We start from the raw sequence: 72,089 nt of genomic DNA on the forward strand, positions 1-72,089 counted from the left end.
CTTGTGTAGCTGGATCCTGGACTTCCTGTCAGATTGCCGGCAAGTGGCAACATGGGCTCTCTTACCTCTGCCCCTCTGATCCTCAACACAGATGCCCCTCAGGGCTGTGTACTAATTCCCTCCTTTACACTCTGTGTACCCACGACTGTGGCGCCACCCACAGCTCCAATCTGCTAAATAAATTTGCCAACGACACTACAATGATTGGCCAAATCTGAAATAATGAGGCAGCCTACAGAGAAGAAGTCATCACCCTGATACAGTGCGGTCAAGAAAGCAATCTCTCCCTCAATGTCGTAAAAACAAAGGAGCTGGTTTTTGGATTACATGGGGAATGGAGACAGGCTAACCCCTATTGATACCAGTGGATCTGGGGCTGAGTGGGTGAATAGCTTTAAGTTCCTCAGCATAAACATCACTGAGGATCTCACGTACAGACTGACGACTGTGTGGTGAAAAAGGCACAACAGCATCTCTTTCACCTTAGACAGTTGAAGAAGATTGGTATGGACCCCCAAAATTCTAAGAACTTGAGAGCATCCTGACTGGCTGCATCACTGCCTGGCATGGGAACTGTACTTCCCTCAATCGCAGGGCTCTGCAGTGAGTGGTTCGGACAGTCCAGTGCATCTGTAGATGTGAACTTACAACTATTCAGGACATTTACAAACAGATGTGTAAAAAACACCTGAAGGATCATTGGGGACCCAAGGCACCCAGACACAACCTGTTCCAGCTGCTACCATCTGGGTAACTGTACTGCAGCATAAAAGCCAGTACCAACAGGTTCCAGGACAACTTCTTCCACCAGGCCAGCAAACTGCTTAATTAATGCTGACACATTTCTATGTTATATTGACTATCCTGTTGTACATAATATTTAATTTAGATTACTATAAATAGCATGTTGCACATTTAGATGTGGATATAACATAAAGATTTTTTTCTCCTTAGGTATATGAAGGATGTAAGTAATAAAGTCAATTCAATTCTGTTAATGTTCAGAATCAGAATGGGAATCAGATTTATTATCACTGGTATGTGATGTGAAATTTGTTAACTTAGTAGCAGGAGTTCAATGCAATACACAATATAGCAGAAAAATGAAATAATAATAATAATAATAATAATAAATCAATTACAGTATACATATATTGAATAGATTAAAAATAGAGCAAAAACAGAAATACTCTATACAAAAAGAAGTGAGGTAGTGTCCAAGGGTTCAACATCCATTTAGGAATCATATGGCAGATGGGAAGAAGCTGTTCCTGAATCGCTGAATGTGTGCCATCAGGCTTCTGTACCTCCCACCTGATGATAACAGTGATAAAAGGACATGCAGTGGGTGCTGGAGATTCTTAATAATGGACACTGCCTTTCTGAGACATCGCTCCCTGACGATGTCCTGGGTACTTTGTAGGCTAGTACCCACGATAGAGCTGACTATGTTTACAACCCTCTGCTGCTTGTTTGGTCCTGTGCAGTAGCCCCCATCCGCCCCCCCCCAAATCACATTATCTTGTGATAATGTGACCACAGAAAACTATTTCCAGGGAAGGTGGAGACAATAAATTGGGAATAGGCGTAGGATCAGTGCCAATGGTGTTTGATGGTCAGCATGTACTGAGTGGGGGAAAGAGCCTGTTTCTGTGTTGTATGACTCTGCAATACTATTTCCCTCCTCTCTCACCTCCACTCTCTTTCAGTTTCCCACTCTCCCCATCACCACCTCAACACCTAATGCCTCATGTCTCACCCTGTGATATGTCATCACATGTTACCTATGTCTGTGATGTGAAACCCACCTGTTCTCAGTCTGTTTGCATCTGCTGGCAAAACAGGAGAACAGAGCAGGGCAGAATTAACCAGAGGGATTTTCCCATTAGAGTAATACTGGCCAGAGAAGCAAGAATGAGATTTATAAAGTTTTGCAGGAAAATAGAATATGCAGCCCCAGAAACTGCATGGCATCTCACCCTCCCTCACTCTCTACCACATCACCACCATATTCCAGGAACTTCTGTCACTTCTCTCGGTGGGTGAATTTGCATCTGTGGCTTTCAACACATGATATCTGCGTGAGTGAAATGAACAGCCCTTTGTTCTCAAGTCTGTGTGTTTCCTGTTGTGAATGTGGTGTCAGAAAGAGACAGGATTAAAACATGCAGTATTATTATTTGAAATTCAGCAGCTGCAGCGTTAGATTAAATTATTCAGGGGGAATCGGTAAAAACAGGTCACTTGGAAAAAAAGCTTCTCTTTAAATATACCCAATGACTTTGCTTCCACCACCATCTGTGGGAATGAATTTCAATGACCGCTCTCTGCCTAAAGAAATTCCTCTTCATCTCTAATCTAAATGGATGTCCATGTATTCTGAGGCTATGACCATCAGTCCTCGACTTAACCACTATAGAAAATATTCTGTCAGCGTCCACTGTATCCAGGGCTTTCAGTATCCAATAGGTTTCAATTAAATCATCCTTATTATTGTAAGCTCCAGCAAAGAACCTACACAGAACCATCAAATATTCTACATACATTAACCCTTTCATTTCCAGGATCATTCCAGTGAACATCCTCTGGACATTCTCCAATACCAGCACAACCTTTCTTGGAAAAGGGACGCAGAACTACTCAACACTCCAAAGGCAGTCTGACACCTGCCTTACAAAGCCGCAGCATTCCATCCTTGCTGTTATATTTCCAGTCCTCCCAAAATGAATTCTAACATCACGTTTGCCTTCCTGACAACCGACTCAGCCTGCAGGTTAACCTCTGGGAATCCTGCAGGAGGACTCCTAAATCCCTTTGAACCTCTGATTTCTGAATTTTCTCCCCATTTAAAAAATATTCTACACCTTTATTCCTTCTACCAAATCACATGATCATACATTGGATTCTATCTGCTAGACTTTGCACTGTCTTCTGACCTATATATCCTTCTGCTGGCAAGCTGCTTCCTCAACAATACATCTCCTCTACATATCTTTGTATCATCCACAAAACCATCAATTCTGTCATCCATCATACAATATTATGTCAACATTGACATACGGTATTATGTGAAGCGATCCCAACACCAGCCAGGGTGAAACACAACTAGTCACTGGCAGTCATTCAGAAAAGGGCCCCTTTATTCCTACTCTCAGCTTCCTGTCAGTCTGACATTCTTCCATTCATGCTGGTATCTTTCCTGTAATACCCTGGGCTGTTAACTTGTTAAGCAGCCTCTTGTGCAGCACCTTGTCAAGTGCCTTCTGAAAATCCAAGTAAACAACAACTGCCTTCTACCCTGCCTGACATTTCCTCAGAGATTTTCAACACTTGTCAGGCAAGAAAACCTTGCTGACTATGGCCTAATTTATCATGTGCCTCATAGTACACCAAACTTTATTTTTAATACTGGATATCTTAGCCACTGCTGAAGTCAAACTAACTAGCTTATAATTTACTGCCTTTTGCCTCCCACCCTTCTTAAAGAATGCAGTGACATTTGCAATTTTCCTTTCCTATGAAACCATTCCAGATTCTAGTGATTGTTTAAAGATCACTACCAATGCCTCTGCAAACTTTTCAGCTGCCTCTTTCAGAACCCTAGGGTGAAGCCCACTAGTCCATGTCAAATTAACTTTCATATTTCATATTTTCTGCTTATTGATTTTTATTGGTGTGTAGAGGTGGAGGGGTCTCGGGAAATCGTTGTAGAGCAGAGGGTCTTGGTGGACAGCATGGGAGGCCTTCAATTCAGCATAGAGCGGGTGGAGGAGGTGGAATGAGACAACAAAAATATCTCTGCAAGATCAGAGGAAATTAATCCTTCTCCCATTCCCAAGACCACTGCCTCATTATTTGTCTCTGGTATTATTTAGTTATTTTGTAAATTATAGTAATGTTAATACCTTGCACTTTACTGCCAGGTCAAAGCAATTTTCACAACATAGGTCAGTGATAATAAACCAGATTCTGTTTCCCAGCTCCATCTCTCACCACAGTCTTGTTTCCAACTGTTCTCAGTGTCGTCCTTTGGTTTTTCACATATGTTGTCTTTGCGTGTAACACGGACAGTCCACTGTTCACTCTCTGCTAGTTTCCTTTCACAAACCCTACATTGTATGTGGCACCAGAGATGGCTGGAATCTGGAGCAGCATACAGGTGTTCAGCAGGTCAGGCAGCACCTGCAGAGGGAAATGAACAGGCAATGTTCTGGGTCGAACCTATGCTCAACCTATGCTCAAATACATCCTCAGAATAAATCCAGCCCTGCAGTGTATCTGAGTCCATGTTCTCACACTGTACATAGGATTGTAATGGACAGAGAATGAGAGACAGACTGCAGGATTGATCCTGCCACACCAGCGCACTGTCAGATATGCACTTTGTGCAGGAACGTGGGATTAGATCAGACTGGCAACGTTGTAATTACAGATATCGTGGGCGAAATGGACTGTTCCTGTGAGTGGCATTAGTGTTTTGTACATAGAATGCATTACACAGACACCACAAACAAGAGAAAACCTGCAAAGGCTGGAAATCTGAGCAACACACACAGAATGCTGGAGGAACTCAGCAGGCCAGGCAGCATCAAGGGAAAAAAGAACACAGTCAACATTTTGGCCCGTAACACTTTGGCAGGACTGGAGAAAAAAGCTGAGAAGTAGATTTGAAAGGTTGCGGAAGGGGGAGAGAAGCACAAAGCGATAGTTAAAACGGAGGGGGAGGGATGAAGCAAAGAGCTGGAAAGTTGATTAGTGAAAGAGACGAAAGGCCACGGAAGAAAAAAAAAAGATTGTGGAGAGGAACACAAGAGGAAGGTGATGGATGTGCAATGAGATAACATGAGAGAGCAAAAAGGGGATGGGAAATGGAGGGGTTGGGGGGTTTACTGGAAGTTTGAGAAATTGATGTTCATGCCATCAGTGTAGAGGCTACTGAAACAGAATACAAGCCATTGTTCCTCCAACTGAAGTGTGGCCTTATCACGACAGTGGAAAATGCCATGGAAGGACTTAACAGAATGGGAATGGGAAGTGAAATTAAATTGGGTGGCCACTCGGAGATCCTGCTTGTTCTGGTGAACTGAGTGGAGATGCTCGGTGAAGTGGTCTCCCAAACTACGTCCTGTCTCATCGATATACAGGAGGCCACACCAGGAGTGCTGAACACAGCATATGACCCCAACAGACTTACAGTTGAAGTGTCGCCTCACCTGCAAGGACTGTTTGGGGCGCTGAATTGTAGTGGGAAGAAGTGTAGGGGCAGGTGTAACATTTGTTCTGCTTGCAAGGATAAGTGCTAAGAGGGAAATCAGTGGGGTGGGATGAATGGATAAAGGAGTTGCGATCCCTGTGGAAAGCAGAAAGTGGGGGTAGGGAAAGGTGCGCTTGGTGGTGGGATCCATTTGGAGGTGGCAGAGGTTTCGGAGAATTTTGTGCTGGACATGGAAGCTAGTGGTATGGTAGGTGAGGACATGTGGAACCCTATCCCTGGTAGGGTAGCAGGAGAATGGGATAAGTTCAGACATACGTGAAATGGAAGAGACTGGTTGAAGGCAGAGTTGATGGTGGAGGAAAGGAATCCTCTTTCTTTGAGAAAGAGAATCTCCTTCATTCCAGAATGAAAAGCCTCATCCTGAGAGCAGAACTGGTGGAGACGGAGCAATTGAGAGTGAAGGAGACTCGAGATTCAAATGAATTAAGCAACGGGTTGAATTGCAAAGTTCTGGTACAGGTTAATTTGAAGATGGTTTCTTTCAGACCTCAGAGCAGATTAAGGTGATAGAGCACAACATTTACACGACAACTTAGGTCCTGTGCTAGTTAAAAATGTCGTGTCCAGGGCCTATGATCGGCTGAGGTGACTGAACCTGATGACTGGATGACAATTTAAGTGCCATGCTGAATTGGAAAGGTTAGGTACAGGCTGTATAGAGGTGGCAGAGGTTTGGATGATGATTTCACTGCCAGGCCAGATTGAAAAGGTCAAGGGCCTGAGGCAAGGAACAGACTTGTTCAGCTTGTTGCTCCATGACACTGACTCGGCTCTGTGCTGAACTGAGGGTCTGGTAATGGACTCTTCGTGGACGTCAGGTCAGAATGCTATTTGCTTGTGTTTATTGTTTATATGATTTGTGAGTTTCTTTGAACATTGGGTGTTCAATCATTTTCTCATAGGTTTTATTCGTGCTCTTTGTTTCAGGGCTGCCTCTTAGGAGACAAATCTCAAGGATGTACAACACATTTTGATATTAAATGTTCTTTGAACTTTATTTTCAGACCATTCTCTCTAAACTCAAATGACTGCTGTACATGAAAATCACAGCACCTGAGCGGTTTCCGATATATTCAAACCACCCCATCTGGCACCATCAATCATTGCATGTTCAAAGTCACTTCAATTACTTTCTTCCCCATTCTGATGTTTAGTCTGAACAAGTGAACCTATGAACCTTGTTTGCAAGTGTTTATGCAGCGAGCTGCTGCAAAATTATTTGCTGATTAGATATTTGCTTTAATGAACAGATGCAAACTCGTACCTAATAAAGTGGCCACTAAGTATGTGGAAAACAAGACACTGCAAGAATATTGTTTGAACATTATAAATGTGAAGAATGCAATATACTGTAGTATATTTCCTGGATATGTTTTGCGAATAAAGAATACATGTCAGATTTTAGAAAAATCTACCTGGGTTGAATTTGCGATGAATAGAGGCACTGAGGTGTTCTTTCAAATGAAACTCTATAAAGTGAGTGTGAAGCTGCAGCAAGCAATCAGAAAGGTAAATGGCATAGGCACGTGTATCCGACTGCATGGAAGGCCAACAAAAGTGTCTTTTCAGGTGAGCCAAGGTCCGATCACTCCCGGGGTGGCAGGCGAACCGAGACGTGTGCCCCCATTGAAGAACCTTGGATCTGATGGAAAAGGGCGCATACAGGCGACCGTCGTGTTCATTGCCGGGGTCAGGGTCGTCTCGTTGGGCTTCCTTTACTTTGGACTAGCTCTCCCAAATGAGGGTTGCCACCACGCAGTATGATGGGAGAATTGTCTCTGGGCAGGAAGTGTCCACTTTGGGGTCGTATTGGTGAGAGAGCGCGTCCGGCTACCCGTTCTGGACCCTGGATGGTATGTGAGGGAAAACTAGAACCGTACAAAAAATAATGCTCGACGGGCCTGGCGGGAGTTTAAATGTTTGGCGGTCTGAATATAACTCAGTTTCTTTTGATCAGTCCACACAACATACGGGTGTTCCGCCACCTGCAGCCAGTGCCTCTCTTTTTCCAGTGCTGTTTGACTGCTAGTAGTTCCAGATTCCCCACGTCGTAATTCTGTCCGACGGGGGACAGTCGGCGAGACAAGAAGGCACAGGGATGAAGCGTTTTGTCCAAACTTGACAGGACTGCGACTACGCCGGAGTCAGAGGCGTCCACCTCAATAATGAATTAGCGGGACGGTTCAGGGTGGGAGTGATTATGAAACGCCTCTTCACGCCAGTGAATGCCGAGTCAGCTGCGGATCCCAACAAAAGGGTATGGTAGGCGAGATAAATCAGTTAAGGAGGGGCGCAACTCGACTGTAATCCCTGATAAGTCGACAGTCGAAGTTCGCAATCCACAGGAACCGCTGAAATTGCTTGCGGGTCGTGGGCTTAGGCCATTCTTCCACTGCCCGGATCTTCTGGGGATCTGCTCTCACCTGCCCGCTCTCAATGATATAGCCCAGGAAGCTGACCAAAGGAGCATGGATCTGGCATTTTTCCGCCTTCACAAATAATGGGTTTTCCTACAGTCTCTGGAGGACTAGACGGACATGGTGAATGTGCTCCTGGGGACAGCTAGAAAATATTAATATATCATCGAGGTAAACGAATACGAAGCGATTGATAAATACACTCATCACATCATTGATTAGGGCTTGAAAAACGGCGGGAGCATTGGTGAGGCCAAACAGTATGACCAAGTATTCGAAGTGGCCCAGTGGGGTATCAAAGTCCGTCTTCCACTCATCTCCCTCCCTCACCCTGACTAGATGGTATGCATAACGAATGTCCAACTTCGAGAATACGGTGGCTCCGTGAAGTGGTTCAAATGCCGAATTTATAAGGGGTAGTGGGTACTTATTTTCAACTGTTATATTGCTTAGTCCTCGGTAATCAATACAAGGACAAAACGGCCCATTATTTCCTACCGGCGCCTACCAAGGAGGATGAAGGTCTAATAATGCCCGCTGCGAGAGAGTCGCTAATGTATTTTTTCATGGCCTCCCTCTCCCGTCGGAATGAGTTAAAGAGGCGAATGGTGGTTAGCGGGGCCCCGGGGAAAAGGTCGATGGCACAATCATACGGGTGGTGCGGAGGCAGTGGAAGAGCCAGTTGTTTACTGAATACCTGTCCCAGGTCATGGTATTCTGTGGGGTCTCTGGACAAGTCGAGGGGTTCTATGACAGGTGGGGTCGCGGTAGTCTCCCTGGGAGATGGGGCCGACCGTGGCAAAACGGGCTCCAGCTGGCTATCCTCCCGGTAGACCAGTCAATGTGGGGGTTGTGGTGCTTCAACTATGGGTATTCTAGACATACAGGGGATTGAAGCGAATGAATAAGCATGAGTCGTACCTCCTCCCGATGGTTTCCGGATAGAATAAAGGTCAGGGGCCCCATACAGTGGGTCAGCCGAGCAAGCAGTTTTCCGTCCAGAGCCCGGGCCTCCAGAAGGTAATTTAACGGCTCCCGAGGTATCTCGGCCTGCGGGGCTATATCTTTGTCCAGCAGATTGCCCTCGGCACCGGAATCCACCAAGGCGGATAGAGGCAGAGTCTGTTGTTGATGATTCACGATAGCCCGGATCGGCATCCATGTCTGGGGAACTGAATGGAGTGTCGTCTGACTCACCAGAACAATAGGAGCGGGAGCTCTGTGAGGAACGGAAGGGAGAGAAAGGTTAGGGCTGGTTGAAGAATGTAAGGTGGGCCGTGGAATGGCCGGAGGAACGGGGTGATCGTTCTTTTATGTCAGATACTCTCGAAGTCCATTATCTAGCCCGTTGGCTACAGAGACCAAGGAGACCGAGCAGTCCGCGTCATTCCTTGCCGCTAATTAATCTTTTATCTTGTCAGAGATACCCCGTCGAAACACTTCCCGTAGTGCCTCATCATTCCATCCCGAGTCGGCCGCTAGGGTTCGGACACAGGCGCAGAGACAGAGTATTTTGCTACGCTTTGCAAGTCTTGACAAAGAGTCAGTGGGCGCTTAGTGACGTCCTTACCGCGAATGGGCTGTTCAAAAAAATTCCCCATTTCGGAGGAGAAGGAGGGACAGACCTTTGGTCGGTTGTCTCAGATCGCAGTGGCCATTTCTAAAGCATCCCCTCATAACATCCCCATGATGTATGCAATTATTAATCTGTCCAAGTTGCATGTACGTGGCCGTTGCTCAAAAACCGGTGAACATTATAGCAAAAAGGCTCTGGAGTTCCCTAGGTCCCCAGCGTAGGGTTTCGAGTCGGGTACTACGGCACTGGAGGTGAAGGTATTGCCGACCCAAGGGGCGAAGCCGTCCCAGGCTGTGCGGTTTGGTCAGACTGGGTTCGTGGAAGGGACGGAACAAGGGGAGCGGTTACTCGCTCAACCTGCTCACTGACCTTCTTTACGTCGTCGGACAAGGCGCGAAGACTTTTCATGATTTCCCCGGCCTGTTGCACGAACCCAAGTGTAGGGCACAGGCGCGGAGAAAACCTTGGGAGTCGTTAACACTGTAGCATGCGTGGAATCGGTATCCAAGAGAGTCTTTACGCGCAGATCAGGTTCACGTTGAAAATCCAGGAAACGGTGCAGAACTTAGAACTGACAGTCCTAAATAGCCATAAAACGAGGTTACTCATACAAGAGTCGCCCAACGAACTGGCAGTTCCTTGTGATTCCAGTGTTTTTATCCTGCATTTACTGGGAAGCAGGTGTGTATAATTAGTGGAACTGGGAGTGATAGGAAATCAAACGAGGGGATTGAAGCCCAATTACTGAGGTAATAGCAAGTTGGGGCGTTGCCCGACGGGACCAGGACAAGCGAAGAAACATGGGGTCTCCACTGACATAATCGGGGGGATATAGAGACTGTCTTCTTAATATCAATGGTATTGTACTGTGTAACTTTAAAATGTGTGTTTCACATAGACTTGAGTATTAATTGCATCAATAGTGAAGTTTCAGTCACTTTGTGTGTGTGGGTGTGTTGTGTTCGTGTGTTATGGTTTTCGGGAAGGAGAGGAGAGGAGTTTCGAAGGAAGAGGAGTGGTGGGACGACGAACTTGGTGTAGTAACTTAATAGTGAGGAAGGGGGTTGTGGTTTCGAAAGTTCCTGAAACAAAACAGCGCCTGACATGGATAAGACAAGGAGTGAAGCAACAGTACGGAAAGCGGGATTATGGGGCGGGGATGGGAGGGACAGGATTGTGAGACTGAGAAGGTGATTTACTGAACAATGGGAAAGCGACAGGTCTTTCTCAAATTTTCCCCTGGCCATTATAACATGGGCGGCTACAAGTTGAGGAATTGGACGAGGAGATAGGGGCAGCGGTCAGGGATGATGAGATGCAGAATTAAGTGTCGCAACAAAGGGGAAAAGGAGCAACTGACTCAATGGCAGGGGGAAGTGGTGGGTGGAGAAGCGAATGTTCGCATCAGAAAATATTCATCACAAGGACGAGATGGATAACGGGAGGGAGGTCAAGGGGACAGGAAAGGGAGGGCTTCAGGATTGATGGGACGGCGAGAGGAGTAACTTACTGAATGACAGAGGGAGACGCAGTGGGAGGGGAGGCGGAAACTGGTAGGGCAATATGACAGCCAACCAGCACAAGATGTACAATACCGCGGTCCTTCAGTAGGAGCGGGGGGGGGGGGGGGGGCGGGGGTGATATACGGGTGATAGGACTAAGGGCGTGGGTATCAAAGTGGATTGAGGGACGGTTTAGAAAATGTAGTGTTGAGGATTTTGGAGGGGATTCAGGGGTGTTTAGACGTCCCGTTACGTGGAGTATTAGAGGGAATATTGGCGACTGAAGGACATTACTCTGAATATTAAAGGGTTTCCAAGGGGCTATGGAGGTGTATGTGCCAGTCCCCTCCCTCCCCATTTCTGTCTCCACTCCTACCCCTGCGTTCCTCCCCGTCTCCATACCACACGCTCTCCTACGCCTCTCTCTGTTGCCGATGTGCTTCCACTTCTCTACAACCCTTCTCGTCTGCTGAACAACTTCAATCCGCTCCTCCTCTCCACGTCTCGGTGACCTCCAATACAAAGGTTAATTTCGTGTATGTGTGCGTGATGGGCAGTGAGGGAATGTTTTCTTCTACCCATTTTTAAGCTGACCGCATTGAGAGTCCCTCCTGCAAACCTTTTCAACTCGAATTCCTAGCTGATATATCTCACTCAATACCATGTCTCCGTCTCTGGGCCCGGGAAGCTGATATTGAATGATGTGGAGAGACTTTCAATCTGTGTTTTAGACGTATGTGATGTAACGGTGCAGATGGAAATTCACTCCGTGTTTAACAACGGTGTTCCGTTCCCCATCGCTTTTCTACTCGGGGACTTAGTGGAGTCACATCAGTTTCGTCGCATTTAGTTCTGTCCGTGGAGTCAAGGAAAGCGCGCTCGCGACGGGGGCAAGGAGAGCGCGTGAGGAGGGAGGGCAAGGAAAGCGCGCGAGGGTGGGACGGCAAGGAAAGCGCGCGAGGGTGGGACGGCAAGGAAAGCGCGCAGGAGAGATGATGTACATCTCGCAAGGGGGACGGAGGTAAGGTGGGCGCGCGAAGGGCTCCGGACGTGCGGAGCGAGAAGTGCGCTGGGTTGACGTGGATTGGGGTATGAGATGCTTCCAACCAGACACTGTGAGACCCACGTCCCCAAGTCTGGAGGTGAGACGCTGTTGTGCCAGTGTGAAGAGCTCTGGACCAATTTTAGTACACTGGATGCTGGGGACAGCAGTAACCGCAGTTCACTGTTTCCCCTCAAAGAGTCATACCTGATACCAAGACAGTAAATAACAGCGTTTATTTCTTTCATCTTTACGACTGTCAATTTAACAACTGTAACTGCTAACTCCCCATTCACTCACAGTCACACACAATTAACTGACCTTCCACTACAAGAGACAAATTGAATAATCAGCCCCATTTCTCACCGTCACTCTGCATGAGGGAAACCGATGATTATAAAATCACGTATCAAGGCAGTGCCCGAGATCGCTACAGATCTAGGGTCACTACCAAGGAATTTGTCAATTTTAGACTATTATATTGATCAGACTGAAGTACGCACAGTCCTCAGCAAAGTGAGCCAAAGGATTCTCTTTCGGAATAATGCCACCTCAGGACACCAGTGTCCCAGGCTGATCCCACCCAAGGACTCTTTGTGTCTGTGTAATTCACCAGCACTTCACTTTGGAGGGAGTGGGTACTCGGACCCGGGCATTCTGCGTAAGCAGCAGTGCTGGCCCGAGGTGGAATTCCCTATATGTTGAACTATGACTGGCGTCAGAGGGCGCTCGGCTGCAACCGGGGTCCGTGAAAACTGTTCGAAATTACACCTGGAGTACGGCCATTAAACGGAAGGGCAAAAAAAAAAAAATCATCAAAACGACCTATCCTCTGAGCAGGGATTTTCATCCATTCACATATTCACAGGGACAGTGTCAGTCCGGGTCTGGTTTCCTGCAGAGATCGAAGTTCCTTTTCACCGGTCCGACTGAAATCATTGTTCTCCAGCCTGAAACAGATGGAATAACAAAGAGGACATAAGCAGATTATACAACAGTGATAGCAACTGGGGACTGGGGTTAATATTTCAACAACACTCACAGACAAATATCACCAGAAACCCGCGGATCCGCTGATAGTTTATCACATTGAAAACTAACAAACCCTCACCGGATCCGCTGAAGATTTGGGAACGACAGAATGAGGTGGCGGAGAGCGGGGACAGATCCATCTGTGAGCGAGTTTAATGTCACGTCCAGCTCCGTCAGTGATGAGTTTGTACTGAGAGCGGAGGCGAGATCCTCGGCACCAGAATCTGTGAGACCGACGTCGTTTAGCCTGGGGATGAGCGAGAATGAGGGTGAAAAACATAGAGAGACAGGAGATGGCACGAATTCCGAGTGTCTATCAGTAACACAATTATTGATCAGATTATTAATCAGTGTCAGACACACGATGAATGTAAACTCAATCTCCCACAGTCTGGTACTTACCACAGTGTTTGTATTTTACACTCCTGGTTCTTCAAAGCCGCAGACACCAGTTTCACACCCGAATCTCCCAAGCTATTCGACCCAAGTCTAAAGACAAACAGACAAATTAGTGAACAAAGTGATTCAAACCGTTGGTCTGATCAAGCCTCTCTCACTCGGATATTCCTGGAAAAATTAAACCCGTCAGTAAACAAATAATCGGATTTCCATCACTGTCAATGTTCCTCTCTGCCCAGCTTCGGGGTATTCAGCCAATGTCAGTAATTTAGTCTGTCGCTTTGACCCTGTACACGCCGATGGGATGATCGATTGGACAGAAAGAAGGGAGTGTGGAAGAGAGATCCCTCAAGCGGGAAGGGGGATGGGGATGTGCGACTCTACTGCATGAAGGGGCATGAACAAGTAAGATCGGACAGGAGGAAAGGGGATATGAATAAGAGATCCCACAGGAGGAGAGCAATGAGAAAAGAAGATCCCATAAGAGGAGGGACTGCCGAACTAGATCGCATGGGAGGGCTTGTCTGAACTGAAGCCCACAAGCGGAAGAAGAGATGCCTACATCTCCCCCTTCTGAGTATATGTAGTAAGCAAAGTCACACCCGTGGAGTGATGGCGATCGTCACACCGGAGGAAAGGAAGGGAGAGGACAATCTTACTGATGTATTTCTCTTCCTCTCACTGAGACAGTCCCCTGACACTCTATTGTCCCTCGTCGGGAAGTGAGTGTGATGTCCCGTCACATCTGCTGCAGTCAGTGTCCTTCTGGGTGTCAGTAACATTGAGAAGACCATTGTGAATATTCTAGTCACAGGCAGCGAAAAAAGTCCGTTCCTCTGTTTTAACCCCATTAAACCAATGGCTGCTGTTCACGAATCTGATGAAGAGTCCAAAATCCCTTTATAAAGATCAAGGAACCCTTCCATCCTTGGGAAATTACTGACCGAAGCCCCCGTCATTTTTCACAACTCTTCACAATCTGATTTACTACAGTTTTACCCATATCCCTTCACATTAATACATCACAATGAAACAGTTTTACATTTCAGAGTGAGAGATAAATCAGGTTACCCCAACTCCCGGCACTTGTGCAGCCGGGGTCCTAGCCGCTGGATTCCTTCACACTGAATGCGGCAGTTCCACAGGTCCAGGTGTTTTATTATATCACAGAGTCCGATCACATGAGATAGGACAGAGCAGTCAATCGGGGTCAGTGGCAATCCACGGAATGAAAGTGTTTCCATAGACCCCAGTGTTTCTGTGGCCAGTCCACGATTCTGCGACTCAAACAGGTAGTGCAATGCGTTCAGGTGGGTCTTTCTATCAACTTCACCCCCAGTGTTTTCAATCTGGCGTTTAACCTCTTCCTTCACCCAGTCAATCACCTGGCAGGTTGTTTCATGAGGAAATGGACCCAGAAACTCCTCCAGGCCCCGAACTGTCATTGGGTTCGATAGACCAGCGACAAAACGTAGAAATACCTCAAATCGGCCATCTGTCGCGTTCCGGGCTTCAGTGAGGAATTTCAGGATATCCCCAGGATGTGGAGTCAGGAATTGGGCGACTGCAGCTACATACTCTTGGATGGTGAGGTGTGGGAATGTGTACACCACACACCGGGCAGAATCCTCTCTCTCCAAAAGCTCCATCAGGAACCCGGACAGGAACTGGGAATGCTGCAGACTGTTCATATTCAAATCGGTGTCTGTAAACACAATCTTCCTCTCGGACACTCCCATGCAGGCCATCTGACCAACCCTGAGAAACACATCACGGGGTCTCTCAGTCTCACGGCCGTGGTTTTTCAGGATGTTGTAAATATAGTAGGAGTACAGTTGGGTGATGGTCTTGGGAACTCGCTGCGGATCCCTGTCTCTTTGTGTGAAGAACGGGCCCAGTGCCAGTGCGAGGATCCAGCAGTAGGATGGGTTGTAGCTCATAGTGTACAAGATCTCGTTCTCCTCCACGTGTTTGAAAATAGCTGCTGCCACTGTCTGATCTTCAAAATACCTGAAGAAGTATTCCTTCCGTTCCTCACCAACAAATCCCAGGATTTCAGCCCAGACACTGATCTCCGCCTTTTCCAACAAATGTAATGCAGTGGGGCGGGTGGTCACCAGCACTGAACACCCTGGGAGCAGTTTGCCCTGGATTAAACTGTACACAATGTCGGACACTTCACACCACCACTCGGGATCTGGGCACTGGTGCTTGGGTTCGGTAACTCTTCGACTGTCAGCAAAATCGATTTTGTGCTTGAATTCATCCAAACCATCGAATATAAACAGCAATTCCTTTGGGTTCTTCCAGACTTTTCTCAGTAATTTCCCAAGGTAAGGATACTGATCCAAAATTAGATCCCTCAAGTTTATTCTACCGTTAATGGTGTTTAGGTCTCGGAATCTGAAACTGAAGACAAACTGGAATTGTTGGTATATTTTCCCTGTGGCCCAGTCATATACAATCTTTTGAACCATTGTTGTTTTCCCGATCCCTGGGACTCCGGCCACTGCCGCCGAGCATCCGGAACTCGGTCGTGTGAAGAATCTCTTTATTCGGCCCCAAAAGTCTCGTGAGTGCCTGTTCCGAAACAGACAATCAATTCGTATTTTCTCCAGCTCCCTCCGGAGATGTTTCTGTCTCCATTCCTCGTGGTCTCTGCCTCTTGACAGCAGCTCATGTTCCATCAGTCTCCGATCTCGAACAGTGGAAATGACCGTGAGCTCAGCGTATCGATCAACCAGCTGGAAAACCTTCACCTTCTCCCTCATCAGGATCGTGTTCACTCTCAGTGTTTCAGTCTGCTTCCGTAGGTTCTCCTTATGTTTCTGTTGAACATCTTATGTAATAAGAACAAAAAGAAAAGTGAATTTCTGTTCTGATACAGAGAATACAAACACATTTTCTATCAGAAAAATAACATGCAGAAGTTCAAACAGTGTTTGAGTTTAGGTTGGATGCTCCAACATATCGAGCTGAAAATGCAGACTGAAGCAAAATCATTTCAAGCATCCCAATACCCGTGCACTTTGGGTTTGACGACTTTCGAAGAGCTTACATTTGTACCTTTGATAATAACTTGAAGCTTCCACGAAGCTCCAGGAAACACGCTGGCAACACGGAGTTCCAGATAGGTCACCTGCTCCCTCACTACCATCGAGTGCCCTAAACAGTTCGTCCAGCTGAAGCGACAATTCACCCGCGAGTCTGTTTTGCTGTGTTACTGTGTTCGGTGCTCCTATTGTGGCCTCCTGTATATAGGACCGATATAGTTTGGCAGACACCTCACCGAGCGCCTACGCTGTCTCCGCCAGCACAAGCGGGATAGTTCAGTGTCCACCCATTTTCAATCCATTGCCCATTCTCTATCCGATATATCTATCCGTGTCCTCCTGCACTTTCGTGGGAACAACACCTTATATTCTGCACACTGTACAGATTGGATGGGTTGCACCTGAACTCGAGGGGGAGCAATATCCTGACTGGTAGGTTTGCTAGCATGGTTCGGGAGGATTTAAACTAATTTACAAGTGGGATGGGACCCGGAGCGATAGAGCAGTGAAAGAAGTGCATGGAGTAAAGACAGATCTAACATATAGAGAGGAAAGAGCAGTAGAATAAAGGGTATAAAGGAAGTAAGGTAGAAGGGCTAAAGTGTGTGTAGTTCAATGCAAGAATCATCAGGAACGAAGTTGATGAACTGGGAGATTGGATACATACATGGAATTATGATGTAGTGGCCTTGACGGAGACTTGGCTGGCACCAGGGCAGGAATAGATTATCAATATTCCTGGATTTCAGTGCTTTAAAAGGGACGGGGGGTGGAGGTGGCATTACTGGTCAGGGATACGATTACAGCTACAGAAAGGGTGGGTAATGTAGCAGGATCCTCTTTTGAGTCAGTATGGGTGGAAGTCAGGTTCAGGAAGGGAGCAGTTACTTTACTGGGAGTATTCTATAGGCCCCCTGGTAGCAGCAGAGATACCGAGGAGCAGATTGGAAGGCAGATTTTGGAAAGGTGCAAAAATAACAGGGTTGTTACCATGGGTGACTTTAACTTCCCAAATATTGATTGGCACTTGATTAGTTTCAAGGGTTTAGATGGGGCACAGTTTGTTAAATGTGTCCAGGATGGATTCCTGTCACAGTATGTTGAAAGGCCGACTAGGTGGAATGCCAGACTAGATCTAGTATTAGGTAACGAACCGGGTCAGGTCAAAGATCTGTCAGTGGGTGAGCATCTGGGGGACAGTGATCACAGCTCCTTGGCCTTTAACATTATCATTGAAAAGGATAGAATCAGAGAGGACAGATAATTTTTTAATTGGCGAAGGGCAAATTATGAGGCTATAAGGCTAGAACTTGCGGGTATGGATTGGGATGATGTTTTTTCAGGGAAATGTACTATGGATATGTGGTCTATGTTTAAGGATCTCTTGCCGGATGTTCGGGATAAATTTGACCCCGTGAGGAAGATAAGGAATGGTAGTATGAAGGAACCATGGGTGACGAGTGAAGGGGAAAATCTAGTCAGGTGGAAGAAGGCAGCATACATGAGGTTTAGGAAGCAAGGATCAGATGTGTCTATTGAGGAATATAGGGTAGCAAGAAAGGAGCTTAAGAAGGGGCTGAGAAGAGCAAGAAGGGGGCATGAGAAGGCCCTGGCGAGTAAGGTATACCCCAAGGCATTCTTCAATTATGTGAAGAACAAAAGGCTGACAGGAGTGAAGGTAGGACCGATTAGAGATAAAAGTGGGAAGATGTGCCTGAAGGATGTGGAAGTGAGCGAGGTCCTCAATGAATACTTCTCTTCGGTATTCACCACTGAGAGGGAACTTGATGACGGTGAGGACAATATGAGTGAGATTGATGTTCTGGAGCATGTTGATATTAATGGAGAGGAAGTGTTGGAGTTGTTCAAATACATTAGGACGGATAAGACCCCAGGGCCTGACGGAATATTCCATAGGTTGCTCCACAAGGCAAGGGAAGAGATTGCTGAACCTCTGGCTAGGATCTTTATGTCATCGTTGTCCACGGGAATAGTACCGGAGGATTGGAGGGAGGCGAATGTTGCCCCCTTGTTCAAAAATTTAGTAGGGATAGTCCAGATAATTATCGCCCAGTGAGCCTTACGTCCTGTGGTGGGAAAGCTGTTGGAAAAGATTCTTAGAGATGGGATCTATGGGCATTTAAAGAATCATGGTCTGATCAGCGACAGTCAGCATTGCTTTGTGAAAGGCAGATTGTGTCTAACAAGCCTGATAAAATTCTTTGAGAAGGTGACCAGGCATATAGATGAGGGTAGTGCAGTGGATGTGATCTACATGGACTTTAGTAAGGCATTTGACAAGGTTCCACATGATAGGCTTAATCAGAAAGTCAGAAGGTATGGGATCCAGGGAAGTTTGGCCAGGTGGATTCAGAATTGGCTTGCCTGCAGAAGGCAGAGTGTCGTGGTGGAGGGAGTACATTGAAATTGGATGGTTGTTACTAGTGGTGTCTCACAAGGATCTGCTCTGGGACCTCTACTTTTTGTGATTTTTTTTTAACGACCTGGGTGAGGGGGTAGAAGGGTGGGTTGGCAAGTTTGCAGACGACACAAAGGTTGGTGGTGTTGTAGGTAGTGTGGAGGACTGTCGAAGATTTCAGAGAGACATTGATAGGATGCAGAAGTGGGCTGAGAAGTGGCAGATGGATTTCAACCCGGAGAAGTGTGAGGTGATACACTTTGGAAGGACAAACTCCAAGGCGGAGTACAAAGTAAATGGCAGTATATTTGGTAGTCTGGAGGAGCAGAGGGATGTGGGGATATATGTCTACATATCCCTGAAAGTTGTCTCACAGGTAGATAGAGTAGTTAAGAAAGCTTATGGGGTGTTAGCTTTCATACGTCGAGGGATAGAGTTTAAGAGACGCGATGTAATGATACCGCTCTATAAACTCTATTTAGGTCACACTTGGAGTACTGTGTCCAGTTCTGGTTTCCTCACTATAGGAAGGATGCGGAAGCATTGTAAAGGGTGCAGAGGAGATTTACCAGGATGTTACCTGGTTTAGAGAGTATGGATTATGATCAGCTGGGGTTTTACTGTTTGGAGAGAAGGAGGACGAAAGGAGACATGATAGAGGTGTACAAGACGTTAAGAGGAATAGACAGATTGGATAGCCAGCGCCTCTTCCCCAGGGCACCACTGCTCAGTACAAGAGGAGATGGCTTTAAGGTAAGGGGAGGGAAGTTCAAGGGGAAAATTAGAGGAAGGTTTTTCACTCAGAGAGTGGTTGGTGCGTGAAATACACTGCCTGATTCACTAGTGGAGGCAGATACACTAGTGAAATTTAAGAGACTACTAGACAGGTATATGGAGGAATTTAAGTTGGGGGGTTTATAGGCAGGGTTTGAGGGTCAGCACAACATTGTTGTCCAAAGGGCCTGTAATGTGTAAGGGCCTATTCTATTCCGTTTGGGAAACCTCCAACCTGATTGCACGAACATCGATTTTTCAAACCCGGTAATGCTCCTAACCGCCTCCTACTCTTCTTCCAAACCACTTTCCCCTCTCTCACCTCATCTCAGCAAATCAACTTCGCAGCTCTTTAGTTTATCACTCCTCCTCCAAGTATCACCTATCGCCTGGTGGTTCTCTCTCCCCTCCCCCTGCTTTCAAATGTACTCTTCAGCTCTATTTTTCACAAGTCCTGCTGAAGTATTTCGGCCCGAAACGTCGAATATATAGATGCTGCCTTGTCTGCTGAGTTCCTCCAGCAGTTTGTGAGTGTGTTGCTCCGATCTGCAAATTTTCTCTTGTTTGGATGTTACTGTCCTGGTTGCATGGGTGTCTGTGCATAGTTCGCTGAAAGTTTTATCTCTCGTATTCTGAAGGCGGCGTTCAGAACATCATTCAGCTCATTGAATACAGTATGTTGCAGTTGTAAGATTTTGGTCACGACTCACAGGGAGTCCCGCAGATTTGGTCACCCTGTTATTTTTTTTTCGTTGTGGCTATCCCTCGAGGTCGAGGATGATGGTCTTCGTTCCGTTTCCACAGAGCGAGGACGCCTGTGCGTGTATTTCTTTAAAATGTACTTCATGTTGGACTCCAAGAAGCACACGACATTTCACAAATCAGCCAACTGATCCCAATGGCATTGAAACCACGACGACTGCAACTGATGGAGCCTTTGAGTTCGAAGTAACTTCGTCCGCCTGTTCCACCATTGAGATCTAGGTTGGATTGTTCTTTGTCAGGGACCTCACCCTCGACCTTACCGCCACGGGTGACCCTACCATGAGGATCGCTCCAGACGGCATAGCTCTCGGGATCTCAGGACCACACCAGCTTCCTCACTGCGACAAGGTGACAATCTGAGGAGTAGCTTGCTACAGTAAATATGTTATTAAACTAGAAAGAGGGCAGAAAATATTTACCAAGATGTTGTCAAGGCTCGATAGGCTGACTAACAAGTAGAGATTATGTCTTATATTATACTATTCTATTTAACGTAGGAGATTGCGGGGTGATGGGATAGCAGAAAAAAAAATGTTAAGATGGACACAGGCCGGGTGCGCATCATCTTTTCCCCGGATACGTGGTGGTAAAAACGTGAGGGTGTACGGTAACGATTAGAGAAGAAAGACGCATCTGGGGCAGCTTCTTCACACGTACTTGGAATGAGCAATGAGCTGATAGATGTGGTGGATCAGATATGGATTTATCAATTTTCAAAAGCCAACTACATAGCACACGGACTGGAGATTTATAGAGGGTTAAGGGCTAAACGCGGGCAGATGGTACCAGCTCGCTGGGTAACACTATTTACAAGGATGTGTTTGGCTGAAAGATCTGTTTCCTTGCTGTAAGAATCTATGGTCCACCACATCATCAGGGAAAATAGTATTTCCAAATCATTTGGCTATTTTTATTTTCCTCATACGGTTCAGTCTCCCCTGTCATTTCCTTTAGATAGTATCTCGCAATGTCAAGCCAGAGCCATACAGAACAATTACTCTTTCCCTAAACAGTCTGACCCAGTAGTGGCCTTAAAGCCTCCATAACATATCCACTGCCCGAGTCATGAATGCTTTACTGGGCCATTACATTGCTGAGGAATCTTGTTCTGCCTTTGGAAGCCATTATGTGAAACTCCCTGTGTTGAGATTCGTAGATCCAAAATCGATCTCTTTCCCTTCACGTTTTGTAAGATTAAACTATTGTCAGGACCCCTCCTCGCTGCTGCCGAACGCGGAATCCCCAAACTTGCAAACTGCATTGTTCACTGCAGAGAATGACTGGACGAGCTTTGGAGGGGTCTGCTCGAAAGCTCCCAACTGACAATGTGCCGGCCGATTGTGAAAAGTCGAAATGGCTTCCAGTCATTCAAACCCAACAGCGGAAGCCGAGGACAAGACACCGAGAGAAACTTGCCGTACGCATTCTCAGAGTGGAATAAAGATTTCTGTGTTCCGTTCCCTGGCTTACCTTTCAGGTGAGTAGGCACTTCAGATAAACGTCGCTCAGTGTTGATGTCGGCGAACTGGCCATCACCTGTTCAAACAGATCAACTTGTGGGAACTCTGTTCTGTGTAATATTAATTCAACAGCATTTACATCTGTAACATACAGTGTACTTTACAACTTACCACGTTCATGTATTTCCATCAATATTCTGCTCAGCTTCGGTAAATGGTGGTGTAGTTTCACAAAGGATTCCCACATCACCCTCCGGGCCCCGGAGCCCTTCTCCATCACCAGATCCAGGAGGAGTTCGGAAGCGCCCGCTCGGTTTCCCTTCTCCGCCAGTTCAGTCACTCTCTGCAATAAACAATGGGGAATATATTGAGGAGAAGAGGGAGACGGACAGCAGGCAGGAGGAAAGATTTGGCTCCTGACAAAATCCACTGAGGCACTGAGCACAGAGTACAAACGCTGGAGGGTACTGATCCACCCGGAACACCGAGTGACAGGTTTAAAGCCGGGTTGAACGTTAGCAAGCTCACAATTCACTGCCGGACTGCATGAGTGGTCCGGCCTCAGCCGACAAGACTGAACTGGCAACGAGGTGCAGACATCAATTGCACGACTTCCGCTCATGTGACGGACTCCATCTGAGCACGTGCGGGAGACGAAAGGCAACTGGTGGTAATGCAGAGAAAGGAGTTCGGATTGTGACGCTCAGATATCTCATGAGGAATGTTAGGAATATGTACAACGCGCGGCTCCTCGCTGCCCATCATTCCGAGCGTCAACAGTTCACTGTCGCCCAGAAACACAAAGAACGTTTGAAAACAGCATCTACATTAATCTGTGTTAACAGCACTTGCTTCGAATATGGTATCTTTTTCGCAACCTCTGTGGTCTTATTTCTTTATCCAGAATGTGTTGACTTAGTGAAGTTCATTGCCTGAGAACGGGGTAGAGGCCGACTCATTAGATATATTTAAAGGGAAATTCGGTAGGCTCTTGACTATTAAGGGCGTCAAAGTATATGTGGTGAGGCAAGGGTGTGAAGTTGAGGGGCATGATAAATCAGGAGACTGGAGAGAAGTGGACGGGACGAATATCCATATAACCAGAGAACTATTACAGGACAGGAAACAGGACACCTCGGCCCTTCTAGTCCGTGCCGATCGCTTACTTTCACCTAGACCCACAGACCTGCACTCAGCCCATAACCTTCCATTCCTTTCCTGTCCATATACCTATCCAATATTACTTTAAAAGACAATATCGAACCTGCTTCGACCACTTCGACTGGAAGCTCGTTCCACACAGCTACCACTCTCTGAGTAAAGAAGTTCCCCCTCGTGTTACCTCTAAACTTTTGCCCCCTATCTCTCAACTCATGTACTCTTGTTTGAATCTCCCCGACTCTCAATGGAAGAAGCCTATCCACGTCAACTCAGCTACCCCCTTCATAATTTTAAATACCTCTATCAAGTCACCCCTCAACCTTCTACGCTCGACGAATAAAGACCTAACTTGTTCAACATATCTCTATAACTTAGGTGCTGAAACCCAGGTAACAGTCTAGTAAATACATAAAGGTGTCAGCTAGAGAAGGGGCAGTGTTGGATCACCTGATAGGAAATGAGATAGATGTGGTGACGGAGGTATGTGTTGGAGAGCATTTCGGGTCGACTAATCACAATGTCATTAGTTTTGTATATAATTAAAGAAAATGATCGATCTGGACCCAGGGTTGAGATTTTTGATTGGAGAATGTCTAACTTTGAGGAGATGCGAAATGATTTAGAAGGGGTGGATTGGGGCAATTTGTTTTATGGGAAGGATCTAATACAGAAACGGAGGTCATTTAAAGGTGAAATTTGGAGGGTAGAGAATCTTTATGTTCCTGTTAGGTTGAAAGGAAAGGTTATAAGTTTGAGAGAGCCATGGTTTTCAAGGGATATTGGAAACTTTGTAAGGAAAAAGAGAAAGATCTACAATAAATATCGGAAGCATGGAGTAAATGAGGTGCTCGAGGAATATAAAGAATGTAAAAAGAATCTTAAGAAAGAAATCAGAAAAAAACTACAAAATGATATGGGGTTGCTTTGGCAAGTAAGTTGAAAATAAATCCAAAGGATTTCGACAGTTATCATAATAGCAAAAGGGTAGTGAGGGATAAAATTGTTCCTTCGAGAATCAGAGTGTACGGCTGTGTGTGGAGACAAAAGTGATGCGGGAGATTTTGAACAATTTCTTTTCTTCGGTATTCACTAAGGAAAAGGATTTTGAATTGTCTAAGGTAAGGGAAACAAGTAGGGTTATTATGGAAACTATGATGATTAAAGAAGAGGAAGCACTGTGGCTTTTAAGGAATATAAAAGTGGATAAATCTCCGTCCCCTTACAGGATATTTCCTGGGACCTTGAGGGAAGTCTGCACAGAAATAGCAGGGGCTCTGACGGAAATATTTTAAATATCATTGGAAACGGGGATGGTGCCGGAGTAGTGGCGTATTGCTCATGTAGTTCCATTTTTTAAAAAAGGTTCTAAGAGTAAACCTAGCAATTATACGCCTGTATGTTTGACGTCAGTGGTGGTTAAATTAATGGAAATTATACAGAGATGGTATATATGATTATCTGATAGACAGTGTATGATAAGGAATAGTCAGCATGGATTTGTGCGTGGAAGTTTATGTTTGACAAATCTTAATGAATTTTTTGAAGAGGTTAAGAGGAAAGTTGACGAGGGTAAAGCAGTGGATGTTGTTAATCTGGACTCCAGTAAGGTCTTTGGCAAGGTTCCACACGGAAGGTTAGTTAGGAATGTTCAATCGTTAGGTATTAATATTGAAGTTGTAAAATGGATTCAACAGTGGCTGGCTGGGAGATGCCAGAGAGCAGTGATGGATAACTGTTTATCAGGTTGGAAGCCGGTGGTGCGCCTCAGGGATCTGTATTGGGACCAATGTTGTTTGTCATATACATTAATGATCTGGATGATGGGGTGGTAATTGGATTAGTAAGTATACAGATGATACTAAGATAGGTGGCGTTGTAGATAATGAAATAGGTTTCCAAAGCTTGGAGAAAGATTAAGGCCAGTTAGAAGCGTGGGCTGAAAAATGGCAGATGGAGTTTAATGCTGATAAGTGTGAGATGCTACATTTTGGTAGGAATAATCCAAATAGGACACACATGGTAAACTATAAGGCATTGAAGAATGCAGTAGAACAGAGTGATCTAGGAATAATGGTGCATAGTTCCCTGAAGGTGGAAACTCATGTGAATAGGGTGGTGAAGAAAGCATTTGGTATGCTGGCCTTGATAAATCAGGGCATTGAATATAGGAGTTGGGATGCAATGTTAAAATTGTAAAGCTTATTGGTGAGGCCAAATTTGGAGTATTGTCTACACCTCCGGTCACCGAATTGTAGGAAAGATGTCAACAAAGTAGAGAGAGTACAGAGGAAATTTACTAGAACGTTACCTGGGTTCCAGCACCTATGTTACAGAGAAAGGTCGAACAAGTTAGGTCTTTATTCTTTGGAGCGTAGAAGTTTGAGCGGGGACTTGATAGAGGTATTTAAAATTATGAGGGGGATACATAAAGCTGACGTGGGTAGGCTTTTTCCATTGAGAGTAGGGGAGATTCAAAGAAAAGGACATGTGTTGAGAGCTAAGGGGCAAAAGTTTAGGGGAGACTCGACGGGGACCTTCTTTTACTCAGAGAGTGGTAGCCTTGTGGAACGAGCTTCCAGGAGAAGTGGTAGAGGCAGATTCGATACTGTTATTTAAAAAAAATTATAGGTATATGGACAAGAATGGAATGAAGGGTTATGGGCTGAGTGCAGGTCGGTGAGACCAGGTGAGCGTAAGCGGTCGGCAAAGGCAAGAAGTGCTGGCATCGCCTGTTTCCGTGCTTTAATTGTTATATGGTCAGATGGGTATATAGATTCTGGGGTGTTCCGGTTGTTGCAGGCTTCTATTCACAGAAGACAGTCTTGACTATCATTACCCTTCTTTCACCCTACTTGCCAAAGCAAACCTCATATCTTCTTTTATCTTTTCTAATTTCTTTCTTAAGATTCCTTTTAAATTCCTTATATTCCTCGAGCACCTCATTTACTCCATTCTGCCTGTATTTATTGAAGATCTCTCTCTTTTTCCGAAACAAGTTTCCAATATCTCTTGAAAACCATGGCTCTCTCAAACTTCAAACCTTTCCTTTCATCCTAACAGAAACGTAAATATTCTTTGCCCTTAAAATTTCACCATTAAATGACCTCCATTTCTCTATTCCATCCTTCCCATAAAACAAATTTTCCGACTCCACTCCTTCTAAATCCTTTCGCACCTCCTCAAAGTTAGCCTTTCTCCAATAAAAAATCTCAACCCTGGGTCCAGACCTATCCTTCTCCATATTTATATTGAAACTAATGGCATTGTGATCACTGGACCCCAAGTGCTCCCCAGCACATACCTCTGTCACCTGACATATCGCATTCACTAGCAGGAGATCCAGCACTGGCCCTTCTCTAGTTGGTACCCCTATGTATAGCTGCAAAAAACTATCCTGCACACATTTTACAAACTACAAACCATCCAGACCTTTTACAGAATGCGTTTCCCAGTCTATGTGTGGAAAATTAAAATCTCCCATAATCACAGCCTTTTGCTTCCTACTAATATCTGCTATATCCTTACAAATTTGCTCTTCCAATTCTTGCTCCCAATTAGGTGGTCTATAATACACCCCTATAAGTGTTACTACACCTTTCCCATTTCTCAATTCCACCCAAATAGTCTCCCTTGACGAGCCCTCTAATCTATCCTGCCAAAGTACCGCTGTAATATTTTCTCTGACAAACAATGCAACAACTCCCCGTCTTTCCCGTACGATTCTATCACACCTGAAGGAACGAAATGCAGGAACATTTAGTTGTCAATCGCACCCCTCCTGCAACCATAGCTACAACATCATATTTCCAAGTAACAATCCATGCTGTAAACTCATCCGCCTTTTTTACAATGCTTCTGGCATAATTTAATAACTTCTCCACCTCTTACTCTCCGTTTATACCTAACGGTGCAAACAACTTTACTATCTTCTTTGTCTTCCTTCTCCCCTACATCTTCGGTCTGAGCGCTCCCCTTCTGTATCACTTCCTAGCCTCCTTCAAACACTGTCTCCAAGCACTAATTCCTCAGCCGCGCATTTATCCTCCACCTCATTCCATTCCTACTCTCACTGCCGCGTGACACAGGCAGTAATCCCGAGATTACTACCTCTGCGGTCTTTCTCTTCTACTCCCTTCCTAACTTCCTATGTTCTCCTTTCAGGGCCTCTTCCCTTTTCCCACCGATATGTAGCACGAGCTCTGTCTCTTCACCCTCCCACTTCAGGATATCTTGGACGCGATCAGAAACATCCTGGACCCTGGCACCGGGGAGGCAAACTACCATCCGGTTCTCCTGACTGCATCCACAGAATCGCCTATCTGACCCCCTGTGGCACAACTCTGATCCTATATCTTACGACCTTAACAATATTTGCGCAGGAAAAAATTCCACAGTTACAAAAGGTCAGAAGGTAACTAAACCATGAGACGGGATGGGATACTTGATCAAATGCAGAAGGGTTAGCAGTTCAAAGGGAAAGCAATAGTCAGTAGTGCCTGCGCAACCGATCATGAGGATGATGGTCAACTCCGGATATGAGCTAAGAAAGAAATCACGGCTTATTTGATTTGTGAGTAACCGAGGGGTCCAGAGAACATAAACTGATGTACAGCCGTTAATTTCGAGCATTGGGAGCATGATGGGAAGTCAGAGTAGTGTAAAGTAGTTATCTGTCCACTTGCAATATCTCTAAATTGTCAGTTACATGACAATAATTGTCTGCATCCTAACCTGACTAAAATGAATGTGGTCAGATAATTGGAGAGAGGCTTGTATTGGCTGAATAAAGGTTCAGTATATCTGCATATGGAAACTCCTTTGTTACTGCTGACCACAAGCCTCTCGGCCTTTCTTTGACCAGCTGTTCCTTTACACCGATTTTGTCAGTCTGTGATAGCCGTAGAAGAATTTACACTCAGTCTGTGTCCCTTACACTTACGTGATACTCCGGCCCGGTGAAGTGATCCTCGTCTGTTAACATGAGGCCGAGTCCCTCCACGCCCTCCTCAATCGCCTGCTCCAGTCGGTCCCGATAAAATGTCGTCAACTGGAGCAGTTGGTGATCGACACAATTGGACAGGAAGGCGGAGATTGCAGAGTTCTGATCTGTAAACAACCACAGAAGATCACATCATGATTGAGCCGACTGCGAAGTGAACTTAAACAAATCCTGTCCACAAGTGGATGGTCAATATTCCCACATTCTCGGTTTACGTATGAGCTCAAACACTCCTTACATGCTAAGTATCTATTGCAGCACCTACCTTGGAAGCACATTCCAGACATAGATAATTTTCCGTGGTAAACATCCATCCTAAATTCTCCTTAATAGTTCCGTTCTCATCTTAAACTTATTTCCTCCTGTATTTGTCATTTTCCATACTGAGTAAAACACCGTATACCTGGTATTAATGTATAAACATATATGAGAAGACCCTACTCTCAGCGGCTCAAAGAAAGCATCCGAAATTAGTCCAACCTCTCCTGATGTACAATATTCTGTAATTTAGGTAACAGTCTGGTGGACCACATGTGAGCCCACTCCAAAGGCTGCATAATTCAGTTAACAGAACTGCGCACAATGTTGCAATTTTGCCTTGACCTGAGTTTCATTGACCTACACCACGACATCCCAACATATTGAACATCTCATCCGATGTTCGCACCCAATCTATCTGTACTGCTTTTAAGGAGCTGTGTACTTGCACCCCACTCCGTACACCAATCCTCCACAGGTACCTGACATTTACGATATATTCCTCTGTGACATTGACCTCCCAAAGTGCAACTCCTCACACGTGCCAAGATTAAACTCCATCTGCCTTCTCAGTGTCCATATTTCTAACTAGCTAATATTTTGCTGGATCATTTCTCATTCCGCAATGTACACAACTCCAACAACTAATGTGTCGTCTGTGAACTGTCAATCAGGTCACTTGCGTTTGCTCAAACAAAGCGATAAACATTAATTCTTATGGAACACCACTGGAAACAGACCTCCAGCCAGAAGAACACCTCTCCACGTTTTGTGGCCAAATCACATTTGTATTCCATTTACTGTCTCTGACGGAGAGACTTGGGCCGAAATTTGATTGGTCATTTCCTCCATATATACTGCCAAACCTTCTGATTTCCTTAAGCACTTTTCATGTTGCTACCCTGGTTTTAATTTGCGAAGTGTCTAACCAATGTAAAGGGGGCTGCATCAGGAGCACGGAACCTAATGTGCGGTCCCAGCAAATTTGAAGTCGAGGTGTTCCCACAGCTGGTAGGACTATCTGGAGCGTTGATTCGAAATGAGAAAAGAGGTATATTTGGCAGGTGCTGTACCGAGGCATGGATGTGCCGCTTGGAGATCAGTGCGAATGGAAAAATGATCAAGACTTTCCTGGAGAAGTGATCCCTGCAGAAATCGGAGGTGGGGAGAGATGACGATATCGCGGGGCAGAATCCCATTGGAGATGGCGAAATTTGTGGACGACAACGTGTTGGATTTGGAGGTTAATGGGGTGATAGCTAAGGACAAAATTAACTCTATTACTGTTAAGGCGGCACTAACCTGTCTTGAGCGCAGATGAAAAGGAAATAGTGGTGATGCTGGAGAGGGCAGCATCAGTAGTGGAGAGAGGAATACCTCGTTTCTTAAAGAAAGAGGTTATTTCGGATGTCCTGAAACAAAAAGCAGGGACCTGGGAAGAGATGCGGCGCCGGCGAAGAAACTGAGAAAAGGGAACAGCATTTTTATAGGAGAGAGATTGGGAAGAGATATACTCGAGATAACCGTGGAAATCAGTAGGTTTATAAAAGATATCGGTAGACAATTTCTTTCCAGAGATAGAGGCAGAGAGGTCGAGAATTGGAGGGAGGTATCAAAGAGGGACCAAGTGAATTTCCGGCCAGGGTGGAGGTTAGAGGTAAAGCTAATGAAGTTAATAAGTAGTGTCAAGGCAGTTGTTAATGTAGTGGAGAAAGAATTTGGGTATATAACCGGGGAAAGATTCAAGCATGGACTGATATAAGTACAGTAGCATACAAAGAGACACGCATATTTGTGCCAGTGCGAGCACCCATGGCTGCCTCTCGAGTTTGGAGAAAATGGGAAGAGCGGAAGGAAAAAATGTTCAGAGGGAGGACCAGTTCTGCCAGACGTAGAAGATGGAGTGGAGTTAGCTGTTTCTTTTAACAAAAAAGAAGAGGAGAGCTTCGAGGCCTTCTTAGACCGTGCAAGAAGAATGAACATTCATGGTGAAGGTACGGCGGTCAGGCCGTGGTTTTGAAAATTGTTGAGGACAGCAAAGTCGTGAGAATGGTCATGCCTGTAGCTTGGAAAGGAATGAAACAAGTGGGAATAGAATGGAGTTCAGACATGGTGGCGTGAGGTGTCAGTGGGGCAGGAGTAGGCAGAGACACTACGCCTACCAGGACCATCCAATTTGTGGATCTTGGGTAGACAGTAGAAGCGAGCGTGCAGGTTAAGGAATCTATTGCTTTGGTGGCATCCTCTACAATAGTGAGACGCGACGCAAATTGGGGTGCTATTATGTCGAGCAGCTCAGCCCTATCCGTACAAGCGGGACTTCACGGTGGACAAACATTTTAATTCTGATTCTCGGTTTTGCGTGACTTTCAAAGGCCTCTCTTTGTGCCAAGGTAAAGCTACACCCAAGGTGGAGGAACAACACCTAATTTTCCGTCTGGGGAAAAAAAAACAGCAACCTGATCCTTCTAGAAAACAAATGCCACATCCTCCCCTCCGCACCTCTGCGCCCTTTCTCTATTTCCCAATGTGATATTCTCACCTGCTTATTACTTCCTGCTGGGATTCGACTTATGTGCTCCGATGGTTAGCTCTCGTCTCCTATCAGCTTTCTTCTTCTCTAGACCTTAACCTTTCTCACTCACTTGGATTATCTCATTCTGCAACCACCCTTCCTCCCCGATATTTATAATTTGCATTCTACCCCCTTCCATCTCATTCCTGATGAAGCGTCTTGGTCCAGTATCTCGAATATCTGTTTATGTCCATGTCTGACATACCGAACTCTTCCCGGATGTGTTATGCGCTGCTCTGGAATTCGAGTATCCACATGCATTCTCGTGTTTATTTTATACTAAGATCTTTTTCCTGCTCCTAGACCCCTCACAGCATCTCCTTCACTGGGAACGTTCTGAGCTTGGCAAGGGAACCACCCTCCAGGAAACTCTCCTGAAATTCACGTAACAGGATCAGGGAACAGGATAGGGAAATTTCCATAACTGGAACTGTACTCTCGCATTCGTGCTCTCCTGGAAATGTCCCAATTTTCTTCCGCTGCCTTTTATAATTGCAATTTGAAGGCACCTCCACGTAGGGAGCTGTCTAAGGGTGAAACTTAATGTCTCTTCTCTGGCCTATTACACATCAGATAAGAACTGTTGTCATACTCCTGTCTGTGTCTCATCTACATCTACCTAATTCAGGACCTCCTGTTCCTTTAATTCGGATAAAGGTTTCCATGTTGAGTGGATTGCATCGATTATTCCTGATGTCATGCACCTGTGATGGAACTGATTGATTGATCCACTACTCAAGGCCGCTTTTTGGGAACAATGTAAAAGGGCACCTCTCTGTGCTCCCTTTGGCGCCTTCGTATGTTTCGTTCTCGATATGTTAGCTACAGTAAGCGTTTGATAATTACAATCCCAGTGACATTACCTGTAGCCATTTGGGTTCTGACTGACAATTGTTTAATGCCGTCTTCTGGTTTTCACTTTGTTCCGGTTCAGGAAATCTCCATCTGCTGATGATGCTCTGAATTACACACAACAAAAAGACTGAGCTGGAGAGAGATAATGAAGATGATGATCATGAAAACAACAACAACAACAGCAATAATCATAATATTAATAATAATAATAATAATAATAATAATAATAATAATAATAAACATTATAGATCTTGAGTGCGAAATTCATTTGTTACAGCAGCTACATTTAAAACGTATTTTGCAGTGTGCAGGATTAAATAATATTGAAGTACAGGGCATGATGAGTTTACAGTATATCGTCTTTCTGCATACCAGCAACATATAGCAGCAAAGAAGACTGCCCTCTGCACAAAAAGCAGATATCCAGATTGACGGATCTGAGCTCCCTTAGATCATCCCCATCTTGTAAACAGCCTGCTCATCCCCATCTTGTAAACAGCTTTGGTGTTTTTTTTTCCCAGTCTAGTCTGTTACCTTTGCAAATATGACAGCACCTCCATGTCTTGTAACACTTGGCTTAGGGACTAACTTCCATAGCCTGTCTGCCGTGTTCTACTGGTGAGTTAATGAAAAATGACAGCACGGATACAGTGCCTTCGGCCCAATGCGACGATGCTGATGACAATGCCAAAAGAGATGATCGCAAATTCCTGTGATGAGCCCAAACGCTCCGGGCACCGCCCCTCCTTGAGCCCATTAAACTCTTTCAGGCATTTCCTCCTGCAGTTCACCAACTTCCGTTACTGCGCATATCACTTCTAAATATCTCCTACTCACCCTGAATTTAATCCCCTTGTTTAGTCTCTACCTCCAAAAAGGAAGCCCACTAAGAGGCCTGTCAGCTATTACTGGATGCAGTAGGGCATCGTCTAGTTAGTGCATCCCCATACTATATGAGGAATCGTTCTTGGATATAACAAAAATATTTTACCCTATTTAAGCATGTTCTGAATAGAGGGTGGGAATCAATATCAGGCAAGTGAAGTCAACAATAACAATGATTCTGTGATATTTGTATTTTATCAAAACTGCTGACATATCTGCTCAATGTCCCGGGATATATGTGTGTGTGTGTGTGTGTGTGTGTGTGTGTGTGTGTGTGTGTGTGTGTGTGTGTGTGTGTGTGTGTGTGTGTGTGTGTGTGTGTGTGTGTGTGTGTGTGTGTGTGTGTGTGTGTGTGTGTGTGTGTGTGTGTGTGTGTGTTGGAGGGGGCTGGTGTTCTTTAGGAATGCTCCCTTTCTGTTTCTGACCTTTTGCCCGAAGTCCTCCGTTTCTGCAGCTGTGATACTTTTAAGGATTAACAAATCCACTCGTCCCCATTTCACAGCCATGCGTATGAATTTTGAAATAAGTAAACCCGGAACATCAAATGGGCAACCTTTCCTTTTAACTAGCAATGTTCTGTAATGGTGGCAGCAAGTACCATCCATGTACTGAACCATGTTCTAAGTTACTGTTATTCTGAATACTTACTCTGTTGGCGTAAACACATTTCAACCTATTCAACTGACTACATGATGCCCTGTTCAAATCCTATTCTTCCACAGTCTTTCCGAACACAGATTCTACATTTAAATCATCTGCACCCTCGTTTGACAGAACAATCTGCTTCCCATCGCCCTACCAACTGATTTGAAAACTGTCACCAGCAGCTTCAGTGGAACTGCCTTCATGCTCATTAGTCAATAACTAGTTCACTTCTGCTTGTTTTTGGTTCAACTGGGAACTTAACTTCATTCCAATTCCTACCTCTTCTTCATCATAGATTAATGGATTCTGACAATTTAATCAGTAGAAAAAAATATCGATTTAAACTATTGTTTGGCAATTGCAATTGAGGAGTGAAGGAAATGAAGTTTTGTGACATTTTGCTTTAAAGAATGTTCTCAGCAGAGGTTTGAATGACGATATACTGGAGGGTGGGTTTATCATTGCAGCTTGTTGAAATGACAGGTTGTTGTAGCTTAATGCAATTCCACCTTTCTTTAATAACGGCAGCACAATGCACCTGGGGCACTTTATAAAGGGAGGAAGTTTGAGTATGACGTAACATACCCATGGAAGAAAACATCAGAGCTGAACAACCGCTATTTCAGAGGATGCATGATTTTGAAAGGAGGAAATATGAGTGGTTTTAAATCGCTGGGTTGTTGACAGCTCGTTACCAGACCCAATCATTACAACCGTGTCCGCCATAGGCATAATTGGTACAGATGAGCACATTCACTCCAACTACGTCCTACAGCATTGCAATGTCTGAAATGTCAGTGTTTGAGCAAATTAGACTCTCTATACTTTCTCCTCACTGAGTCAATGCAAACTGTGAGTGGGAACTGAGAGCAACGCATTCCTGCCCAATGTTCTTAAAAAACAAACTCACTGAAGTTTAGACAATGAATGCAAATCTAGTGATCTCAGTGAACAAAATTGCAGTTGTCCCTTGCACTTGAGAAACACTGATAAGGGATACAAAAGGGCATTGGGTCGATCGAGTCTGCTCTACAATCTAACATTGGCTGATCTTTTTTCCAAAGCCGTATTCCTGCCTTCCTGCGTTAGCGGTAAAACAACAAGAACATAACTACACACAACGACAACTTCCACTTGCCTCTGTCGCAACATATTCCACAGATTAACCAATATTTGGATGAATAATTTTCTCTCATCTCAGTTTTAAAGGGAAGCTTCTTTATTCTTATGTTCTGCTGTCAGATCCCAGAATCTCTACCAAATGGAAACATCTATTTAGGAGGTTTAAATAACCACCTTCACCACCCTGTCTCTGACGCCGCTGAACAATGGCGCAGAACCATTAAAGGTTCCCCATACAGAACACCTTTATTAATGATTATTGTTGTAAACATTGTTAGCAACCACTGTACTGAACCCACTTCGGCAAATTACAGGCACATTGGTACCAGTATTATTTACTGGGAATATTGTTGTTTCTTTACTGCTTTACTAACTGTCGCAAAATGAGCGCCTGTGCAGAGGTCCATTTCTAGGAGACATAGACCACACCCGGGTGAAGTAATCAAGTGAAACTGGAATTACTAGATCCGTTCAGCAGGTGTGGTAGGGAAAGGAACAAAGGTAACGATTCAGGTTCACAATCTTTCATAAGAACGTCTTCAACCATTATCCAATTCTTAGTACAGATTTATCATGCCCTGAGAGGCTGAATAATATTGGGCTGTTTTCTTTGGAGTGTTTGAGGGAAGGTCTGATAGAGGTTCATAAGTTTATGGGAGGCATACATACAGGGGCATTTGTTTCCCAGGGTTGAAATGTCTAATACCAGAGGACTTGCATTGGAGGTGAGAGGAGGTAGTTTAAAGGGGGATGTCAGTAAGAAGTTTTTTTTTTATTCTGAGTCGTGTCTGTTGGAATGGTGGTAGAGTCAAATATATTAGAGGCGTCTAGGAAACATTTGGGTAGAAACATGGATATAAGAAAGCTGGCTGCATTGTGTAGGTAGGAGAGATTAGTTTTTGGAGGATTTTGATTTTTTGATAAAAATTTTGGCAGGTTCAGCACAACAGTGTGGGGCGAAGGGAATGATCCTGTGATGCGCTGTTCTCGCTCCACCATCTAGGGTTTCTGTATGACTCCCATTTACTGCCAAACAATTGAGAGTGAGGGGGAATTTCCAAAGATGAATTGAACACTGAACATCCAGGCCCATTTTTACTGGTGCAAACTGGAACAGCCAATTTATTCACAGCCTTTCCCAATGAGAGATCGAATGAGACTCTTAAAGTTCTAACGTGAATAAGACAACGACCAGATAGACTATATCCCGGAGTCATTAGAGAGGATGCTTAAGAGATTCCGCAGATTCTAAAATAATACAAATTATGTATGAAGTAAAAAAATGGACAGATACCACAAAGTATCCAATGATTGTTTAAAATGAGAGAAAGTCAACATGAATTGAGACGAACATGTATATTTCAAAAACGAAGGATAAGAACACATTTTTTTAAAAAAAATATAGTATTACAGTCAGAGGGGTGAAACTATGGAACTGTTGTAGTGAGAATTAAAAAGAACATGCACCACACTTAACAAGCTAAAAAAAAATAAAAATAATTTAAAGAACAAATAAAAAATACATGATTTAAAATGAATGGGAGTAATGTAAATAACTGTTACATGGAATTGGATTTTGTTTTAAAAGATTATGTTTTTTTGGATGTGATGATTGACGTCAATGTTTTTGTATAAGTAAGGGGGTAGGCGTAATAAACTGTAGTAACAGCCTACTCCCTTTCAGTCTGTTTAAAAGATTTTTATTATTTAATTTTGTCTTATGAAATCATCATTGAAAATTATGCTTGTTGTTATGTTTGCACTGACCGAAATAAAATGAAATAAATTCATTCGTTCAATAGTAACTGATGCATTGGTCATGATCTTTCAAGAATCACTTGATACTTCTTGTATGGTCCGGGAAGGCTGGAAGATTGCACATGACCCTGCGGCGCTTAGGAATAGAGGAAGGGAAAATAATGGAAATTATAAGCCAGTTCGCAGAACCTCAGTGATTGAAGTCTATTATTAAAGATCAGGTTCCGAGGTACTTGGAGACTAATCATAAAATAATTCAAATTCAGCACGGTTTCTGTAAAGATAAATCTTGCGTGACAAATTTGTTAGAGTTCTTCGAGGAAGTAAGAAGTTGGATGAACAAAGGGGTTTCAATGGATGCCATTTACTTGAATTTTCAGAAGGCATTTCATAAGGTGCCACTCATGAGGCTGCTAACAAGATGTTCATATGACGTTACGAATAAGATAAGGTAGCATACTGACATGGATAGCAAAATGGATGACTGGCAGGAAGCAGTGATTGGTAATAAATCCGGCATTTTTCTGGTTGGCTGTATGTGACCAGTGATGTTCCTCAGGGGTCAGAAATGAGACCGCTTGTTTTCACATTGTTTGCCAACGATGAGTATAATGCAGTTGATGGCTTTGCTGCAAAGGTTGCGAATGAAACATCGAAACGCAGAAACATAGGCTCACAGATGGGTGTCGAAAATGTCTTTACCTTAGAACTACGTATTACCTATAGCCCTCTGTTTCTCTAAGCTCCATGTATCCATCCAGGGGTCTCTTAGAAGACCTTATCGTTTGCGCCTCCACCACCGCCGCAGGCAGCCCATTCCAAGCACACTCCACTCACTTTGTAAAACACTTACCCCTGACATCTCCTCTATACCTACATTCAAGCACATTAAAACTATGCCCTCTAGTTATAGCAATTTCAGCCCTGGGACAAAAAAAGTGCCTCTGACTATCCACACGATCAATGCCTCTCATTATCTTGTACACCTCTATTAGGTCATCTCTCATCCTCCTTCACTCCAAGGAGAAAAGGCCGAGTTCACTCAATCTATTCTCATAAGGCATGCTCCCTAATCCAGGCAACTTCCTTGTAAATGTCCTCTGCAGCCTTTCTATAGTTTTCACAACATTCCTGTAATGAGCTGATCATAATTGACCACAGTACTCCAAGTAGGGCCTAACCAGGGTCTCACATAGCTGCAACATTACCTCTTCACACTTAAACTCATTTCCACGATTGACGAGAACCAATGCACCGTAAGCTTTCTTAACCACAGAGTCAATCAGCGTATCAGCTTTGAGAGTCTAATCAACTCCGACCCCAATATCCCTTCGATCCTCCACGCTGCCAAGAGACTTGTCAATAATGCTATATTCTACCATAATATTTTAGCAACCAAAATGAACCAACTCATACTTATCTTGGATGAACTCCATCTGCCAATTTTGAGCCCAGTTTGGTAATCGATCAATGTCCCGCTGTAACCTCTGCTGCCCCTCCACACTATCCACAATACCCCTACCTTTGTGTCAACAGCAAATTTACTAACCCATCCCTCCACTTACTGATTCAGGTCATTTCCCAAAATCATAATGAGTGGGAGTCCAGAACAGGGCCCCGAGGCACACCACTGGTCACCGGCCTCCATGCAGAATATTATACGGAGATTAGTGAGTGGGTAGGTACTGCTCAAGAAGCAATGAGATTCCTGCAGGACTTAGACAAATTTGAAGAAAAGACAAAAAAAAGCAGATGGAATACATGTTCCGAAATGTATGATAATGTATTTTGTTAAAAAGGGACAATAGTGCGGACTATTGTCTAAATGTGGAGAAGCTTCAATCATCACCGGTGCAAGGAGATTAGGAGACCTCATGCTAGACTAGCAGAAGGTTAATTTACAGGTTGAGTCTGTGGTAAAGTTGGTACATTCAATGTCGGTTATTATATCAAGGGCAACAGAATATAAAATCAACAATATAATGCTGAGCCTTTATAAGACAATAGTCAGGCCACACTTAATGTTTTGTCAATAGTCTTGGGCCCCATATCTCAGAAAAGATGTGTTGTCTTTGGAGAGAGTCCAGAGAAGGTTTACGAGGATGATTCCGGGAATGATGAGATTAATATATAGGAGGGGCTGGCAGTTTAGGGCCTGTACACACTGGAATTTAGAAGAATGCGGATTGTTCTCATTGAATTTTCTACGACTATCTAGGCTGGATGTGGAGAAGATGATTCCTATGGTGGTGTTATAAAGTAGTGGGCACAGACTCAAAATTAACGGTCGACTCTTTAGAATAGATGGAAGGACTATTTTTTTTCAGCCAAAATAGAGTAAATTTGTGGAATGCACAATTAAGGCGGAGGCTGATTGTTTCCTGATGAGTCAAGGCATCAAAGGATACAGTTCGAAGGCAAGTGTATGCGGTTGATTGGGATCCGGGATCAGCAATGATGGAATAGAGGTGCAAACCCGATGGGCTGAATGATGAAATTTTGCTCCTATGTCTTATGGTGCTAAGCTCTTAAAACGACTACCGCCCGGTGGTACTAAAGCCAACCAACAGGACTGATTTGAACGACTGATAATGGCACGCATGTTGCTACCGGATTTCAGTTCGACACTCAACAGTATTGTCCGTCAGACGCTGATGAACATTTACTTACTATTGTGTTTATTCGTGTTTACTACTCCGGTGTAGTAGTGTTTACTAATCCGTCTAAACACACCACTGTGCAACTGGGTGTTTGACTTCCGAACCAACAGACCTCAGACAGTAAGAACGCCCAAACGCCCCTCTCTCCTCATCATCATAAACACACGTGTCCAACCCCCTAACTTTATGGCTGTGTGCTGAGACTATTGCCGTACACTTTGCTCACCGATAATTGCACGGCGAAACATTTAAGTTCGCCAGTGACATGACAGTGGTGAGTCTTACCACAAACAGCCAAGATGCAGCATACAGAGAGAAGAGCTAAGGAGCTTTGTACCACGGAAATAACCTCTTCCTCAAAGTCAACAAGTCAAAGCAGATGGCTATCGACTTCAGGAGAACTTACACAACTCATGCCCTTTTTGACTTCGGCAGAACAGTTGCGGAATCTGCGAGAAGCTTCACACTCCTGGGAATGGACTTCTCACTCAACCTCTTAAGGTCCAGGAAAACATTCCACGCCATCAGAAAAGCTCAACAACGCCTTGACTTTCTGAGGAGCATGAACAGATCCGGACTATGCATGTATGCTCACGTTTTTCTACAGATGTGCAGTAGAGGGCATCCTAGCATGCTGCATCAGTCCATGGTGCGGGAACCGCATTGAGGTGGACAGGAAGACTATATAATTGGTTGTGTAATTGGTTTTTGTCCCATTCATGTGGGGGTTACCTACGTAGCATCCATGCCAGGACCACCAGACTCAAACGAAGATCAACACTTTCGCCCATTAAGCCAACCCGCCACAATATATCTCACCACCAGTTTTAAATTTCCTATCAGTCGCCATATGCCCAACCTCTTCTGTGCCCAGTGTAATTTTATGGTCATAGAATCCATGTATATAAGCTGTATTATGCTTTAATTTTGTAATGATTGCATTCTTTATCTTATTGTTTTGTATGTCCTGATGTGGATCCTGAGTAACAATTACTTTGTTCCCCTTTACTGTCTGCACTGGAGTGACGTTAAACAATCTTGAAGCTTGAGCCATGGGGGAAATTATCATGACAACCTGTATTATCGATACTCCCTTTTGATTTTATAAACTACTACAATGTCAGCCTTCATTCTCCTCTACTCTGTGGAATAAAGATCCAGCATGACCAGTCTCTCCGTGTACCTAGGACCTCTAGTCAGGCAGCATGCTTTCAAATCTCTAATGCACCTTCTTCAGCTTGATAACGTCTTTTCTATAGTAGCGTGACAAGAACGGTACATAATACTGTGTGTGACCTCACCATCTGGTTATATAACTACAATATAATATCCGTAGACCTAAGCTCATTAACCTAGATAATGAAGGAGGGCATGTTTTCTTTACCACACTCAATACTTGCATGTTCACTTGCAGCGAACTGTACACTTGTGCACAATGTCACTCTGTTCCACTACCCTCGGTGCCCGCCCATTCATCATACAAGTCTCAGTATGGTTTGACTGTACAAAATGTACTATCTCTCACTTGTACGTTGAAAAACATTTCCTTTTCCTTAGCTCATTACCATAACTAACCAAGATTTCTTTTAAATTCACTGTACCTTGTTGCAATATCAAACAGACACCCTAATTTGGTATCAAACTTGCTAAATGTGCTGTGTACATTCATAGATAAAACAATAGCGTTAACAATGAATGGTAGAGGTCTCAACATTGAGACGCACACACCAAACGCGACAAGCCTCCATTCGCAAAATTCATCTTCAATCATCGACCTCTGCTTCCTGTCATCGAGCGCGGTGTGGAACCACCTCGCGAGCTCTCAGTGAAACCCATCTGACCTCACCTTGCAGATCAGCTCTGGGATCTTGTTGAACGCTGTACTAAAAATCCATATAGAAAACATTATTTACCAGCGTCATCTATCCTCATAGTTACTGGTTTCTTTCACTCCAAAGTGTTTGACGTATGACATCCCGATAAGCGGTTTAGTCAGTGAGTTCTCCACAACCTATGTCCAAACGCCAGAGACTTCAGCTTCACTGCAGACTGAGAAAATTACAATCTCAGATATAGAAATACCAATCTGGACAGAAGTCTGGGATCTGCCAGTTCCATATTCTCAGAAACACCGTCCCAATATTATAACCCACACAGACATTTTGGTGCCAGCGGTTAGCCGTGATGTTCCTGCCATTTCCGATTCACACACTAAGGCAGAATTAGAACCTAATAATCCTCTGCCTGTGCCCGCGGCTCATGCTGCTGTAGGTTGTGAGACAATGCAGATAAATGTCATCTTGTCTCCAGCAGCGAAACAGAGCAGGTTTTATCGGTGAGTGAGATCGTGCCCAGCACAACTGTCTGCCATGTTTCCCACTGTGTAGCAGGAACGAAATGGTTTTAGTATAAAATGATACAACAGAAAATGCAGAAAGTCAACACATTAAACTACATCTGTGAAAGGAGAAAAGGTGGAAGGCACAGTTTAAAAACAGGGAATGTAAAAGTTGCTACCGTTCTGCTGTGTTTCCAGTATTTCTTGCTTTTGACTTTAAATACCTTGCAAAAGTAATATATATTTTTCCTCTCTGTTTTCATGCAGAGATATCAAGTGGTTGCAATATGCTTGGCTCTCTACAAACTGTTCAACGGATTTATATAAATGCCACCCCACCCTCACCAATTTGTTATCTCTAAGTTCACTCTGTCCCTGCTGTCATGCATTCCATATCCATCAATGTTCACAGCTTCATTTCCCGCCACTATCATTCAGTTGCATTTGCCCCTGAGGTCTCTGTATTTACGCTGAGTAACAGTGAGCACAGAGCGATAAAAATGTGCAACACTTCTTGCAGACCTTGTGGACTGTTACCCAGGAAACAGAGGAAGTGGTTCACCAAAATTAACTGAAAAAGGAAATAACAAACTCAACGTAATATGCTACGAGTTTTATTATGACGAACACTAACACTATAGCCATTTTGTAATGGTGAACTTAAAATTCTAATTAATGTTTTTACCCTGCCTCGTGTTGTATACAATTAAACCTCTGATAGTTCTAGCTAACAAAAAAAATCCTGGAAAATTCAATGAAGCAAATGGTGAGAGACAACATTCTGCAATGAAGACAAAGGTCAGAAGAAAGTTTGCTGATATATATCATTGAGCTGGTGAGATACAGGCTGGACGGAGTTTGAATGACAGGATGCGGAATAAGCAGATGGAGCCAGATGGCAAAAGGGATCTAGGACAATCACAGATGTTCCTCCAGCAAAACACAGATACTGAATTAATAGTCCATACTACTACATAAATGATCTTAAAATGAAAAAGATAGAACAAAAAAAAACTTTGGAAACTGCCCTTTGACGGTCACCAAATTGTATCAAGGCTTCGTAGAAAGTATCCTATCTGGATACTTCACGCCTTCGAACGGCTGCTGCTCTGCCCATGACTTCAAGGAACGACAGAGAACTGTGGATACAACTGAGAACATCAGAAAAGCAACCTTCCCCTCCATGGTCTCCGTCCATTACCTTATGTCAGCTCAACGTGCTGTTGTAATGTATTGATCTGCATGGGTGGGATGCAAGACAAGATTTTTACTGTACATCTGCACATGACCGTAATAAACCGATTCCCCAAAACGACAGGATGTGCCCGAACAGGATCTCACTGCCGAGTCGCACTGCCGGGTCCAACCGGGCGAAATATAAAAATACACGTACCAGTGCTCCGAAATTGCGATTACTGCTTAACATTCTCTGTCCGCAAAAACACAAAAGGCCGAATGGCCTCTTTTCCTGTCCCGGAATCACGTAATACTATTAGTGGCCCCAAGCATCGATCAAGGTGAAGTTCGAATCTGCTACAGGGCCGGGAGATGGAGATTCGTGTAGTCCGACTTCAAAACCACATTCCGCTCCTCGGACCAGAAAACCAGGGGCTGAGTGCGGGCTCATCTCAGGCGGTTTGGTGTGCACGTCCCGCAACCCGGACCGATCCCGGCAGATTCTGTCCAGAAAGCGGGACGAGGGGGCGTTCGGGGAATTTAACAGGCTCACTGCTCAACATCAGACCTACCTGCTCGGGACCGGCCGCAATACTCACCGAAGCGAACTTGATGATTGCTCACCGAACGGAAAGAAAACCACCGACCATCCGGAAAACAAGCATGTGCAAAGTGATCTCTGTGAGTTGAGAGCGGGAGGCGGGGCCTCAGAAACTCGCAGATGCTGCAGAACTGCGGTGAGATGGAAGCAGGAAACGCGGTCACGTGACCGGTTGTGGGCCTGCTATGCCAATATCTGAATCATGATATGAATCAGATAACTTAAATCAGTAGTGTAAAGGTAGTAATTTAAAGTAATAGATCTATTACTTATCTTAATTGAGTGGCAATTCTAAACAGCCTGGGATGCAGTTTTGAAATTTCTGATGGGAGACTTAACTGAAGGCAGGATAGTTGAATGCTCCTCTTCTGGGATTTCGGAAGGCAGGGCGAACTCCATCGTCGCTGCAGACTTAATCTGCGAGAAGTACATCAAGCTGAAGCTTCAACAATCCATGTTAAGAAGATGGCGCTCGAACTGGATGAACTCCGGATCATTCGGCAGGCTGCTGAAGTGATTAGTAGGACATACGGAGAGTCAGCTGCACCCAAGCTGCAGGACATAAGAGTCTGACTGACAATCAGGAAGGGCAAAGGGGTTAAGGTGCCAGTCCAGAGTATCCCTGTGGCCATCCCCCTCAACAACTGGCTTAGATACTGTTTGTCGTGTGGTGAGGGAGATGATGCATGATTAACTTAACAGAGCAAACTCACATTTGGCTGGTCTCTGGCACTGAGTCTTGTTCTGTGCTTTCAGAGGGAAGGGAGATGAACAAGGTGAAACTACACATACACGTTAAACAACCCGCAGATTCTGCAGATCTGCGGCAAAATGGGATTGGACAGCAGAATCTCCTGATCGCTTGGTGGTTTGCCACCCGAAACGCTATCTCTGCTTCTCGTCCGTCTCTCGCTGCTCAAACTACCTGCTGCATTTTCCCCATATATTCGGTGTCCACATTTTTAGAAGTCATGGGTTCGATTCCCAGTGCGGTCTGACAAACAATTCACAATGAAACTGGAAATATACAGGTTTCATTCAAATCACTTCAGAAGGACATTGCCAGAACTGGCGACACCTGAGGTATAAGGAAAGATTGAATTATGTAGGACTTAACTCCTTGGAAAGTAGAAGACTGAGAGGAGATTTAATAGAGGCAAACAAAATTATTACGGATATAAATAGGGTTAATTCAAGTCCGCTTTCTGCACTCAGTTTGGGTGGGTATAGAACCAGAGATGTTGGGTTATGTGTGAAAGGTTAAAAGTTTAAGGGGAAATATGAGGGGTAAATTCTTCACTCACAGGGTCATAAGAGTTTGGAATGACTGCCTTTGTAAGTGATGCATATGATCTACATTTCGAAGTTTGGGACAAGTATGCATGTGTGCACGGACAGTAGTGATATGGAGAGCTATCTTCCACGTGCAGGACGACGGGTGTAGGCAGTGTATATGCTTTGGCGTGGACTAGGGACTAGGGACCGAAGGGTCAGTTTCTCTGTTGTACTTTTATTGGACTCTACTAAAGCCCAAATAATTGTAAAAGTCACTTTCACTCTTATAGCCCACAACTCCTGCCACGCCCTTGACCTCCCTCCCGACGCACTGCACGTCAGTCTCTCACTATTTAAACACGCTCGGTGTCTCTATTTCTCCTGTAGAAGTGGGTGATCTCATATTCCCAAAATGGACTCCAGCTGATCTGTTGTTTCCACCCACTCCTTTTGCCCCCGTTACCGCAAAACCACTCGACAAGGGGCAAGGAATATAGAACAGTACAGCACAGCGACAACATTGAGCCAAAGCAATTAAATCAATATTCAAATGACCAACTGAACTAATCCATTCTGCTTACATTAATGTCTGCATGATTCCGTGTCCCTGATATTCAAGTTCCTATTTAAATGTCTCTTAGAAGCCCCAGTGTACATCCCTGAACAACCACACCAGGCAGCAACAGAGTTTTCACCTCACATCTAATGCTCATCTTAGGTAGATGGCGTCAGATTGTTGGGTTTTGGTGAGGTTCGCGAGCTCTAATGAATGAGACGGCAGGCCGCAATCACAAGTTCAGTTGCTTACTGCGATGCCAGAGGTAGACACCTTTCGAAAAATTGCAAAAATATTTACTGCAAACATAAAACGTATCTTTTGTTTTGAACGCAATATCTCGCTTATTGAAAGAAAACCAGCCACCTGCCTCCTTCACCAGCCTGTCAATCTATGTGCTACCTTTCAGTATGCCGTGAACTTAGACTCCAGGACCTCTTAGCACCTGGACACTGCAAAGTATCTTCTATTTAACTGTGGGCTCTCCCTACATTTGATCTACCAACGTGCCAAGATAATCGTCACTACTCCAATCTCACTGCCCTTTGTCAGGTCCTGTTAAATTTATTGCCCGGTGCACATGAGCGGAAATGTACAGGTCAAGAGAAACACTGTCTTGCAGCAGCATCACAGGCAAATACTTAAAGATAAACCATAGAACATGAATTAAACAATAATGTGTCATTAACAATAGAAAACATAAGGCTTGAGTCAACATCAGACTGCGAAATTTTGAATTTGGTCCCTCAGCCAAATTGCTGAAACAGTTTGGGAACAAATGGGTTCCAAGCACCGGTCCCGACAACACGCACTGGGACATCCTGGACACCCAAGAAGGGTCTGGTTATTCCTTCACTTTTAACACACAGACAACATGAACAGCAGCAGGCCACTCGGCCTCTCCAGTCCGTCCTGTCATTCACCAAGACATCGGGCAGGTCTATTCTTTCTTCTCAACACCACCCCTATTCGTGCATTCATAGAGCATAGAACATAGAATAGTAGAGCTCAGTACAGGTCCTTTGGCCCCCAATGTTGTGCCGACCCTCCAATATAACCACCCACGTTAAATTCCTCCATATACCTGTCTAGTAGTCTCTTCGATTTCACTGGTGTATCTGCCTCTACCACTGACTCAGGCAGTGCATTCCATGCATCAACCACTTTCTGAGTTAAAAACGTCCTCTGATATATCCCTTTGAACTTCCCACCTCTTACCTTAATGCCATGTTCTCTTAAAAGAGTAAAAGTAAAAGTAAACACTGCAATTCCCCAGAGCATTGGCTTCACTGGCAGGTCAACACACTACCGTTGTTTGCTCCGCAGTGTGGGTCATCCATCCAATCCCCTCCACCTTGGTGTCAAACGTTTCCTTAGATAAGCCTCCCACTGAGAAACCGCTCCTCTCGTTCCCTCCCAACTGTCAATGGACCCCCTCACTCGATCTAAACGGAAGCCTCTTGCTGCTTGATTCTCCCACCTGGACAATCATCCTTCCTGAATCATCCTCTCACACTATCTTTATCCTTTCAATAAAATCTTTCTCCTTCGTTCTTGTGCTGTGATCCGTTCCTGTGAAGTCGGCTTTAAGCTGGTGCAGAGTGGATCTTCGCACCTGCAGTTATGTTTTCCCTTTCATAGCAAGCATGAAAGTTGTTGAGCTCGTCTGGTAGTGAAGCATCACTGCTACTCATGCGATTGGGTTTCAACTTGGAGGAAGTAATGTCCTGCATCCGATGTGGACGACCTCGATCAGAGTAGTTTCTTCGCTTTTGAAATGATCCCCCGGAAGCTTAGCATGGCCTACATTTGAAGTCCCAGATATTAAATGATCGAGCAGGTAGCAAACGACGAAGCTTGCCGTTCGTCCAAAGTTTTTGATTTGGGAATGCACAGTCAGTTCTCGTAGGCACGCACTCATCCACACAGTTTTTAATGAAGTCCGTAACAGCTTCGGCATACTCATCCGGATTCAGATATAAATCCCCGATTATAGCCCAGTCCTGTGCTTCCTTTGTCCATACCTTCCCAACTGTTGCTATGGCTTACAGTCTCTCCCTATACGCATGGATTGGACGTACAGCCAGGAAAATAGACTTCCCGAAGAGTGGGCGTGGGATGGAGCAGTCAGGCTCCTAATGTTGTTGTAACTGAAATCCAGTGTGTACAAGTGTTTTGTTGATAATTGTTTAGTGACGTTTTCAAACTGCCTTGTAAAATCCGCCAGACTGATGGTGAAGTCGTCAAGGTATTTTGTTCGTGCAGATTGATCACATCGCTCAGATGATCAAGAGCCTGTTTGACATTGGCCTGAGGTAGAATGTCCACGGCTACCAAAATGATCGGTGAAATTTCCCGCGTCAGGTAAAATGGACGGCACTTCATTGCGAGATATTCCATGTCTGTTGAGCAAAATTGGAACGTGAACTGTTGTTTTACCCCCAATCTGGTGAATGCTTCCCTCCCCAGCACTATGGGCTCAGTCATTTCCACAGATGAGCTGCTCCTGTCCCCTCCCCACTATTGATAGCTCACACTGCCGCCCTCAGCCGGTGCCTCCTGCTCCTGCATCACTAGCCGGGACAAAGAACTTCCCAAACTCCATTCGGCCTGCCCCCTCTTCCTGTGGTGTTGGAGATGTAACATCACATGGACAATCCAGGTAACGTCCAATATTATGGCATGAACTTCGATATCTCTATCTTCCACTATTTTCTCCTCCATTTACCCTCTTCTTCATTACTTCAATCGGGGCTTATACTAGTCTGCTTACTTACTTTTACCTCCCATTTCTACCCATCCAAATCCCCTTTCTGCCATGTTCCTCTCTGATATTGGACTCTTTCTTGTCCAGCCCTTTGCATTTTCCACTTATAACGCCAAGCCATTTATTTCGTTCCCTTACCCCATCCAGCTGGCTCCACCTAACACCTTCTAGCTTGGCCTCCTCTCCTCCGCCATCCTTCCCTTTCTTCCCCAGCCCTGTTGAAAGGTCGCGACTGGAAATGTCGACTGTTTATTTATTTCCATAGATACTGCCTGACCTGCGGAGGTCCTCCAGCATTTTCTGTGCGGCGCATATTGATGCACTCCCTCGTATAATAAAACAACTCCCATCAAAGTTCGCACCCGTATGAAACAAAGTTATTCAATCACTGCACACATGACCCTCAAATTGGTGCAAGTACTTAAACCGACAGAGCATCTGCATTCATAGCAATTGTACCAACAATGACAATTGTTTTGTTGATGCTTGAAACTGGTATTTTTATTATCAGTGAGATATTCATATTTTCTTATTTGACTATCTTAACATCACTTTCACCGTAAATATAACACAACAATGCATATTATGTTTATTTTTCCTGGCGTGATAACTCGATGTAGTTATGCGTTGAATGGTCTGGACTGAATGGCACATAAGAAGAGCGTTTCACCGTGTCCAGATGCTGGTTACAGTCATAAGCCAACAGCTCGTCGGATATGCGATGAAATTGATCAGTCTGTTTGATTGTCAGAGAAGGGCAGATAAGGTCAATACGGAGATACATGGTAATTACCGTCAATGGAGGAGAAGGGCTGGGAGATTCATGAAGAGTGACAGTGTTCTCGAGATGTAGAGAAGGACAACAAAATAGATGTTTAAACATCAATAACGTTTTCAGATTTGGGTTAATAATGTGGTGTTAAACACATTCCGAATATATGCCTTCACTGTCTGGAAAGGTCATTACATCATAATATATAGTATTTCACAAACAAGTGAAAATCTGCAGATGATAGGAATCCAAACAACACACACAGAATTGCGTGTATAATAATTGTCTGATTAGAGATCTTAACTTTCCAGCTGTGAATGCAATGGAACCGATGCAGAGGGGTTTCACCAGGAAGGTGCCGAACATGGAACATTTCAGATGGTAGTGAAGAATCAGTCATTCTCTCCTTGAAGCGGGGAAGAAGAGATGCTTCATACAGAAGGCTATGTGGCCTTGGGTATAGAGGGCACTAGCCCTGATGCCGTGGGCTTTCCTGTTGCAGCTGGCCAGGAGAGGACACAGCGGAGGCGGTGTGACACGATGTGCATGCTGGATTGGGTGCTGCCCTCCAGTGTTCGCCCGCTGAAACACAAGTTGGATTGTGTGCGTGCGTGCGTATGTTCAGTCTGCGGAATGCTGAGGAGAATTGGTTCTTGACGATAACACCAATTTACTCCGGAGACACTCCGGAGACCTGGGCAAAACATTTTATTGTGATTGTATTTTACTGCGATCTTAAATGTGCTAATTGTACCTTGTGCTGTGTACGACAGTTGGTACCATGATCTGCACCTAAGCTCCAGAGGAACGCTATTTCGTTTGGCTGCATTGATGGATATTCCTGGATGGCTGAATGACAATTACCCCTCAACTTGAACTTAAGTGTTGCATTTTGGGAGATCGATTAGAAAGAAAATAAATACGTCATTAATGGCAGGACCAGGTGATGGATAGAAGGATATTGTGTTTCAAACACGTAGTTCCCTGAAAGATGTTTTACACGTTGATAAGCTGGTTAAGACGTCACGCTTGCTTTTATTAGATGATGAACTGTTCTCAAGAGTCTGGAAGTTGAGTTAAGTTTTATGGAACTCTGGATCGTCTGCATCTGTGACACGGACGTGGCAGGAAAACGAACCCAAGTGCAGGACTCCGACGCGGAGGCAGGATCAGGAGGCAGAATCTCCGTAGCGAGTCTAGAATCGGGACCAGGCTGAGTCAGGACCTGGGGAACTTGGTTTACGAAGAGATAAGGGGTTGAAGACTTGGAGCAAGGTTGCTCTCTCTCTTTGAGAGTCGACCAACAATCTAGCAAGGGCTGACCGGAGCTGTCAGAGTCTTATTCTCTGGTTGCTAATGGAAACCAGGTGTTGATGATTGAGAGGAATTAGGAATGATTGGGAATGAAGTGTGGGGATTAAGGGCCAATTAGGGAAGAAAGGGAAAATGTGGGAAATGCCTGCCAGGACCATGACAGCATCTTGAGCGTAACATTCAGTTTTCGTCTACATTTTGACAGGCCGCAAAACAGTGTTACCAATGGCTGCCTGGAATAGATGGTCCGTGAGAGGTTGGACAAACGTGGATTGTTTTCTCAAGAGCAGCGGAGGTTGAGGAGAAAATCGACAGAGTTGTATAAGACAATGAGAGACATCAGTAAGGTAGACACCCACCGCCTGTTCTCCTAATAATAATCCTTCCGTTCCAGGACATCTGAAGTATCCTTTCTAGAAAAATTGTCATCTCTGGTTAATAACGTTTTTTTTTCCACCAAGGAGTTTACTAGCATTTGTTCCGCTTCTCGGACATCCGCTCTCGCCTCATCTACCAATGGAACATAGCCAGCATATCACCTCTCGACATTGCTTGAAATCCACCAAATGATAAAATACATAAAAAGTGACGATAATAATTTAAGATAAGAAAAGCTAAGATTAAAAGAAATGTTTGATGCAAGTTTTGTACCAAAACTTGCGGATGTCCGTGATGCACACCCTGCTGTGGCGTTGGAGGCAAATACGATAAAATCGCTCAACAGGCTCCCGGATTGGCACTCAGGCAATGGATGTGTGTGAACGTTATTTAGGCATTATGGATTGACTTACTTGGGTATTTAATCACTAATTCAGTTATTTCGGCACAACGTGGAATGGAGGATCTGTTTCTGATCCATGTGCTATGTTGCCGCCGCTCGCCTCTCGCCAGCCGAAAGCTTCCTAGCCTTCCCTGCGCCCATGGAATTCAGTGTTTCCTGGGTCAGGTGACTCTAATGTGGGACACATTAACAATTGATTATCTGGGTACACCATCTGGAGTGTCACTGCAAGACATATCGAAATGCACCTTTTTAAAAACGTCCCTTCAGCGCAGGGAATCTATACCTACCACGGTACCCACTCAGCTGGTCCCAATTTCGTTCTTTCGGCCGGTATCGTTCTAACTCTCGCCCCTCCATCCGACTATCCAACAGCTTCTTAAATATTACTATTGTTCTCGCCAGAACGACGACTTGAAGCAGCTCATCCCACATACCCACCACAAACTGCGTTTACATTAAAAAAAGATACCTTGTATGTCCCCCTCAATCTTACCAAAATTACCTGTGCCATTTCAGACACTTCCCTGCCGTCTCCTGACCTCTCTGTCACCACCTCAGGAGACAGTGTCCATCGACTTTTACTACAAACTTCCTGCTTCCCACTCCTGCTCTCAGCCTGTCTCCTGTTATGATCCCATCCTTTTCTAAAAGTTTCTCACTCTCGGCAGCCTTACTCCTAATACGAAGCCTTCCATTCCAACACATCTGGAATATTCTTCCTCCGAAAGTTGGCTCCTGAGTCCGGGAGGTTTTCTCTATCATGGGGTTTCATCGCATTTTTTTCCGTTTCTCCGCTATTGGCTCACGTCTCAAATGCAAACAGAAAATAGCCAGCACATCACCCCAAGATATTTCCACCAGATGTAACTCTATCCACCAGCATAGTGCCACTCGCCATCATTCATTGTTCGCAAGGATTTCATCCTCCATCCTTCCTAGATCCACTCTAGCCTCTCCCTTAAGCACTGGCACTTTTCACCACAACGGACGTTTTGTTCCTCTATCTCATCTGTCGCCATTATCCAGAGTCCCTGGATCTGAAGCGAAGATTCTCTCGATGTCACATTCACTCATCGTGAAGACCATTCTTGTCCAACCGCTGCTCTCCTCCCGCTTTGAACTTGTGAAGCTCCCTGGTTGTTAATTCCACTGCCTATTCGGATAACATCCTGGCGGCCCTAAACGTCATCCACTGCGAGGGTATGGCTATGTCATTCGGGGGTGTTGTATCAGGACCCAGATGGAGGACGCAGACTCTGCACTGCTAGGAACAGGGCAGGACGAAGCTAAAGGACGGAACAGGACGCAGCCTTGGCTGGGGAAGTAAGACCAGGACGAGGGATTGGGAACAAGGAGCCTGGGATAGGCTCTGAGCCCGAGACAGGACAAGGACCCAGAACCTGGGATTGCCTCGGGCTCGGACCCCCAATCGGACCCCCCAAACCAGGCGAAGACGTTACGAGGCTTGGCTAGAGACGGCCGGTCCTACCAGACCGAGGCAAAGACAAGAGAGAGGGAGAGAGAGCAAGGGGGAGAGAGAGAGAGAGAGAGCGAGAGAGAGAGAGAGAGAGAGAGAGAGAGAGAGAGAGAGAGAGAGAGAGAGAGAGAGAGAGAGAGAGAGAGAGAGAGAGAGAGAGAGAGAGAGACACTCTGCTTGGTTCTTACCCCAGTTCCTGCAATTTACACTCTGGGTTCCGTAAAGCCGCAGACAGCAGTATCACCACTAAGTCTCCCAGGTCGTTGTCATTCAGGTGCAGTTCCGTCAGTGAGCAGTTGGTGCTGAGAGAGGAGGCGAGATGCTCGGCGTTATGGCTTGTAAGAGAATTCCACCCAAACCTGGAGGTGAGGCAGAGGAAACGATAAGATTCAGGAGCCATTCAGCCCATTGAGCCTGCTCCACCATTCTGTCATGGCTGAACCCGGATCCCACTCAACCCCATGGACCTGCCTTCTCGCCATTAACTTTGATGCCCTGACCAATCAGGAAACTGCAAATTTTCGCTTTAAAGATACCCTGGCCGCCACCTGTGGCAGAACATTTCACAGATTCACCACTCTGTGCCTACATCAATTCCGCCTTACCTTGGTTTTAAAGGGTCACACCTGAAAGGCTGCACGCTGTACTTCTGGACACACCCTCCATAGGAAATATCCTGTTCACGTCCACCCTATCTCGTTCATTCAACATTCGGTAGGTTTCAATGAATGCGGATTCTTCCAAATTCCAGTGAGTATAGACCCAGCCCTACGAGACCATTCTTAGATGCTAAGCCCTTCATTAAAGGAATCATCGTTGAGAAACTTGTGCGGACTCACTCCAATGACACCTCCTTTCTGAGATATGCGGCGCAAAATTGTTGCAAATGCGACCAAGTGCTGCCTGAATAGTTTCTTATAAAGCCTCGGATTTATAAGATCCTTGATTTTCATTTTATCCCCCTTGAAATGAATGCCAACTTTGCATTTGCCTTCTTTACCAGGGGCTCAATCTGCAAATTAACCTTCTAGGATCCTTGTCCGTGGACTCCAAAGTCCCCTTGTACTCTTAGAGTTTGCATTTTCGCCCCATTTATTTAATAGTCTGTACGTTTGTTCCTTTGACAAAATGCATTATCATACGTCTCTCAACACTGTATTCCTTCTGCCATTTTTTGTCCATTCCTCCAGTTTGCAGAACTCATTCTGCAATCGCATTTCTTCCTCGGCACACCACCCCTCCCACCTGCAGGGTGTTTATCACATGTTTGCATAGACTTAGGTAGAAGTAATTAAAACTCATTGTTTAACCAGTCCACAGATTTCATATTAGCAAACTATGTTCTGGCAAGATTGTCTGTATTTGTATTTGAGCGTTTGTCTGAGTTAGGTATAACAATCAAACTATCAGCTGTTAGTAACAATTTAGCAAACGGGAGAGTTCTATGTTGCAGCATAAAAACTGTAGACTTTTGATAAATGCGTGCACTGTGTCTGAATGTGAAGACGCTGATGGACAACACCATGAAGTGGTTGCTGAGACAATTAACACAGCAGACGCTTTGCTTCATAATTATCAATACTGTTAAATGTATTATATTACATCCACCACTGACGCCGTTTCAGGCATCTGACTGCGGCACCGAACTTGCTGCTGGTCGTAGAATTCCTTTTCCCCGTTTCCCTGCAATGTATTGAGTGGAGGCGTCAGGTCTGTCTGAGTGGTTGTGTCAGATTACGCTGTATCTGTTGTAATCTGTCAATCTTCAGTTGTAAAGTCAATGGAATCGGAAATGCTGGATTGGAAATCAAACACGTGGAATGCTAGAAGCACTAAACCCCAGACAGCTTGTATACATCGGGAAACCAGTTAATAATGGTGTCAGAGGCTCCCCTGAGAACAGTCCTGAGAAGAGACGCTTTAACATATTTTCCACATATTCTGTTTTTCATGGGTGAGTGCTTCCAACATTTCCCATTTCTGTTCCGTTCTTCGGTTTTATTCATTTGGACTTAATCGAATTTATTCATTTCGTCTGGACGTGACGGGGGTGGCGCTAGTAGAAAATATTACTTTCAGTATTGACTGCGAGGACGGAGTTACCAGATTATCGCTCCCACTTCTCCTTTCGGTACTCAGTAACGAGTCCGTATTCAGATCATATTCACTTCAGTTTACTCTGTAAACTCACATTTCTACGACCCCTGTGCCCCGACCCTCCTGTCAAGCCCTCCACTTTTAAATGCAAGAATAATGTGGAGATGTCACAGAATCCTTACAACAGCTGGATTCGTTTCCGTTCTGTATTTTCTCAGCTTGCTGTTCCCTTTCTCTCTTCCAGCGAACTTGGTGGCGATTGTGATCCTGTCCCGGGGAAAGTGCGGTCTCTCCAAATGTATCACTCGCTACATGGTGGGAATTGCAGCGGCCAATCTCCTGGTCGTTATCTCCGATCCGCTGCTTGGGTGGACTGGTGTGTTGTATTTTCCCCGATCATTCCTGTTCATCACTCCTGTGTGCTGATTCAATATGTGGTTGATTTTTGCCAGCACTGCAACCTCCGTCTGGCTGATTGTCGCTTTCACCGTCGATCGATTTGTGGCCATTTGCTGTGAGAAACTGAAAACAAAATATTGCACCGAGAGAACGGCGGCTGTGGTTATCGGGACAGTGTGCTGGCCTGTTTGGAGTGTGTCCTCTGGGGCTTTATAGTCGAACGGTTGGTAATAATTGACGGTGTTCCCTGGGGTTGTGTTCCGACACCGAGCTTCCTAAACTCTCCCTCATGGTCGGCATTTGAGATGTTTCACCGCATTTTAACCCCTTGTGTCCCATTCGTTCTGATTATGCTGTTCAATATTCAGACTGTCAGGCGGATTCTAGCAGCCAGTCGAGCCCGCAGGGGGCTCCGGAAACAAATGAGTGGAGAGAGAGACAAGGACCGGGAGATGGAGAACAGACGCAAATCCATCGTTTTACTCTTCAGTATAAGCTCTAGTTTTATATTGTTGTGGGTAACACATGTGTTATTTTATATCTATCAACGGATTTCAATGAGTGATGTTTATTATTCTGTCACGGATCCCCGTTTCATCACAGACAAGACATCGGGAATGTTGCAGATTCTCAGTTCCTGCACCAACACGAGTAATTACGCCCTGACTCAGAGCAAATTCCGAAAGGAACTAAAAAATGCGGTGAAATACCCACTGAATCGGATCTTGAAACTCATCAAACGTTTCCAATAAATGGAGTAAAACTGCTTTCTCTACCTTACTTGTGTGTTCACGTTGTCATCCTGGTCAGCACACACACGGTATGCCGACGTGACCCTTCCTGTGCTGTACTGTTCACTGTTTATTGATCAATGGTTTGATGCCCAGCGGGCGAAGATCTATGCGACATGTCACGAAATTCATATTTCCACTCTGACTGTGGCTGTCAACTGGGGCATACTACCTGCAGGAGTGGTGAGAACAACCAATCAGAGTTTTCAAATAGGAACTGGACAGGTCCTTCAGGTAAATTAACCAATGGGTTGTGGTTAAAGGATTGGGAACGGGACAGTCGGAATGCTGAACAACGTCAGTTTGCGCAATAAGACACACTTCTGTAAAACTCTGGCACCGTATTCCAAGCACACGGAGCTACCGGAGCACAGGACTGGACAGTGAGGGCACAGGTTAGATTCGAACACAAGGACAGAGATGTATCAATATTTAACACTGATGACACAGAGCCGGACAATCCCAGTTTTGTACTACGACACTGACATATGCACAATAGCAGCTCCATATTGTAAGTGCGTAGGCTATTGTGACACTATGCCTGGCACTGTGAGAACGCAGAGATTCACAATAGCCGTCACCAGACTAAGAACAGAGCTCTTTGCAGAAGTCGGCACCACACTGTAAGCACATAGTCCTTTACAAGAACTGGCCCTATACTGCAAAGCCAGAAATCTTTAGAACAGCTGCACCGTACTCTAAGAACGAATGTCTCCACGACAGCCAGTACCATACTGCAATGCCACGGACATTGGCAACAACTAACAGCGTACTGTAGGGGTATAGACCTTTACAAGCGTGGGAAGCATGTTTTTAATGCAACAGGCCTTTACAACAGCTAATCATTCCAATACATGCACAGCCATGAAACTGTACTGGAAGTCAGAGGTTCTTGCTAAATACCGAGCTAAATACACTGGCTACGGCCTGTGTGATCAGAGATCTCAACAGTCTCTGCAATGAACAAAAATTAGCCATAATACAAACCGCACTCAGATCTGCACCCTATGAGAAGCCCGAATGAGTTGACTTATCATAGCACAAAAATGGAGGAACACAGGTCCCAACTAACACAGCACGACTGTGTGGAGCCACAGCGTTCCAGCACCATCCATTTGCCGTGCGGAGATAGACATGAACAACCCCACATTGCTCTGTGAAGCCACAGCCCGACACAGAGCATACTCAGCCCGCTGAGTACAGCAACCACCTGCTACACTGAAAGAACACAGACCTATACAAAGCAGCTCTGGGCTGCGTTGACGTTGTCCAGTACAGCTCCGGCACTATACTGCGGGGACAGAAACTGCTGCCACTCAGCATGTGAGGAAGAGGAGTGTTTACCTATGGTATAAACGTGCCCTACATACGAGGTTGTGCAGGAACAGTCAGCAGTTCACTACAGTGACAACGAATTTTACAATATCATTACCTTCACTACAAGGACTCAAACTATAAATCTATGAACACTGTGCAGTTCGCCGGTGGTAAACACTAGTACAAACACAACACTTCAAGATCAGAGCCCTAGACAACAGTGACATTAGACTGGAATTCATGGATACTGTCGCTAACTTCCTTCTTTGAAGATGTAACGGAGAGTTGATGAAGGGGATCCTTGAAATTCTGTGTGCTTCAATTTCCAAAGGTTTTTGAAACGCAAGCAGGAGAAAGAGGAATGGGAATGCAGACAGGCTTTGGAAATTTGTAAAAGCACAAGAGCGGTGTGTAACATAAATTCCCCTAAACAGTGGGATCCCGAGTGTAAAGGCTTTGATAATCAGAATTTGTTGACAGTGTCCTAGAACGATTTATGAACCTTTACAGCCTGCTTATGTTAGATTGTGCAGATTTTAGATATCATCCTGCTTGGTCGCATCATGGTTTACTTTGGAAACACCAAGGCCCTTGAGTGGAATGGCCAAGGAAAAGTTTTTGATACCGATCCATCACAGGTAAAGCTCTCCCTATCACTGATAACATCTACAAAGAGTTGCTGTCACTGGAAATCAGCTTTCGTCATTAAAGGCCCTTGTGGTAGAAATGGTAAAAACTAGTGTATGGTGGGATATTTGACCACTCAGGAGCCAGCTAGATTTACGACGGCTAATGGAAGTCTAGAGTAACCTTGAATGATCAGCGCAGTGCCAAGACTTCAAATTGAGTGTCAAGACATTGAAAGAGATCGAAGGAAGGGTGACTAAGAGGGCGAGTTAAGCAGTGGACAGCTCCAGCTGAAAGAGGGGGGGGGGGATTAGCGTCTGAATTATATGGGGACTGCCCTGGCTGAAATGGGGACTACATCCTAATTATAACGGTACAGCTCCATCTGAAAGGTGGGTAGTTTCCAGGCTCCTCCCTGGGAGAAGGGAAGGTAGACGGTAGCCTAGCGTCCGAACAATGACACAGAGTAAGACGACATCTACATGGCTGAGGCTGGAAGAAGACCTGAGAAGAAAATAAACTAGGGCTACAAAAAGAAAAAAGGCTACCAGGGAGCCTATAGAATACTCCCAGTTTGAGTAACTGTGCCCTTCCAGTTCCTAACTTTTATCCATACTGACTCAAAAGAAGATCCTGCTGCTTTTTACACCCTTTCTCGGCTGTCATAATATCTCTGACCAGTAATTTCACCATTCTTCCACTTCCACCCCCCACATCTCTTTCCCTTTTAAAGCACTAAAATCCAGGAATATTGAGAATCCATTCCGGCCCTGGTGCCAGTGGGGTCTCTGTAATGGCCACTACATCATAATTCAATGCATGTATCCAAGCTCTCAGTTCTTCACCTTTGTTCCTGATGCTCCTTGCATTGAAGTTCATGCACTTTAGCCTTTCTACCTTACTACCCTTACACCCTTTATTCTGCTTCGCTTTCTTCAAAGCCTCTGTATATGTCAGATCCGGCTTTACTCCATGCACTATACTTGCAGCTCTCGCATGACCTTTATCCTGCTCCACCTCACTATCTGCTCGAACATTCTGGTTCCCCTCCCCCTGCAAATCTAGTTTACACCACCCGGAGCAGAACTAGCAAACCTTCCCGCAAGGATGTTAGTCCCCCTCCAGTTCAGGTGCAACCTGTCCCGTAAGAACAGTTTCCATCCTCCCTGGAACAAGGCTCAATTGCCAGGAAACATTAAGCCACCCCTCCTGCACCAACTCCTTAGCCACGTATTTAGCTGCATTATCTTCCTAGCTCTATCCTCACTATCCTGAGATTGCAACCCTGGAGGTCTGGTCCTTCAACTTTACACCTAACTCCATAAACTCTCTTTGCAGGAACTCTTTCTTCATCTTATACACATCATTGGTCACATAGGTTCCTCAATTTTGAGGCTGTGCCCTCCTGTTTAGGATTTCTCCACCAGAGGAAACGTCCTCTCCATATCCACCCTATCTCGTCCTTTCAACATTTCTGTGTTCAAGCCATGGAGATGGGACATTACTTGTTATTCCACCAGCCTGAGGGTCACCTTATCCTGGCAGAAAAGGATTTTCTGGAACGATATGTCGGGCTGGGGATGGGGGTAGAAATTGACATCTTTAGCTATGAATCTTTGGATATGAATAAAGTTGATAGATCGGACCACAACTCTTCAGCAGGGCTGGAAAGTATGGGGAAAGATGACAACATCAGATCGTTGGAGAAGGGGGAGGATGAAATCTGATAGGTGAAGCCAGATGAATTGGGAATGTAGACGAAATAAGTGACTGGGATCGGATAATTGGAAAAGGCTAAGTATCTCTGCGTGAAAGGTCATGTTTGATAGATCTTATTCAATTTTTTGAAGAATTTACTAAGAAAGTTTACTAGGGTAAAGCAGTGGATGTTGTCTGCATGGACTTCACTAAGGCCTTTGGCGGGTTTCCGCACGAAAGGTTAGTGAGGAAGGTTAATGGTTAGCTATTAATATTGAAGCAGTAAAATGGATTCAGATGCCAGAGAGTAGTGGTAGATAACTGTTTTTCATCTTAGAGGCCGGAGACTAGTAGTGTGTCTCAGGGATCTGTACTGGGTCCAATGTTGTTTGTCATAATGATCTGGATGATGGGGTGATGAATTGGATTAGTAAGTATGCAGATGATACTAAGATGACTGGCGCTGTGGAAAATGAAGTAGGGTTTCAAAGCTTACAGAGAGATTTAGGCCAGTTAGAAGAGTGGGCTGAAAGATGGCAGATGGAGTGTAAAGCTGATAAGTGTGAGGTGCTACATTTTGGTAGGAATAATCCAAATAGGACATACATGGTAAATGGCAGAGCATTGAGGAATGCAGTAGAACAAAGTGATCTAAGAATAACGGTGCATGCTTCCCTGAAGTTGGAATCTCATGTGGAGAGGGGGGTGAAGAAAGCTTTTGGTATGCTGGCCTTTATAAATCAGAGCATTGAATACATGAGATGGTATGTAATATTAAAATTGTACAAGACATTGGTGAGGCCAAATTTGGATTATTGTCTCCAGTTCCAGTCACCGAATTATAGGAAAGATGTCAGCAGAATAGAGAGAGTACAGAGGAGATTTACTAGAATGTTACATGGGTTTCAGCAACGAGGTTACAGAGAAAGGTTGAACAGGTTAGGACTTTATTCTTTGGAAAGTAGAAGGTTGAGGGGGGATTTGATAGAGGTATTTAAAATTATGAGGGGGATAGATAGAGTTGACGTGGATATGCTTTTTCCATTGAGAGTACGGGGGATTCAAACAAGAGGACATGAGTTGAGAGGCGGCAAAAGATTTAGGGTAACACGAGGGGAAACCTCTTTACTCAGAGAGTGGAAGTTGTGTGCAACGAGCTTCCAGTAGAACTGGTAGAGGCAGGGTCGATATTGTCATTATAAAAAATGGATATGTATATGGTCAGGAAAGGAATGGAGTGTTATGGGCAGAGTGCTAGTCGGTGGGATTTGGTGAGAGTATGCGTTCGGCACGGACTAGAAGGGCCGACATTGTCTGTTTTTGTGCTGTAATTGTTATATGGTTATATACCTGAAGTTCTTCGCGTCGACATTCAATTGCTTTGATTAGTTTGTCCCAGAATCAGATTCAGTTCCGATTCCGCGCTCTTTACACAACAAATAGCTGTTCGTCTGGGAAAGGTCGGAGGTTTACCAGCTCATTACCTGAAACTTCTTGCATCGAAATTCAATTTATCTGATAGGATATCCAAGAGGAAGAATCACTTCAGAGTCCACAACAAAAGGGTGGGATGGTATACAAGGACAAATTGTTTGACTGCTCCTCCTGTCTTTGACTGGACTGTAATTTCTGCCGTTCAATATTAAAACAACCTTATGTATCTCTACTCTTACTGGCATATTGGTATAATCATCGCAGATGAATAAGGTGGCAAAGTATGAGTTAAGGATATCCATTATGTCATTCTACGCATAATATAACACCCCACTATTAATCCTAATACACTTAACTTCCTCCTTAACTTTTGTTTTGCTGCTCAATAAAAGGAAGAACATCTATTATGGTCAACCTTATCATTCTCACAACGTCCTTCTCAACCTATATTTTGGCAAACCCAATTTAACTCTTGACTGTTTTCATATGCCGTAGGGTTAACGTCATTACTATTTTTTTCTTTATTCTTTTTACAGTTGTCTTTTCTTCAATATTTTTCCTATATATTTATCCATCCATAAACTCGACTATAGATTTGCTAAATCTGCCTGCAAAAAAAAAAAGATCTAAGGTCGTATATTTTACTTATTTTGATAGTAAATATTACTTTGAACTTTCAACTTTAGTCTATTGTTTTTCCTGTGCTTCTTACGACCCCGAGTTTGAAAGCTTCCTACACAATGCAAATAAACATTTTAAATCGACCCCATTGTCCCGCAATTGACTCAAAGTCAAGCAGTACCTTACAGTTTACCTTCCGAAGACTCAGCTGCATCTGCACACACTTTGTCTTTATGAAATTTAATTAATTTTCTATTGATTTAATCCCTGACAAAACTTCTAAATTAGCAATGAAATAATAACTTGATCCGAAAGACTCAACAATTTCCTTACTCAGGATTCTAACCTCATTGTTACACGGTAACGTGGAAGTCTCCTCAGTGTGGAGTTATCACTAGTCATGAATGTATGAAGTGGAAAAAAAACGCTGATATAAAGATCTCGAAAATTACCCATGGGGCATTAGAGACAACAAATTTAAACGAAGCCGGAGCAAAAGGGTGCTTAATTGAGAAGTGGGTAGGATTGCAGCATCAAGCTAAGTTACAGCCGGACTGATTAGATGAAGCACTCATGTTTTCCAAAATGTGGTGACCCGTGTTGAAGAGAAGCTGTCAAGCTTAATTAGAAGACAACACATTTGCGAGGAAGGTGGGTGCGAGGTGCGAGTAAATAATGCATTTGAATCAGTTTTGGAGTGCTTGTGAAAGGAAAGAGTGTGGGATAAGAAGCACTGTAGTTTGCAGCGAAGTGGAAGGATGAGTAAACTGAATACGGAGTCCATGGTCAATATGGCCATGACCTTATCTCCACCTACCTGTCTTTTCCCCTTAACCCTTAACTCCCCTACTTGCAAAAAGCTATCTGACCTTGTCTTAAGTATATTTCCTGGGGTAGCCTGCAGTGTTTCATTGATCAGATAATTCTGCAGATTCACCACTCTCCGGGAAAACATTTCCTCCTTATCTCCGCCAACTATCTACATTGCCGTATCTTGAGGCCATGTCTCCTAGGTCTGGTTTCATCTACCAGTGGAGACAACTTCTCTACCTCTATCTTATCCATTCCTTTCATAGTTTCATATGTTTCTATATCCTGTAACTCCAGGCCACAAGCTTCAAACAAACTCAGAAAAGGAAGAAAAATAGCTATTAAAGATAGAAATACAGCTGAATCAGAAGATGCCAGCAAACGAGTCTCCGTTAGGCGGCATCATCCTAAACTCCCCCCTCTGATTATAAGGGAGGTAACACGCGAAAGGAATATACCGTCACTCCATCAATAAGGCAGTAAAGACCATAGTTCCGGAGTGGGTTGTGGGGGGGGGGGGGACGTGTGGCAAAGGGGTCAGTACAATATCCAAATCTGTTACATTAACGGTGCCGATGGGGATAATTAAGCCTGATAATATACAACAAATCGTTAATTTAATCTCAATCCTATCTTTGGTCAGTGATTGGAGGTGAGAAAACGTTTTTGGAGATTTGGTGTCGTCGTGACGTCATATTTTAGATATGTTGAATAATAAATTCCGGACGATACATCACTTCCACGTCCATTTGCTTTAGACTCGAAAGGTTTTCTTAAATGTTGTATGATTCTAATTATAGATTGTTAATTGTTCGACACTTAAAAGTTCTGCAATAGGTTAAACTGTGAATGCATTGAGCATGTAAAATATTGCACATTTGTGAGTTCAGTTGCAAGAGAAACAGAGGTAATGCGTGCGTGAATGAACGGAAGGGAGTCGTGTGATTCCTAGCATTGCATTGAAAAGATGTTTGAATTAATCTTTTTTGTTACCAATAGGATCTCACTGTCTGTAAATGTCTGCTACATTGGTTGAAATAAATTTCCAGGAACATGTGAAAATCAGAGGCTGCTGCTGTTTCCGAAATTCTACAAAGCCTTAGTGTACGGGGGCAGCAATCACTCACATCTGGTTTCCCTTTGTTCTTTCGAAATTTGATAAGGATTTTCATCCAAGGAAGTAACTGTTTATTCTATATACTCCATTTATCAGCGACACATTTGAAGGAAGTAACGCTGGAGCTTAGATTTCTGTTCTGCCTTACCTGTGTATTTCGATTGTGTTCTTCTGTTTGCTTGCTGTGGTATTGATCTCAGAGGGAGACACGGATTCCGTCCTGGCCATGTGAAAGCAAGGTTAAATGGACCCATATATGAGTGTTTCTAATCCGTGTACGAGAAACCCGCTGTCAAACGAAATTGACATGAGACAAATTAGTGTGTACTTGAATTAGAAATTTGAAATTCACTTTCTGGGATGCTGGTTCATTTGGAACGCAACAAAGGAAGCTGCTGAATATTTTGAAATACTGATCTTGAGTTGCAAGTCTCCAATGGAAAAAATGTTTGATGTAATCATAGCATCTGCCCTGTAATAAGTAAACTTGATTTCAGTTTCGATAGCCTGCAGTTTAAGTCCGAATTCAAATTCAGCCCTAGCTGAAGTAAATCATCCACGTCCTGCGGGATGGTCAAATTAAATCTGTCTCAGAACATTATAATAGCAGCGTCTTGATATAGTTGAAAAGGGTACTGAAGATTATACTTTTCTTGCGAAATTCACTAGCTACATTCCTCCAGGCAGAATACACCCCATCCACTACCTCATCGGCGTTCTCTCGGTTAGCCAGTTCTGACTCTCTGCAGCCAGGTTTCACTAGATGCCAGGCCACCTGACTTTCTCAAAGTGTGCACCACAGGGAACCCAGTCTAATACATTACAGAATGAATATTCTCACATCGAGGCCTCTGCTTCATCTGCCTATTTTTCACATTTTCATGGAATTTATTCTGGCTCATAAGGGATACAAAAACACGCTGACTATCCACAACTAGCATAGGTTTCTCCGTAAATTCCGTATCCAAGAAGCCTCTCAAATACCTTGCCCACTACTGACCGAAGACTCACTGGCCTGTAATTCTCAAGACTATCCCTATTATCTATCCCTGAAGATGTTTCTTCAGCAATATCTTCGCTCGCTTTCTCTAATTACCTGGATTGCATTCCTTCTAGCGCCGGGGAATGATTTACATTCATGCATTCCCAGTATCCAGCTCGTATTTCTAAGCGTCTGCATGCCTCAGCATACCTCCCTTTTTCCGCTGTGTCCACATTCATCAAGGTCTCACTGACCGATGAATACCGAAGCAAAGTATCATAAAGGACTCTCACTGCCTCCTTGCACAGCATACACTTTTCCTCTTTTATCTCTTCTCTCTCCCACGCTCTCTCTCGTCAGCCTCCTGCTTTCCACCAACCTTAATTCGGCTCTCCCATGCTTCTCATGTCCCCTTCTTAATTCTTCTAAGTCCATTGTTAAATTCCGCCTGACTATATGGTGACTTTCCCTTGGGCCATGCATGTTCCTTTCTCCCAAAACCCTAAGTATATATCTTTCTTCTTCTTGAAGAGGTGTTTTATATCTCTTATCAAGCAGGGTCACTTTACAGGGCCATCGGATCCCCGCCTCAATGAAACAAGCCAATGCTGAATATCAATTAAATGATCCATTAACAATTTCCATATTTTTCTTGAGCATTTGAAGGAATAAATTGCTTCACTAATTCGGCTCCCACGTTCCTACCCAATAGTGTCAATTAAGTACATTCCATATTGTCTGCTGTTCTCCCAGTGTAAGGTATGTTGAACAGTGTGTTCCATCCTTCTGAAATGCTGATACGTGGAGAGATCAGTTAACTGACCCAGTTCACTTTCTGATACTAGCACAAGATGGAATGTACACTAGTCCGCCTGTACGATACTTGTAACACCTCTCTTTTACCCGACGATGAAGCAATTTGAAACATCTGAACCCGAAGAGTCCGGAAGTCATCCCTCCCCTTGTGATTGAATTAATTTTATTTCTTACATCCTTCACATACATGGTGAATAAAAAAAAATCTTTACGTTACATCTCCGTCTAAATGTGAAATGTGCTATTATAAATAGTAATTTATAATAATTCATAATAAACGGAACAGTAATCATAACATAGAAAAATCACTGAAATCAGCGTGGGTTAATCAATGTGATGGCCGGGTGGATGACGCTGTCCCGAAGGCTGCTGGTCCTGGCTTTTATGCTATGGTACCATTTCCCGGATGATTGTCAAGTCTCTGCCATAATTTGGATGACCGGACACATAATTGTTTGGATTTATGATATTTTGTCAAACCTCGTCATGCAATCTTAACCTCCGCTGAATTGCAATTGGAGTGGGCGTTATCTACACAGGTGGCCATTTAACGTAAACACATACTTCATTCCATCCTTCAACTCTTGTCTGAATTTCCTCTGTGTCAGTGTGTAGATACAAGTATTGGTGCACACACTGAGAGATTGCAACATGAACCCAAATTGCTGTAGTATATATACCGGGGAACTCAGATATCTGTCCTGGTAAAAGTAATTTTCTGCTTGCCATGTCAGGGAATGAGCTACATAGGGTATCCAAAGTAATATGAAATTAGCAGAAATTGCGAACAGTAATATCATAGATTTTCTGCGGTTTTCTACCTCGGTATCTTTCAGATTATCGGTGCTCTTCCGAAGCCCTCTGCGGACTCTATTTGCCGCTATTATATGTCTTACTGTTAACCCATTGAAGACAAGAATTAAGCAGATTGGTAGCAACGGTGTTAAAATGCTATCCAGTAATTCGTAACCTTTCCACACAGGTAAAGTAGCGTATTCATGTGAGAAGGCGCAACGCCACGGGATGTTGTCAATAATGACGTAAGGTTCAAAGGCAAAGTAAAACGGGACACTTCTCCCGCAGCTCACTATAAGCACAGACACCATGACCACCGTTGCGGTTCTTTCAGTGCAGTATCGTTCCCCGAGCTTTCGACAACATATTGCGATGAACCGATCGAAGGTAAAACTGACCGTAAACCAAACAGAGCAGTCCCTCATCACAACAAATAATACAAGTGTCAGAGAGCATACAGGAGTGATGAGCATGGCTTTAGAATAAATGTAGATATTGTTGGTCTGTTCCACTAAAGCATGAACGATAACCACCATCAGATCCGCTGTTGCCATTCCAACCAGGTAACGGGTGATGCATTTGGAGAGTCCGCATTTTCTCCGAGATAGGATCACAATCGCCGTTAAATTAACTACAAGAAATTTGGAGAACGAAAGAAAAAACACAGAATTTATCGTTAGCTGCATATGTCTGAAGTCCTACCATTTTACCAATGGTATTTTTTTTTTCGAAGTGAAAAACAGACATTCAATTTGTGCGGACTCTGTCCGTGCACTCCAGCTGGACAATAATGGACAGAATTGGCAGTGTGATGGCGACTTTCCGACAGATTAGAACCGGACATCTAATTTCCACGTCACGTCCCGCTGCTGGTCGATCTCTCTATAAACAACAGCATTTCCATTGTTTGAGGTGAAATAGCTTGAGATTTAATGCATACGTTATAATTTAACATCTTATGGAAGATCAGACGACTGTCGATATTTGACTGGCCGGTCAGTTCAAACGGCTTCTGATCTGGAAGTGCGCCCACTGTCGGATTAGAAAGCCAAACAAGGTTAAACTATGAGATTATGGCAATACCGGCACCAACGCAATTCACAAAAGAAATCAAAAGCATCACATAGAAAAAATCTGGAAGCTGAATAACAAAACTATCAGATGCTTGAATCCAGAACTCTGGAAACACATTTCAGAAGAAGGTATCATCTGTGCTCAGTAAAAGTCCAAACAGTGCCGCGGAAAGAAAGCAAGATGACGACGGCACCGAACATAGAGTGACCAGCTCCAGTACCTTACCAGGGATACCGATCGCTACAATTGTAGGATAGAAAACGCCCGCGATGTAGTAAATCGCTGGATATCCCATATTCCGTCAGAGGCAGCGTTCAGTTGCAGGGAACGGTCCAAGCGCTCATATAAACCGGTGGCAGGTTTTACAGAGTTATATGCAATTCATAGAAATTCCACTGAGGCAATTATTGTGGTTATGACATCAGTCGCATGAGGGACAACTAGCTCCACAGTTGTATTAAAGTGTTTTTCTCACTGTGTAACCGTGCCATGAATTTGTATCCCAAGGGATGTTACAACTTCTTAACTTTTAAACAAAAGATAATACGGACTTTACCAATGAACTTTCCAAGACATCTGACCGCAGCTGCTGAACTGGGGCATGTTCTGATCAGTGTTGTTTCTAACGTAGTTAATCATCCTGAGCGATCAACATAGGCAATCAACTTCAACAAGATTTATTTTGTCCAATTCAGCTGAGCACATTCGCTTCTGACATTGAAGGCGGGACATTAGCTCGGCGGGTAAAATAGGGCACAATATATTGAGGGGGAAGACAGGATCATTTTTTTTTCCTGTCGCGTGTTTTAGTCATTTCGAGTCATTTGAATGACGAAAGTCACAGTTATAGCTGATGACATATATCACAATAAAATAGGTTGTACATATGTTCTTCAGAGTATATAAGAGAGATCGAGAGTAATATTCCAGGGAACGTTGATAAGAAAAAAATACGCACCCTTATGAATTTAGATGCGGCTTGTGGACGGATTGACGAACGTTCTTTTCTGGATTAGCGGAGAGCGGATGGTTGATTCTTTGACTCTGACAAGTTTAATGCAGGGATTCGAGTTAGGCCCATTGCTGTTGTTTTTTTTATCATGAATGTTAATGACACAGATGTCGATGTAGAAATCTGAATCAGAAGAATTGCGGACGACTCCTAAATTGCCGGCGTTGTTCCAGCCAGGAACTGTACCCAAGCTTGTAGCTTAATGTTGACTGACTGGGAAATGGGCTGAAAAATGGCAGATGGCATTTAATGCAGACAACTGCGAGATGCTCTACGTTGTGAGGAAAGATACAACAGTTTTCGACGCACATGTTGGATATGTGGACTTCAGTGTGCAGTATTTAAAAAGAGATCTGGCGATACAGATCTATAATTCCAGGAAATCGGCATCACGTGCATATCGGCTCGTATTGAGATCTGATCACAGTGGCCTTCACAATCAGATCACGGAGTATACGAGTTGGGATGTTATGTTGAAAATGTACAACACGTTGGTGAGGCCGTAGATAGAAGATCGTGGGCTGTTCTGGCCACATACTTACAGTTTGGAAATATCAATAAGCTTCAAAATTTCCAGAGATATTTGTAAGGAAGAGTTCGGGAATGAGCAGGGTGAATGCATGCAGATTTTCCCCATCCAGTGTCTACGCTATAGGCACTATAGAGAGGGGGCGTGGATACTAGAGAGGGAGTGCAGAGGGGATTTTCAAGGGTGTTGCCTGGAATGGAGTGACCTTGCAGTGATGAGGATTGGAGGTGACCTGACAGAGGTGTAAAAAGTGAAGAGAGCCATTGATTGCGTGAATAGTCAAAGTTTTTCCCCCCAGGGCCGAACTGGCTAACACATGAGGGCATAGTTTTAAAGTGCTAAAGTACAGAGGGGATACCAGGGATAGGATTTCCACATAGAAAGTGGTGCTTGCCGGCGGCGGCACTGGAAGCGGATACAATAGGGTATTTTAAGAGTCTTTTAACAGGTACATGGATCTTAGAAAAATAGAGGGTTGTAAGCTCGGAAAAGTCTAATGAGTTTGTTCAGTAGATTACATATTGGGCACAACATTGTGTACCGAAGGGTCTACAATATGCTGTAGATTTCTATCTTCTATATTCTATCTTTCGAGTGAATCTAGAGGTGATAGGCTTTGCGAAGTCACGACTATCTCTGCCCCATTTCCACATTTCGTCACCATTCTAAGTATGTGCAGAACAGAGGAGTGCTCAAGCTTACCTTTCAAGCTCATTTCCTTCTTCTTTTGTAGTACAAAACACTCCGTCCCTATTGTGGAATTCGTACCGATGAGCGGCCCTCGGCTTACTGGAAAAAAAAACAAAGTCTTACCATTCTTCATCCAGTGTGGAACTTGTACCAATGTGCAGCCCTCGGTTGAGCTGAGAGAGTCACACGTCTGTATCTATCGAGGAACTGGTATCGATGTGCGAATCTGGTATCACTGGAGGGTGACTCGCCTCTCTGTATCCATCGTGCAGCTAGTATTGATGTGTGATGGGCGGAACAGCACTCTATATCTACTGTGGAACTCGTACATTTGCGTGGTCCTCGGCTTCTTTGAGAGTATCTCAGCGCTGATAACACGCTTTTCCGTCGTACACTTTAAATAAGATTTGTAAGGCTGGCTGATCTAGTCTCTCCATGTGATTCACTATTTCTTGTAAATGGTTTTCTATCATTAAGTCGGGAACACATTGCCATTTGTTGCGACAGCAATTCATTTGAGTTCCTACTCTGGCATTTCATTATGCATTGTGCCATTAATCATTGACCGATATTTCAACGCTCGTACTAGTTTTGTTGATTTCTGCGATATCTGTGTTGTTACCAATACATCATTTACTATCTGTCTCCAATTGCTCCTCCGATGGCAATGATTCACTTCTCTTTTGTAGGATTGCAGCCTTTCCAGTGGCGAATGGGAAGAGGTAGAGAGTAACAGTGACGGACGGAGATATACTTGTCGGTAAAGCATGTTTCTGACTCACACGGTGACTCTGAGATGCCGAGTTCCCCTGCAACTGCGGTCATTGGTTCAGTCCCTGGAGGTGCTGCCTCGACGAGCACTGAACACGGTAAACACTGCAGAATGAAATGTGATGAAGCGGGGTCGTTTGATCGATGGTATATGACATCCGTATTGACTTGCTGAAGATTTAAGTGTGGAATATCCCATCATACTCTTGTTCCGTGTCACCCGTGAATAAGAAGTAGAACATTTTAGGAGGAGTGTCATAGAGCAAGTTTCCATCCTGAAAAGTTAGAAACTCATTTTGCCAATCTACCTGGGATTCACTGAGCTCCGTTCTCATAGACCAGCCGCAGATCTTTCTGTATCGGAACACTGGAGAATTTTTACAAGTTCATTCGCTAATGCAAAAAGCATGGATTTTAGAGGGTGAATGCGAAGCGATCGTGTTCCACAATGTGATACCGAAATCATACTGGGTGTCACAATGTGGAATGAGTGAGGACCTGTAAATGCAGGTAGGGCACTTTTAATGCTTGCAGTGATTAGTTCCAGGAAGGAGATTAGTAGCGAGGGATAATGGACAAGAGAGTCGAAGGTCAGACAAATGTTGTGCAAAATCAAACATCGAAACCTGCAAAATAAATATGATTTCTATCTGAAGTGGATGAGAATGGAGGAAACTACACCAAATTTCAAGCATGTGACGATGGTTTCATCGGGATCTTCAATGGGAGGTATCTAAGGACATGGGCAAACAGTATATTTACCTGCTAGAAAGTTTTGTTCTGCCAACTCTGCAGCAAAATTCCAGATGGTGTCTCTCCGGTGAATACAATTACTGTCATTGTCATCCTGAAAATGTTGATTTTGTACTGATATTCTTCCAGGATTTTACCGTCCACGGTGTTCACAATGATTTCAAGTATACATCTGTTTTATAGTTATAATTCTGCATATTCCATAGAAACTCTCACCACGGCTATTTCAAGAAAAACGTTTTCAGTTTATCGCCAATGTGCGCATATAAATAGATAGAGAGCTGCATAAACAGATTGATATATACATAAACTAATTGAGAAGGATTACATTTACGAGACAGATAACTTGATTCCGTTTCTGGTCTGTGAGGAAACAAGTGGTGTTACTCCCGTCCTTGCCATGAACAGGACTGTCACAGCTCTACAGTCACATCACCAACAACACTGGTGTTATCAGTGTTTACTGTGACGTGCCACTGACAACACAGGTAATGCCTCTGCCATTCCATTTCCATCAACACCGTAACACTGCTCATTCGGTCCCACGATCCCTCACTGCTTATTCTAACTAACTTCAGGTATACTGGTAATGTCATTGTTTGTCCAACCATATTGCGGACAGCGAAAAGAAGATGTATGGCGGTAAAACTATATCAATATAACTTTTTATTAAAAAAAAGCTCTTCAGCACTTTATTTGTCAATTGCTGTGCTCCTGCTGCAAATAAAATGCAGATAAATCCGCAAATTTCAAAAAGCACAATCAAAACCTCAAATGTGCGATCACATAAGATGTATACGATGATGAGAGACATTGAACATGTGGATCGTCAGAGGCTTTTTCCCAGGGCTGAAATTGCTAGCAGGTGAGGGCACAGATTTAAGATGCTTGGAAGTAGGTACAGAGGAGATGTCAGGGGTAAAAAATTTTTACGCACAGGATGCTGAGTGCGTGAACTGGGCTGCCGGCGAAGGTGCTGGAGGCGGATACGACAGGATCTTTTCAGAGATTCCTGGACAGGTACATGGAGCTGTGAAAAATAGAGGGATATGGGTAACCCTAAGTAATTTGTCAGGTAAAGGTACAATGCAGTACCGGAATCTATATTGGGTGTCACCAACGTGGGATGGGGGAGGACGTGTAGATGCAGGTAGGGCACTTGTAACGCTTGCAGTGATTAGTACCAGGAAGGGGAATTGTAGGGAGGGATAGTGGACAAGGGAGTCGAAGGTCAGACAAATGTTGTGCAAAATCAAACAACGAAACATGCAAAATCAGTATGTTTTCTATCTGAAGTAAATGAGAATACAGGAAACTGCACCAAATTTCAAGCATGTGAAGATGCTTTTCAGGATCTTCAATAGGAGGCATCTAAGGACATGGGAAAACGGTATATTGAACTGCTAGAAAGTGCTATTCTGCCAACTGTGCAGCAAAACTCCAGATGGTGTCTCTCCAGTGAATACAATTACTGTCATTGTCATCCTGAAAATGTTGATTTTGTACTGCTCAAGAAAACATCGTAAACCTTTATTATGCTAAATATCGTCAACTACAACCAGCACTAATGGCTCAGCGAAACGTGGGTCTTCCACTTTCAGGAACACATATACATCTACTACATTTTACCGGCTTAAAAACTCCCTGTCGTTAACAAAGAGCCATTGTGGTCTGCGAAAGATCAGATTTGAAACTTATTTAGTGCACGTTGTACGAGCTATGAAAGTTACTAACTATTAACGTTTCTCAAATTAGCAGCTCAAATTCCCTGCCAAAAGAAAGTCTCCAAGACCCTTCATTTTAAAATGCTCTAAACAGTAACTTATTTGCACCTCTGGTGCCAGGCTTGTCGTACTCTACCCAGAGGCAGCTTGTCTACTTTTAGGTCCCTCCTGACACCCAGCACTTACCGGTGGCTCCCAGTAACTGTTGGCATCCGACAGTGGCAACCCTGGTTCGGCGCTTGGACACACGGGCTAAACCAGGTGAGGGGAGCCGGGAAACTCGAACTCCCGTGAGTCAGGGCTTTGCCTACCCCAGCACGTGAAGCCAGTTCCCGGGACT

General features: G+C 44.3%; 1 protein-coding gene across 2 annotated transcripts; it reads right to left on the reverse strand.

The window, feature by feature from the left end:
* Window positions 1–12,102: 12,102 nt before the first annotated feature.
* Window positions 12,103–42,825, reverse strand: LOC140724411 (NACHT, LRR and PYD domains-containing protein 3-like). Of its 2 annotated transcripts, none has more exons than XM_073038860.1 (9): window positions 42,746–42,825; window positions 31,571–31,666; window positions 27,815–27,981; window positions 21,886–22,057; window positions 21,725–21,790; window positions 14,315–16,082; window positions 13,247–13,333; window positions 12,924–13,091; window positions 12,103–12,762 (listed from the first exon to the last, which is right to left on the reverse strand). In XM_073038860.1, the coding sequence occupies exons 2-9, from the start codon at window positions 31,578–31,580 to the stop codon at window positions 12,675–12,677; spliced, it is 2,526 nt and encodes an 841-aa protein (XP_072894961.1). In that variant the 5' UTR covers window positions 31,581–31,666; window positions 42,746–42,825; the 3' UTR covers window positions 12,103–12,674. The 2 variants fall into 2 exon arrangements, with proteins under 2 accessions (XP_072894961.1, XP_072894960.1); XM_073038859.1 differs by having other exon boundaries at window positions 31,571–31,694; window positions 42,746–42,798.
* Between the last annotated feature and the right edge of the window lie 29,264 nt (window positions 42,826–72,089).

This window comes from Hemitrygon akajei, unplaced genomic scaffold (genome assembly GCF_048418815.1).
Source record: "Hemitrygon akajei unplaced genomic scaffold, sHemAka1.3 Scf000207, whole genome shotgun sequence".
NCBI classification, from domain to species: domain Eukaryota; kingdom Metazoa; phylum Chordata; class Chondrichthyes; order Myliobatiformes; family Dasyatidae; genus Hemitrygon; species Hemitrygon akajei.

What these genes read in the sequence shown, in the direction of transcription:
- LOC140724411 (XM_073038860.1), bottom strand. An exon ending in AGTGCCTACTCACCTGAAAG is followed by an intron (nt 16,083 to 21,724) that starts GTAAGCCAGGGA and finishes TTATTACATAAG; the next exon opens with ATGTTCAACAGAAACATAAG. An exon ending in TGTAAAATACAAACACTGTG is followed by an intron (nt 13,092 to 13,246) that starts GTAAGTACCAGA and finishes GCTCATCCCCAG; the next exon opens with GCTAAACGACGTCGGTCTCA.